Source organism: Vipera ursinii (genome assembly GCF_947247035.1).
Source record: "Vipera ursinii genome assembly, chromosome: 16".
NCBI classification, from domain to species: domain Eukaryota; kingdom Metazoa; phylum Chordata; class Lepidosauria; order Squamata; family Viperidae; genus Vipera; species Vipera ursinii.
In genome coordinates, this window is record NC_139529.1 from 2,357,754 (window position 1) to 2,429,518 (window position 71,765).

The window sequence follows — 71,765 nt, forward strand, 5'->3', positions numbered from 1 at the left end:
ATCTTCCAGCCTTTCTTCTATTCTTTTAGAACGTGGAGATGGTGGTGGTGAACCTGCTTTCAGGACATAAGTATAAAAGTCTTTTGCCTTTGAAACTGTATTCAGTCTGTATCGTGTCCCTACATGAGTCACCACTATTCCAATGGGTATCTGCCATCTAAACTGGATTTGTCGTTTTTTAAGCTCCTCAGACAAAAATGCAAAATCTTTTCTTTTTCTGAGAATTTTTGGAGGTATTTCTTTTAAAATTATAATATTCTGACCTGCAATTTGAAATTTCTGTTGATAAAAAGCCTGAATAATTACATTTCTGAGTGACCTCTTAGAAAAATAAATCACCACATCTCTGGGTAAATTCTTCTGTCTTGCAATCCAGGAATTAACCCTGAATATCTTATCCATATCTTTTATTAATTCCTCAGGTTCATATCCCAAAATAGGGGCTATTGCTCCTGCCACCTCCTGTTGCAAATCCTCACGTGGGTTCTCCTTTAATCCCCTAATGTTGTTGTTGTTAGCTGCGAAGTCGTGTCCGACCCATCGCGACCCTATGGACAACATTCCTCCAGGCCTTCCTGTCCTCTACCATCTTCTGGAGTCCATTTAAGCTCACGCCTACTGCTTCAGTGACTCCATCCAGCCACCTCATTCTCTGTCGTCCCCTTCTTCTATTGCCCTCGATCTTTCCCAGCATTAGGCTTTTCTCCAGTGAGTCTTTCCTTCTCATTAGGTGGCCAAAATCCCCTAATACACAAAGCAAATTCCATATCTCTATATTGTGAGATGATCATTTCATCCTCTGTTCTATCAATCTTATTTTCAACTTTTTCAACTCTGTTTTCTAATTTTTCAGTATATTCCACAACTTCATCCACACGATCATCCAAACGTTCAATATGTGTAGCCAACCCTTGGAGTGCAAGCAATATATCTTCCCTCATCTCTCTATTTTTACTCTCAAGAAGATCTGCCATCTCCTCCTTCATTTCTTGTGTCGCTTGTTTTAAAGCATCTTGAATATCTTTAAGAGTAAATGCTGGAGGAGGGGGAGAGGGGGCGGATTTAGGCTTGGCTTGTGCTACAGTCTGTGTTAAAGGAGATGAAATTGTGCTTTTAGAGACAGCAGGAATTCCCAAATGTTTTGAGGCCATTTTCCTGCTCATAAAAATCCACTTCTTATAAGTTTCACTTTCCCTTATGCTTCAACAAATGTAAGAAAGAAAAAAAAGGAAAGATAAAAAACAAAATCCCAGAAGACAAAGGAGAAATATAATTCCTTCCTTCTTCCTTTACTTTAAACAAGAAAAAGAAAAAGCACTTGAATACACAAAATCCAAACTTTGTAACCAAATGCCGTGCTTTCAAACATTCCAGCGCCATTTTCCCCTTTTGAATCAACTTTACATATTGAGAAGATTAATTCTCACTGAGTTAAAGTTCCAACTCTTGCCATTTTAACTGCTCCTGGTCAACTCTGTCTGCTTTTAAATCACTCACAAGTCTCTTTGATCAGCAGATGTGGATTCGGCGTCTTGCTTCACTCCTAGCAAAGGCGTCCTAGGAGTGGAGAAATCCTCAGGCTCCAAGGGAGCTCTCACCCTCCGACCCCCACCTGATTAAGGGGGTCTAGGGGAGCTCTACCTCTACCTGAGGAAAGCTCTCCTCCCCCTCTTCTCCCGAGGGGGAGGTTTCCAAGCCGCGGGGCAGCTGATTTTCGCTGTCTCTGCAGGCTTTAACAAAATCCCAGGACGGGCGGCTGAGAGAAAGCCGCCATCAGCGCCTGCGTCGCCACAGGAAGTCCTCTTGAAGCACAGTGTTGTCTCAACCAGTTGATTCCTGTTTTGCTTTCCAAACAGCAAGTTCACTCAAATCGTTTTCGACGAGTTACGTTAGATAACACCTCTGACTCTGAAACAACTTTCCTTAATAAAGCAGTAGCTTTGGGGGTGTGCCAGCGCTTGCTGCTCATGCTCATCTTAACATTACTGCTATTGCATGTAATTTGGCAAAAACAATTAATGCTACTTCTATAACTATTTCAGCTATCAACCACGAGCTGCAAGCTTTGCGTAAAGGTATTTTACAAAATTGTGATGCTATTGATTATTTGCTTTTGTGTCAGCATTTGGGTTGTGAAAGTTTTGAAGGAATGTGTTGTTTCAATCTTTTAGATGAATCACGAACTATCCAACACCAGCTCAATATTTTACACAATTTGGCCTCTGATTTGAAAATCGATCCTTTAGGATCTTGGTGGGAGAGCCTATGGACCTGGCTACCCACAAATTTATTGGGAAATATTCTATGCTATTTAGTCATTATTTGTGCTATTTCGATTGGTGGATGCTGCTTTGTTCTGTTCGCCTGGAGGGCGAAGCGGGGAGCGGGTAACGGGCGGAGACCCCGAGACCCCGAGATGGGCCTGGAGGGCAGAGGGTCCCTCAGAAGAGGTGGGCAACTCGGGAAACGCCACAGAATCCAGGAGGGAGGAGAGAAATATGCCCAGAATGTGGAAAATCCTTTAAAAGAAATGGAGACCTTAAAGGGCATCTAAGAATCCACACTGGAGAGAAACCACATAAATGCCTGGAATGTGGAAAGAGCTTCAGTCTGAGGGGAAACCTTTATGTACATCAAAGGATCCACACAGGAGAGAAACCACATAAATGCCTGGAGTGTGGAAAGAGCTTCAGTCAGAGGGGACACCTTTATGTACATCAAACAATCCACTCAGGAGAGAAACCACATAAATGCCTGGAGTGTGGAAAGAGCTTCAGTCAGAGGGGAAGCCTTTATGTACATCAAACAATCCACTCAGGAGAGAAACCACATAAATGCCTGGAATGTGGAAAGAGCTTCAGTCTGAGGGGACACCTTTATAGACATCAAAGGATCCACACAGGAGAGAAACCACATAAATGCCTGGAGTGTGGAAAGAGCTTCAGTCAGAGGGGACACCTTTATGTACATCAAACAATCCACTCAGGAGAGAAACCACATAAATGCCTGGAATGTGGAAAGAGCTTCAGTCTGAGGGGACACCTTTATAGACATCAAAGGATCCACACAGGAGAGAAACCACATAAATGCCTGGAGTGTGGAAAGAGCTTCAGTCAGAGGGGACACCTTTATGTACATCAAACAATCCACTCAGGAGAGAAACCACATAAATGCCTGGAGTTTGGAAAGATCTTCAGTCAGAGGGGAAGCCTTTATGTTCATGAAAGGCTCCACTCAGGAGAGAAACCACATAAATGCCTGGAATGTGGAAAGAGCTTCAGTCTGAGGGGACACCTTTATAGACATCAAAGGATCCACACAGGAGAGAAACCACATAAATGCCTGGAGTGTGGAAAGAGCTTCACTTGGAAGGAAAGCCTTTATGTACATCAAAGGATCCATTCAGGGGGAAAAGAGCTTTACTGAAAATAGGGGTCTTCATAGACATCAAAGAATTCACACAGGAGAGAAACCATATGTCTAGAGTTTGGAAGGTGTGAACACTTACCCTTCATTGCCACCTCATCCTTTGTGTGTCGCCATTTTACTGTTCCCTTTATTGCTACTGTTTAATGATTTTGCTATTCTGCGATGTCTAATAGTTGAATTTGAATCTTACACACTTTTCAAAGGGTACGTAATCTTATGAGTAGAAGTATTCATTTCCACAAACCCGTATCACAATTTCTTCTCATTGGTGAGATTTCATTTTGAGATTCAGAGGCTTCTACTGGGATGTTCTGAAGAAACTTAGCAATTTCCACTGTGCCCAGGGTTCTTTCCATGGGCCTGGAAATCAGACCCTTCTCCTGGGTTAATTTTCCCCTTGAAATAGGACTCTCGCCTCTTCCGTACCTTTTGGCACACTGCCTCCTTCCACACAAGAGAACAAACTTATTTATTTATTTATTTATGGGATTTATATCCCGCCCTATCTCCCGAGGGACTCAGGGCGGCTAACAACAACAGAACCTAAAGGTCTCTGTACAGTAAATTAAAAATAAAAATTTGAAATAAATTAAAATAAAGAATAGAGTTAGAGTTGTAAACATAATTAAAATCCCTGTCAGTCTAGGTCAGCCAGGTGGAAAAGGAGTGTTTTGAGGCCGCGGCGAAAGGACTGGAGATCTTGGGCCATCCAAAGCTCAGGGGAGCTGGTTCCACAGGGCTGGCGCTCGCACAGACAAGGCTCTTCCCCTGGGGGTCGCAAGCCAACATTGTCTAGCCGACGGTACCCTGAGGAGGCCTTCTCTGTGTGAGCGTACTGGGCGATGGGAATTCGTTCCATCCAACTCTCATTACAGAATCAATTAATGAGTCAATTTACCCTTGTCTCTCCTTATGCTGGTCATAAGCTTTGCCTCTTGTGGAGACCTCTGTGTTGCAGGAATACAGTCCTTGCTGAGGGCCAAGCAATGGGTTTCTTGCACTTGGTTGCACTTTCTTGTAACTTTAATATTTTTATGATAACCGTCTAATATTATAGGTGCCTGTAACTTTCTAACTGCAAAACAAGGCACTCTGTCAGGCTGAATAGCAAAGGACTTTTTCAGTTGTACATGCTAAAGTTTCAGCTGGCCGAAATGGTATCTTTTCACAACAGAATTCTGTGGCTCATGATGTTCAGGATCCCTTTCCCCATGCGAACGTTCTCTTTTTAATACAATGGTTTTAAATGGTTATTATGGGATGTTTAACTTATTCTCCATGTTTCTGATTAACAGGATTTCTAACGTCCAATCAACTGTTCTTTTGTACTTTTTCTACTGTATGTGTCCTGTGCTCTTTTCGTTAAGAGAAAACTCCTTGTGAGATTAATAAATTGCCTTTAAATGATCTTCTAATTTGAACAAGTGTGCCAATGGCACAATCTAGGTGTCTGACCTGCCCCAACTGGGTCCCTTACAAAGGAAAAACCCTCAACTTCATCAGATTGAAGTAAAAGGTGCCTCTGCTGGAAACGAGTTCTGGGCTTCTGTGGTCTTTGTCACCTGTCATTTCCCACCTTCGTTTCCCATCACGTAGAAACATATTTTCCATTTGTCTAAATACAGCCCTGGGAGACTGAAGAGGTACCAGGTTGATTAGCACATTTCATACAAATGCTGAATGAGAAAAAGTAACATCCCTTTGTATTCTCCATGTTCATCCAGATTTTTCTCAAATGTAGGTTTAAAATCTATAAAGGCTTCATGCAGTGATTTTGTCCATGCCATTTTGTTTTACTTTGAAGAATGCTAGTCATAAATCAAAATTTACACCCAATGTATTATGCAAGGAACTCTCAATGCTGTTTCATTGCATCAGTTTCAACTGATTTCACACTAGATTGAGATTTGATAAAAAGTTACCCCTACTTTTTGCTTCAACAGGTGGACTCGACCATTCACCTTGTCCTCTGAAACTTAATAGCAATAAAGTTGGAAGGGACCTTGTAGGTCACCTAGTCCAACCCCCTGCTCAGACAGGAAACCCTATACCATTTCAGACAAATGGCTGTGTAAAGTATTTGAGGGACTCAAACTGGGCAAAGTATTTATGCTGGTGGTTGAACCAGGTGGAAGAATTCTTGGTCTCTGTTTTGTGTCTGCAATCTGTATTTTTATGAGGGGGCAGTTTCTGGCTCCTTATCTCTCCTTCAGGAAAGGTTTCAGCTGGAACCAGGATTGCCACCGAGACGGGGCAACTGAGAGACCGACTTGAATTCAGCCAGGAAGTAATGAAGGCTGGACTTGGACAACAGCCAGAAATCCAACTCTTCTCAACACTGCCACACTTAGCAAATGTGAATGTGGGTGTTAGATGCTATGGAGAGAGTAGTGTTGCGTGAATCAAATCAAAATTTACTGGTCTGGCCAGGATATTTCAAGCTCTGGAGCAGACATGTGAAACACAAGGCCCACGGGCCACATCCCGCCTGCAACACTGCCCTCCCCGCCCCCAGGCTCTGGCCCAGCTTGGTTCCGCTCCTGGCTCTTAGCAGCGAAGCCTTCCGGCTCCTTCAGGGGAGGCAGAGAGACGTACCGGTTGAGGACATTGAGATACAGCCGCGTGAACATGCCTTTGCCGAGAAAGACCCCCCGCCCCCCATCATGTTCAGGACAGCGAATGGGATGAAGTCTTCCTCCTAGCGCAGAGAAGCCAAACCGGAAGGTCACTCAGGCGTCCAAGCAAAAGGCCCGCCCAAGCTAGAAGTGGACTGTCAGGACCCGGGATCTGCTATAAGAGTCAACCTGGAAGGGAAAACCTTACCGGGGGACTTTGCGACAAATACAATGTCTGGCGATGAAGCAAGAGAGGAGGGAAGGGAGTCTTCCCCCCGAATGGAACCCCAGAGACGATGGGAAGCTGAAGCGGCATATTTCCCTGGGGAAGAAGCGGTGGAGCAGTACGACCGAAAACCGCGGTGGTCGATGGGCGTTGGAAGGAAAAGTGAGTGGGAAAAGGCATCGAGAGAAGTGACCCTGAGTTGGAGCGACCACCAACCGGACTGGAGGCAAGAGATGGACAGCTCCCTGCACACCAGTGAGGAGGACCGGATCCTGGAAAAAGCCATTGATCTGATGAAAGCAACCCTGAGCTCACTAAGGGAGGAGAGAGCTGAAAACTGCAACCGAGGCAGTGCCTGCGGCCGCAACTGGAGAGGTAACGAAGGGGATCCAGCACCTGAAACCCCGGGGCCGTCCAATGGAACAGGAATTGCTGCCTCAGCAGTACACCCCCCCCCCGAACCACAGACCTATGACCATAATGGAGCCTGACTCAAAACTACGGTGCTGGCTTTCCCCAGATGTTCGGGAAGGAAAAAGCTGCCTCCTGAAAGAGGTCTGAGATTCCTCCCACCAGCCGAGCACGGCATTGCCTCCTTTTTCCAGGCTTTAGAAGCACTGCAAATCCATTCTTTCTGGAGCTTCCCCATCTTTCAAAAGACCTTGATGATGTTCAGATATTTTGGATCAACATCCATAATTCCGTCTTCATGGTCAAAGGAAATACAGTAACTGGCTACATTCTGCACGTACTGCACATCCTTCCGATCTTTTATTTATCACTTTAACTTTCTTCTAGCTGCTCTGAGAACCAGTTTAAGGCAAACCCTCCATTTTAAATCCTAACAAAGCACTTTACGAAACCGAGAGGTGCAAAGAACATTTTGCTTCCCAGCCTGCCAATACTGACTGCTGGCTGCCTCCCCTTCCTCACCTTGAGGATCCCGCCAGTGTATTGGGTAACTGACTTGTCCACCTCCTCGGCTTTCCCACTTCCCCACGCCAGAACGGTTCCCAGGAAGTACTTCCGAGCACAGTCCAGCTGGTGTTCAATTCCCACTCCAGCCAACACCATCCGGTCGGGTGTGTAGTAATTCCTCAGGTACGAGTGGAGGACCATCCTGTCGATTTTCTCAATGTTCTCTGCCAGACAGAACCTGTTCAATACCACAGTGTTTTCCCTGTAAGCTGCCTGTGGGAAGGGCAAACGCAAATGATTTTCAGAAAAGAAGGCAATGACCAAACAGATATTTGACCAGACTTTCTTGCTTTAGGATTGCTGTTGGCCACTGGCACCAAGAAGAGCCCAAGTGAGCACAAGGGAGAGAAAGCTCCGTATCTAAGAAAATAACAGCCTCTCCTAAAGAGTGCAATGGATTAAACAGTTGATGGTAAGCCTTCACTGTCTGATAAACCTGGATTTGAACCCAGGTCTCCCTGATCCACGGCCTGAGCTACTTGAGAACATCTTCGAAGAAACCTGCCTCGGCCCCCAACGTCACGGCCTGCAAGCAGTTCCGTGTGTGAAGCGTTGTGGGCCCAGTAAGCTGACAAGGGGCTTTGAGCAGGGATGGGTGCAGATGCAGCAGGCGAGGTTCCCCCACAAAGGCGGAGCATTGGATCTTGGGCTGCACGATCCAAGAATAGTGCAGATTACAGGGGAAATCAACAGTGCCCCCCCAGAACGCCCCCCCAAGCATAATATCACACTACTCTGTTGTCCAGAAGGAAAGACAGGAGAAGGGAGGGAGAAAGCAAAGGAGTTCATTCTTCAGCAGTTTGGGGGTGGGGGGGCACCCAAACTCACACAAAGCCTCGTTTTGACTTTGCATTCCCCAATGCTGCACACCACTGGACTATTCTTTCACTTCCCAAACTGCAGGCAGGAACACAACGCATTAGCAAAACATGTTTTGCCTTATTGTGCCCCGCCTCACATAATGGGCACAATGATGCTTATCATTAACAAAGGCAAGCTTGTTTCTTCTGAAAACTATTCAGCTCCTGCATCCACCACCGGAAGGGAATTCCCAGTGAGACTGAGGAAGCCCCCACGGCCCCCCCAAACTCCTCAGGGGTTGCCCTGCCTGGCACGCTGATCACAGGGTCCTTCGCCCACTTGCCCCCCCCAAGCTCAATCCGGATTAGAAGGCCACCGAACAGCTCAGGGGCTTTGTGGGGCAGAACGCCAGAGGGCCTTACTGCATGGATCATCTCAGTCAGCAACGGCTCTGGATCGGGCCTGATGTTCAGGTCCTGCAGCTCAAAGCGGACCGCCATACGAGTCATCTCGATTTCCTCATCTGCCAAGAGAAGCCAAGGAGGAACCCCTTTGGATCCAGGCCACAGGACCCAACCTCCTCCCAAGGGACAATGGCCCAACCCCCCTGGAGGGGGAGGAAAATCCCTACCCACCTCCCAAACGGCCCACAGAATCAACCTGTGTTCCTTCCCAGAAGATAAACTGGATTGGGCACACCCACCTACAGCCCCCCCCACTCCTGCCACCTTGGTCTCTCCCACTCCTGTCTTTCCAAATGATGCCACTGCACCACATTTTCCTCTGGCAGAAATCACAAACATCTTTATGGCAACGCAATTTGCGTTCAGGTGGGACAGCGAAATCCTGCCTGGCTCTCTTCTCTTGAGGCACAGAAGATGCCGTGACAATCTCACCTGGCAATTTACTTTTTTAACTATACTTTTTAAATTGCGTGTGTGTGTGTGTGTGTGTGTGTGTGTGTGTGTGTGTGTAGAGAGAGATGGGAGGAGGGGATATACATACATACATACATACACACACATACAGATATAAACACATTTATTCTCTCTATATATACACACACACGCATATACACATACACACACACATACAAACACACAAACATATGGCCAGGTGAGATTGTCACAGTGTCTTCTGTACACACATATATATATCTGAACTTGGAGCCGCCCGGAATGGCCTGGAAAATGTTCCGGTGACGAAAGGAGTTCGAGTGGAGGGAGGGGGGTTAACTTGCAAATGTGCTGGCAGACAAGCAGGTGCACTGTTTTGCCAGTCAGCTGCAGGAAGAAGAGGAAATTTTATTTTATTTATTTTAATCCCATTTATATCCCACCCTTCTCCGAAGACTCAGGGTGGCTTACAATCTAAGCACAAATCAAATGTGCTTAGCAATATGAGACAGGTGCCAGCCCAGGGTTGGAGGGCTGTGTCTCAGGACACGCTGGCCACGGCAGCAACAGGAGCCCCTTCCGAAGGGGAGATAGGGAGGAAAATGGGAGATAGGGAGGATATTGCCTGTGTGGGCAATAGAGGTTGAAAAATCCAAGTGTTAAGGGGAGAGGCGTTGGAGGGATTTCCCTTCCCTCAGCTGCAGTTTTGCAAAGGGGTCCTGGGGAGAGAATGGGCCAGAGAGAAGCTGGATCTGGGCAAGGAGGGGCTAGGGTTGCAACTAGAGGCGAGGGGGCTGACTGACACAATAATTTTGCTGCCCCTGACGTAATTTGCAGTTATCGTTCATGACAGATTGATATATTGACCCCAAACTGTACACCTATGACCACAATTGAACCAAAAGTTTCTGTTGCTGACCGTTGTTAAGTGAGTTGCGCTCCATTTTACTACCTTTTTTGCTATAGTTTTCAGGTCATCTCCCCAGTTTTTAAGCCAGTTAGTGCAGCTGCTAAGTGACTCACACCATTGTTAAGCGAATCTGGCTTCCTTCGCTGACTTTGCTTGTCAGACGGCAGCTGCAGAGGTTATAAAGTGTGAGCACGTGAGCCTGGCACTGTGCGACTGTCGGGAATACACGCCAGTTGCCTGAATTTTGGTCACGTGACCATGGGGATCTGCAATGCTCACAATTGTGCAAATTGATCATGTCACTTTTATTCAGAGTTGCTGTAACATCAATCACTAAACAAATGGTGTTAAGTCGAGGACTCTCTCTACAGCCCTTGAAAAACACCCCATAATATCCCCCAAAACAGAACTGTCCTGCAACCAATCTCCAAAACTAGCCCAATTGGGTAGAAAAACTGCTCCACTCTCTGTTCCCAGCCAGTATTCCAACTCAGTCCCCAAACTTCCACCTCATGGACACAGTTTGGCTTTTCAAGGGAAGAAAATGACACTGTTGTACTTTTGGTACACCCTACAGTTAAATTTGGTCTGCTAAAGCTTTGCAAACTCAGGAGATAAATGTGGGAATGGTTGAATCCAAAATAAAGCATCTCACCCCACTGAAGAGTCTTCTGCCCTGGAAATACTCAGCTGGTTTCTAATCAAAGCTTTATTAGGGTCAAAGAGAGAAGGGTAGAGTTAGGTGTATGAAAAAGCATAAGAACTATTGCAAAAGTAAAATATTGATTTTATTATATGGGGAAGTAGTCACAATCAGAGCACTCAGGGCGGGGAGTCCCAAGCTGGGCGAGGGGCTTCTTGGCACCCCAGGAGCCGACTCTGAGCTCCCTCTGCCCAGAGGAAGGCAGTGCTAGGAAGCGCCAAGATCCGGCGCAGAAGCTTCAGTCTCCCTGCCCTGCGATGGACGAGTCAGGATTGAGGAAGAGACATAGCTGCCACCCTCGTGGGGGGGGGATGGAGCCCCCAAAGGGGCAGCAGCGTTAAGACGTTATACGGCACCCCCAAATCCACAGACTTCGCTACTGCGCAGGCGCCACCTGGCTGGCTGACGAAGGGCGACGCGGATTGGTCACTCTGGTGAGAGCGGCGATTAACAAAAAGACTCTTCGGGGCGGTCCCTTCAAGCGAAAGAGAAACAGCTACCAGGAAAAGGGTGCGCAGAGAAGTCCCGCCTCCACTTCCGGGAACGAATAGAACTGAGGCGCCTAATTGACTCGGTCGCGGACGGGCTCGGAGCCAGGTAGGGCACAAGGGATGCCGGGAGTCGCAGTCCGAGCTCTTCTCTGGTGGAGAAAAGGGGGAGGCCGAGGCCGAGGCCTGGTCTGGCTGGGGGGGCGCTTTGAGGGAGGCCTGCCCGGAAAGTCTCACTGAGAGGCCGAGGCTTCGGCTTTCCTCCCCGGGCGGGGCTGGGACTCCCCTCCGGGGAAGGGACGAAGCTGTGACCCGCCTCTCCCCCTTCGCCCCTACAGGACTTCGGGCGACCCGGTGGAGGAAGGAAGGAAGGAGGCCCCGCGGAGCAGCCCCGGGAGGAGACGGCAGAGAAGGCCCGAAAGGGATGAGCCGAGGGGGACTCCGCAAAAGGAGGCCGCCTGGAGGGAGGAGCGTGGAGCAGGAAACGGGCGGAGACCCCGAGACGGGCCTGGAGGGCGGAGGGTCCCTCAGAAGAGGCGGGAGACTCGGCAAACGCCACAGAATCCAGGAGGGAGGAGAGAAATATCAGTGCCCAGAATGTGGAAAATCCTTTAAGAGAAATGGAGATCTTAAAAATCATCTAAGAATCCACACTGGAGAAAAACCAATTAATTATTATTATTATTATTATTATTATTATTTATTTAATTTATATACCGCCCTTCTCTCAAGAGACTCAGGGCGGTTAACAGGGCAATACGTAAAAGACAGATACAAAAGTTAAAATTATTAAAACATGATTAAACAATGCCCATAGTACAAATAGTACAAATTTAAAATTAAAGTCATAATAACAAACCCACCCCATCCCATCAGGCCAGGCCCGCTTCCTTAAAGAGATGGGTTTTAAGGTCGCGCCTGAAGGAGCGGAGGTCGGGCGCCATCCGGAGCTCTACCGGAAGATGGTTCCATAAGTCCGGTGCACCCACAGAGAACGCTCTCCTCCTGGGGGCCACCAGTCGGCATTCTTTGACCGGTGGCACCCTGAGGAGGCCCTCTCTGTGGGAGCATACTGGGCGGAGGGAAGTTGACGCCGGCTGCAGGTGCTCCCCAAGGTATTCTGGACCCATGCCATGGAGGGCTTTGTAGGTCATTACCAACACCTTGAACCTCACCCGGAAGACAACTGGCAACCAATGCAGCTCACGGAGCAAAGGTGTAACACGGGAGTATCGGGAGACCCCCGACACAACTCTCGCGGCTGCATTCTGTGCCAGCTGGAGCCTCCGAGTGGTCTTCAAGGGTAGCCCCATGTAGAGAGCGTTGCAGTAATCAAGACGAGAGGTCACGAGCGCATGAGTGACCGTGCGCAAGGCATCCCGGTCTAGATAGGGCCGCAACTGGCGCACCAGGCGAACCTGGGCGAACGCCCCCCTAGTTACAGCTACAATATGGTCTTCTAAAGAGAGCTGTGAATCTAGGAGGACTCCCAAGTTGCGAGCCCTATCTACAGGAGGTAATGACTCACCCCCCATAATGAGGGGTGGGATATCCTGAATATCCCGGGATGCCGGTACGCACAGCCACTCCGTCTTGTCGGGGTTGAGACGAAGCCTGTTCCTCCCCATCCAGACCCGGACCGCCTCCAGGCACCGGGACATCACGTCGAGGGCATCACTGGGGTGGTTTGGGGTCGAAATGAAAAGTTGGGTATCATCAGCATACTGATGATACCCAACTCCAAAACCACGAATGATCTCACCCAGCGGTTTCATGTAGATGTTGAACAGAAGGGGCGAGAGGACCGACCCCTGAGGGACTCCACAAGCGAGAGGCCTCGCGGTCGACCTCTGCCCCCCCGTCAACACCGACTGCGAACGTCCCAGGAGATAGGAGGAGAACCACTGAAGAACCGTGCCTCCCACTCCCAATCCCCTGAGACGCCGCAGCAAGATACCATGGTCGATGGTATCGAAAGCCGCTGAGAGGTCTAATAGGACTAGAACAGAGGAGTATCCTCTGTCCCGAGCCCTCCAGAGATCATTCACCAGCACGACCAATGCCGTCTCCGTGCTGTACCCAGGCCTGAAGCCCGATTGGTACGGGTCTAGATAATCCGCTTCATCCAGGACCACAGGGAGCTGATGCGCCACCACACTCTCAACAACCTTCGCAAGGAAGCGAAGGTTGGAGACCGGACGAAAGTTATTCAAAACAGCCGGATCCAAGGTAGGCTTCTTGAGGAGAGGTCTCACCACCGCCTCCTTCAAGGCGGCGGGAAAACTGCCCTCACTCAAAGAAGCAGCTATAACCGCCTGGAACCAGCTTCGTGTCCCCTCCCGGGCTGCATAAACCAGCCAGGAAGGGCACGGGTCCAATAAACATGTGGTGGAGCTCAGCCTCCCCATGATCCTGTCCACTTCCTCCGGAGTCACAGGATCGAACTCCTCCCAGATGACATCGACAAGATCACTCGTGTCCTGATCATCCGATACTGCCCAGTCGGAGTCCAAACCGGTCCGAATCCGAGCGATTTTGTCCGACAGATGTTGACTAAATTCCTCGGCACGCCCCTGCAAGGGATCCTCACTGACCTCCTGGTTGAGGAGGGAGCGGGTCACCCTAAACAGGGCGGCCGGGCGATTATCTGCGGACGCGATGAGGGCAGCGAAATAGTTAGATCTCGCTACCCTCATCGCAGCGAGATAAGACCTAATATGGGTTCTTAGTCGCAATCGGTCGGATTCAGATCGGGTGGACCTCCAAACGCTCTCTAGGCCCCGTCTCCGACGCTTCATCTCCCGGAGCTCCGCGGAAAACCATGGAGCCCATTGGGATCTGCGCCGGGTCAGGGGCCGCAAGGGTACAACTCGGTCAAGTGCCTCCGTGGCCGTCCTTTCCCAGGCCTCCACTAAGGCATCCGCCGAGCTGTGAGCTGGGGAGGCAGGTGGGGCCCCCAGCGCTGCCTGAAACCTCTCAGGGTCCATTAAGCGCCTGGGGCGGAACCATCTAGTTGGCTCAACAACCCCACGGTGGGGGGTGGCAAAACGGAAGACCAGCCGCAGGAGATGATGGTCGGTCCATGACAGGGGCATAACAATTGGGGAGCCCCCACCAAGATCATCTAACCACCGACCAGATAAGAAAACCAAGTCAAGGGTGTGGCCTCCCTCATGGGTTGGTCCATGAATTACCTGCGTCAGGTCCATGGCCGTCATGGAAGCCATGAACTCCCGAGCTAACTCAGATACTCCTCCCAGGGATGGTAGATTGAAGTCTCCCAAAACCATTAGTTTAGGAAACTCAATCACCAGCCCTGAGAGGATATCGAGAAGCTCAGGCAGGGCTGCTGCTACGCGACTAGGCGAAAGGTACGCGAGCAGCAAGCCCAACTGCGCCCTAGGACCAAACCTCAATAAGAGAGATTCACACCCGACTATCTGAGGAACGGTGGCCTCCTGCGGACATAAGGTCTCCCTCATAACTACAGCCACTCCCCCACCCCTACCCTGAGTCCGAGGCCGGTGTAGCACCCGGAAGCCTGGTGGGCAGAGATCCACCAGGGGGATACCACCCTCTGGGCCCAACCAGGTTTCCGTAATGCAAGCCAGGTCCGCTTGCTCACCCTCGACTAAATCCCGGACGAGGGGAGCCTTATTAACAACGGACCTGGCATTTAGGTACACCAGTCGGAGCTCAGGTGGCTGCACATCCCCGCTCCCAGAGCCTTGGGTCGAAGGCAGAGGGTCGGAGCGTCTCACCACTTGGAGATAGCGGAGAGGCCCTCCCGGAGGTCGATACGGCCCTCTGATCTTACACCTGCAGCCATTCCCTATCGTCGTGGGAATTGGCATTCCCACGACCCGCTCCAGAGCTCCAGAGATGACCGACCCCGGCTCCCTCTCAACGCGATCTCTACTAGGCCTGGTCTGAACAGCAGTTGGCAGAGTGCCCCCTCTCTCCAACCAACCACAACCCTCCCCCCTCCCTAACCCTACAAAAAATTTAGCTAAAAAAGTAATCAGGGGCCTCTTGTTAAATTAAATGCCCGGAGTTTGGAAAATCCCTTGAAAGAAATGGAGATCTTGAAAGGCATCTGAGAATCCACACAGGAGAAAAACCATATGAATGCCTGGAGTGTGGAAAGAGCTTCACTCCGACGGGACACTTTCGTATCCATCAAAGGATCCACACAAGAGAGAAACCGCATAAATGCTCTGACTGTGGAAAAAGCTTCAGTCGGAGGGGCACCCTTTATATACATCAAAGGATCCACACAGGAGAAAAGCCGTATAAATGCCTTGAATGTGGGAAAAGCTTCAATGTGAGGGGAAACCTTTATAAACATCAAAAAATTCACACTGGAGAAAAACAGCATAAATGCCTGGAGTGTGGAAAGAGCTTTAGTCAGAGAGGAAACCTTTATAAACATCAAAAAATTCACACTGGAGAGAAACCATATGAATGTCAAGTTTGAAAAGTTCAGAGTGTAGAGGCAAAGGTTAAGAGTTTCTTGCACTGCTGGGAGGTTGGGGTTTCGTTTTCCCCCGTTCTGATTTTTATAGCGATCTAAAGCATGTTTCAAGGTTTGGTTAGCTCTTTCCACCAAGGCTTGGCCTTGGCTATTATATGGAATTCCAAATTTGTGTGTGATTTGCCAATGATGACAAAATTCTGCCATGGCTTGACTGCTATAAGCAGGGCCATTATCTGTTTTGAGTTCTTTTGGACATCCCAGCACTGCAAAGGTCCAAATGCAATGATTAATTACATGTTTAGTGGCTTCACCCCTTTGGGGGGTGGCCATGATGAATCCTGAGAAGGTGTCAATTGAAACATGCAAATACTTCCATGGAGCAAATGGTGCATATTGTGTGACATCCATTTGCCAAATTTGGCAAGGCTCCAATCCCCGTGGATTAACACCCATAGGGATTGCAGTTGCTTGTTTGCTGCAGGTTGGACATTGCTGGCGAATTGCAATAGCTTCTCCAGCGGTGATGCCAAACTGCTTTTGCAAAGCTTTGGAATTTTGATGAAAATATGAATGACTTTCCCAGGGGGTGAGGGGTTGCAAAGAACAGGCTGAAGGTCCGGAGGCAGCCTGATCTGCAACATTGTTTCCCTCTTGCAAAAAACCTGGAAAAGGCTGATGACTACGAATGTGAGCAACAAAAATAGGATGTTGGCGTTCAAAAAGCAAATTTTGCAAGGTTAAAAAAAGTTGTAACAAATCTGGTTGAATGGAGGGGGATAAATAAGATCCATAAATCACTTGAATTGTGTGATAAACATAAAAGCTATCCACAATAAGGTTTAAAGGTTGAAATGAAAAAATTTGACAGGCTAAAATTGAAGCAGCCAGTTCAGCTTTTTGAGCTGACCGCTGGGGTGTTGTTTGCTTGGTTCTCCATTGACCATTTTCCAACCAGGCACAGGCGCCACACTCCTTGCTCCCATCTGCAAAAACTGTAACAGCCGAATGTAGGGAGTGAGGAGACAAGGGTGACAACCAGTCAATGGGTACAGTGCGAACAATTTGCAAACGATAATCGGGTGGTGGGTGGCAAGAAACCTTGCCATGCCAATCAGCTAAGGAAAATTGCAATTCACTTGAGGTTTGAAAAAATGATTCCCAAATCCGCAAAGACATAGGCACAAAAAGAGTGTCTATCTCCAGCCCAATCAAGGCTTTCGTTCGGTGACAGATTTTAAAAATCAATTGAGCCAATTGTGCTTCTCTGGTTAAAACAGAAACTTTGGGCGTGTGGGATAAATGAATCCACTCCAAAATTTTCAATTGGTTAGCACGTTGAACAATAGCAGCAGTAAATAATCCAGGCGTGTTTAAAATAATAGCAGCAAAAGAAACATCCGACTCCCATCATGCAACATCAACCTTTCACTTTCTTCTACTTCCCATGTTTCTCCCTGTCCATATTTCTATAGTACATTCTTGTTCCTTCAGCATTCTAAGGCTTGTGTTAAGGCATACAATTCATGCATGCAATTCACAAATCTGTGCAAACCAACTTAAACCACTTTTCTGTTTCTCCCTTCTATTATCCATTCATTCACTGCCCTTCTGCCATTCTGGCCTAACTTCTGTCTTTTCTGCTTAGTACATTCTATCAACCTTTGCATGAGCCAACTGTTTCCCTTAGCTATTAATCAATCCTCTACATTTCTCTTCTCCAAAAGTATTGAAGATTCCATAATCATATTTGGAGTCAGTGTATATGTTCCCCCTTTCCTGTATTAACAATCTCAGAGCCTGTTGTAAGGCATAAAATCCACAGGTTAGTGCTGATTAAGGGAGGGAAATTCTCCCAGATATCACCTTCTATCAATGTGTCCTGCACACAGACACAAAAACATCAAAAACAAAAAAACAAAAACAAAAAACAACTCCACAAAAAGATCAGAGTAATTTCTTTTGGGTGATGTTTAACTAAAACTCAAAGATTTCCAAAAACATGTCCAACAATTAATCTCTCCTCTTTCGGGTAAAAAAAATTGCAAGCTGAAACTGCAAGAGTGGGCATCAAGTTTCACATCCACCCCCCTTTCTCAGACTGGAATTCTAAGCAGAGAAAAAAAAATGGTTAAAAGGACCAGCCACCCCCCCTCTTCTGGCTGTCTCTCCCTTTCTCACTCTTAAAGTAACACAGCGGGGTTGGGTGGGGGGGGTAAAAGAAACTTTACAAAAATCTCACCACCAAAAAAAAATAGTTTGCTCTCCTTTACATGCATTTTCTCTCACACATCATCCATGGCTTTTACAACAATAAAATCTGCAGTTTACTGTTCCTTTCACAGCCTGGGACGGGGTGGGGGGTGGTAGGTGGGTTTGAGGGCTAGCACACTCACATTTATATATCAGCAAATTAACTCATTCACTTCCATTCTGACTGCTTGCATAAACAATTTCACATACTAAAATTTCATTTCATACTTTCTCCAGACAAAGCATACATTGTTAAATAAGGCCTTTTTGTTTGGTGTTATCAGAGAGGATTTTGACCCTCTTCCAAGTCTTGGAAATAACACAGAACAACACAGACAGACATATATACACACATACTATTAAAACAACATTTATTTAAAACAGAACAAAACACACATATCAATTTGGGGTTTTAGGCCAAAACAATAGTCCAAAAAGCTAGATTAAAAGAAAAAGATAGAAGAAAAACTTGATTTTATTTCTTTGATTTTTCTTTTCTTTAGGTTTACAACAACAACTACTTTCCTATTCTTTGATTTGGTAGACCAAAATTATCAATTTAATGGGAAGCTAGATCTCAGACAAGTCCAGGCAGTTGAAATCAACAGGCGCGCCCCTGGATTTTACTGAGAACAGCTCGCCCCAAGAGGCTCTTTCAAGCCCCACATAAGCCAATTTTAACAGGAGTTCATTTCGGGCATATTCATTGTCTATTTGCCTTGTTATTTCTTCCTGCAATCTATCCACAAATTCTGAATAAGCCTGATTGGGACCTTGATAAACTTTTGCAAAAGACATTTTAGCTTTTCCGTGAGGATATCTTGTGGAAAGCTGCTAAAGCCCCTTCCTGTATCAAATTAAAAGCCTCCCTTGGGCTTTGAGCCTGTTGGTCATTTGTAACGAATTGTCCTGTGCCAAATAATTGATCCCTATCTACCCCTTGAGATAATCCAGCAAGAATTTTTTTTCCTCTATTTCTATTTTATACTCAGATTCCCAAACTACATATTGTGAAGGTGTCAGTATCATGTGTGCAATGGACTTCCAGTTCCTCCAGCTGCCGGAGCTGGTTAGATGTTTACTGGATAGCAAGACAAATCTCCCAATGTTAGCTGTCCTGATCAGGCGGCCTGTCTAACAGCATTTGCCACCATTCCTTCTTAGGATAATTGTTAATTGCTTCTGGCTGAGCCTGAGGGGCACTGGGAGCCGCAGCTGAGGTGCCCTGCTGAGTTTCTCCCGGCTGAATAGGTTCCTCATAAGGAGGGGGAGCCGGAGAAATGGAAAAGGCTTCTTTAAGTCCCTTTTCGTGAATCCACAAACTTTCCATTAAGACTCGCCAGGCTGTTAACATTTTTGGAGGTGCTCGAGGAGGTTCGTGGAGCCATTCTCCAATTTTTCTCCAAGTCCCTGTTTTCAACGAGCCCTTTTCCGGATAAGCCGGAGTATTTTCCGAAATATATTCCATTAAAGCAATCAACTCCTTTTTTGAAACTGCTGGTAATTGTTTGCCACTACTTTTAAGTAAAATATTAGAAGTTCTGACTATTTCCTCAAGCTCTTTCAGGTGCGCTGCCTGTTGCTTAGAAAATTTGTTCCCCATACTCACGAATGGATCGTCGTCTTCACGAGGCGAGATCGTGTGCACAGCCTATTCCAGGCGATGAGTATGGAGACCGTCAGAGACATATCCACTCGCAGCAGATCACGTCGGGGTGCTGGGAACCCGTTGCTTGAAGCAGCCGGGTTGCTGGGAACCTGCTGCTTGTGAACAGCCAGGTTGAGCACGGCCACCATCGGGTGAATGAGGATGGACGGCTGAAGACGTATTCCGCAGAATCACGTCGGGGTCACCAGTTGTGGGTTTTTTCGCACCCGGCGGGCTCCTCATGACTTGCCAATGAATGAGGACACATCTCTCTGAGGTTTCTCGGGATGAGGGCCCAGACCGAAGTCCCAAGCTCTCTTTTATTGAGATACCAGCAACGCATCAGCAACAAGCAATTAGCAACAAACAATTATCTAAGCGTTCAGCTATCCATGAAACCGTTATCTTAAGGTTGCGAATGGTTACATCTCAGCCATGCACTAAGCAATTATCTTAAGGTTATAAATCAGCTACATATCTGTATGGAATGTCTTTGTTCTTGTAACTATCTTGTATGTGTTACTTTCTTGTACGTGTTCCAACGGGTGTCCGTCTGCACGTAGCAAGGTCATCTGATTTTTGGTAAACTGTAACTTATGCACAGAAACGAAACCTATCTCTGCCCTGAGCCAGACCTGCGCCATTTTATGTGAGCCTAAGGTGGAAATATGACAGGTTTCCTACAGGCACCCTTTATATACATCAAAGGATTCACACAGGAGAAAAGCCGTATAAATGCCTTGAATGTGGGAAAAGCTTCAATGTGAGGGGAAACCTTTATAAACATCAAAAAATTCACACTGGAGAAAAACAGCATAAATGCCTGGAGTGTGGAAAGAGCTTTAGTCAGAGAGGAAACCTTTATAAACATCAAAAAATTCACACTGGAGAGAAACCATATGAATGTTTCGAATGTGGAAAGAGATTTATTAATGGTGAAAAACTCAGTAATCATCAAAGGATCCACACAGGAGAAAAACCATATAAATGCCTGGAATGTGGAAAAAGCTTCAGTCAGAGGGGAGATCTCTCTAATCATCAAAGAATTCACACAGGAGAGAAACCATTTAAATGCCTGGAGTGTGGAAAGAGTTTCACTCGGATAGGACACCTTTATATCCATCAAAGGATCCACACTGGAGAAAAACCATATGAATGCCTGGTGTGTGGGAAGAGCTTTACTGTGGCTGGACACCTCCGAAGACATCAAAGGATCCACACAGGAGTAAAAACGTATAAATGCCTGGACGGCTTTGAGTGTGGAAAGAGCACCTTTTCCATTCATCAAAGAATCCACTCAGGAGAGACACAGCATAAATTCCTGGAGTGTAGAAAGAGCTTCAGTCTAAGGGGAAACCTTTATGTACATCAAAGGATCCATTCAGGGGAGAAAGCATATAAATGCCTCCAGTGTGGAAAGATCTTTACTGAAAATAGTGGTCTTCGTAAACATCAAAGAATTCACACAGGAGAAAAACCATATGTCTAGAGTTTGGAAGGTGTGAACACTTACTGTTCATTGCCATCTCATCCTTTGTGTGACAACATTTTACTGCTCCCTTTATCTTATATGAGCTAGAGGGCGATAGATTTAAGAGCTTATTGTTGTTAGCATATGGATGTTTATGATTGTTTCCTGTTTTTATACCTTGTACTTAGCTCTGGGAAGTCGGGGGGGGGGGAGAGGGGGGAGGGGTAGGAAGGGATAAGTAGGGGAGGGGGAGGGGGGATTGTTAAAGATAAAATGTATTTTAAAACTTTTCAATAAAAAAAACATTTTACTTCTCCCTTTATTGCTACTCTCTGTTTAATGATTCTGCTATTCTGTGATGCCTAATAGTTGAATTTAAATCTTACACACTTTTCAAGGAGTACAAAATCTTATGAGTAGAAGTGTATTCAATTCCACAAACTCATATCACAATTTCTTCTCATTGCTGAGATTTCATTTTGAGATTCAGAAGCTACTACTGAAATGTTCTTCCCATGGGCCTAGAAATCAGAGCGCTCTCTCCTGGGTTAATTTTCCGCTTGAAATAGTTCCGTACTTTTTGGCACACTCCCTCCTTCAACACAGAGAACAAACTGCACTCTTGGTTATTACTGAATCAATTAATGAGTCTATTTAACCTTTTCTCTCCTTATGCGGGCCATAACCATTGCCTCATGTGAAGACCTCTGTGTTGCAGGAATATAGTCCTTGCTGAGGGCCAAGCAACGGCTTTCTTGCACTTGGTTGCACTTTCTTGTAACTTTAATGTTTTTGTGATAACCTTGTAATATAGAAGGTTTCTGCCTTAGCATCTAGGTGCTTGTAACTTTCTAACTGCAAAACAAGGCACTCTCTCAGGCTGAATAGCAAAGGACTTTTTCAGTTGTACATGCTAGAAGATTCAGCTGCCTATAAATGTCCCTTTTCACAATAGATTTCTGTGGCTCATGCTCTGGATGCCTTTTCCCATGTGAACATTCTCCTTTTAATACAATGGTTTGAAATGGTTATTATGGGATGTTTAACTTATTGTCCATGTTTCTGATTAACAGGATTTCTTCCATCCAATCAACTATTCTTGTAGTATGAAAGGAGACTCACACGAATCTTGAGCAGCTGTGTTCTTTATTGGTTAACATTCACTCATATATGTATGTCTTAAACAATAGCTTTAGCAGTTAAACATTAACAGTTTACATGCCATCCCGAAATTGGTTGTTTTTCCTTATCTATTGCTTATCCTTTTCAATTAACACAAGGAATAATATATGATCCAGTTTCCTGCATTCCATAAGCTTATCTTTCTAATTTAAGATCTTGTTTTTTGCATGTTATCTCAAGTCCACTCTGTACACATCCTTTGCAGTCCCTGTCTGAGCTTTGCCATCCAAAAAGGAACATACAGAATGTGTACTTCAAGATGGACTCAGGAAACATGCTACATATTCTTTTGTACTTTTTCTACTGTATGTGTCCTGTGCTCCTCTTTTCATTAAGGGAAACCTCCTTGTGAGATTAATAAGTTGCCTTTAAATGATCTTCTAATTGGAACAAGTGTCCCATCAGGTACAAATTTTCCCTTTGTCCACACCCCACCCCACCTCCAATGCCCGTCCAGATGGCAGGAACTGGCAGGACCTGGCTCTAGAGCTAATTTGGCCTTCATGGTTGGGGATGTCATTGTTTGATATAATCTAAATGGGTTTTCCAAATGTCAGCACCATGTAAGACCATCCCCAGATATCTGAAACTCTTGTAAATTGGATGCTCTCAGTAGTTCCCTTATCTTTATAAAGCTTTTTAGCAGAAACAAGAGACTCTCTAAGGCCAACAAAGCTTTGTGAGATACAATCCATATCCTCAGCATATAGGAGAAGAAGTAGGGCCCAGGGATTGACACAGGTGTAAGCAGGAGAATGATCAGATGAGCTGTTGAGCAGTGGAGTTGCTACGTAAAGAGCGTGGAGGTCTAAATACAGCCCTGGGAGACTGAAGAGGTACCAGGTTGATTAGCACATTTCATACAAATGCTGAATGAGAAAAAGTAACATCCCTTTGTACTGTATTCGCCATGTTCATCAAGATTTCTCTCAAATGTTGGTTTAAAATCTACAAAGGCTTCATGCAGTGATTTTGTCCATGCCATTTTGTTTTATTTAGAAGAATGTTAGTCATAAATCAAAATTCACAGCCAATGTATTATGCAAGGAACTATCAGTGCTGTTTAATTGCATCAGTTTCAACTGATTTCACAGTAGATTGAGATTTGATAAAAAGGTACCCCTAACTTTTTGCTTCTACAGGGGGACTCGACCATTCACCTTGTCCTTCTCTGAAACTTGGAAGGGACCTTGCAGGTCCAGCTCGAACCAGGATTGCCACCGAGACGGGCCAACTGATAGGCCAGCTTGAACTCAGCCAGGAAGTAATGAAGGCTGGACTTGGACAACAGCCAGAAATCCAACTCTTCTCAACACTGCCACACTTAGCAAATGTGAATGTGGGTGTTAGATGCTATGGAGAGAGTAGTGTTGCGTGAATCAAATCAAAATTTACTGGTCTGGCCACGATATCTCAAACTCTGGAGCAGACATGTCAAACACAAGGCCCACGGGCCACATCCAGCCTGCAATGTTGTCCGTCTGTCCCGGAGACCTGCTCTGGAACAACAAAAGACCACCCCAGGCCAACCAGACATTGATCTACAACCTGGTTGCGTCCATCAAAACTAGAACGTGCTCAGCTTTAGATCCACAGGGCAGCCCTGGAACCAGCGACGTTCCCTGCCCTGCTTACCGGGTGCACACGCAAGTGGAGTCTCCTGGCTATCTTGCCCCGCAGGCTGACTTCACCCAGGGTACTGGCCATCTCCTGTGCGCACACCCTGGTGGTGGGGCGGCTTCCTGGTTCTAGGGCTGTCCCATGGATCTAAGGCTGAGCAGGTTCTGGCTTTGATGGACGCAACCAGATTGTAGATCAGCGCCACCCCCCACCAGCACCTCCACGGTCCCCTTGCTGAAATAGCCTTGCAGCCACAGGCTTCCCTTTCACCAGGACCAGCCCTGCCCACCCACGAGGCATAGTGACGGGCAGTGGCAGCATGGAGACCGATAGCATTGGCAATCTCCCCGTCCCCTCCTATCACCGAGCATAAAGGCCGGCAGGTGGCGCCAACAGTTGTCCTTTGCTGTCCCCTGATGGTCGGTAGAGGGGTTGCCGCTCGGCTGTACTTCATCTCGAGGGCCGGGGAAAGGCCACGGCGCCCCCCCCCCCAGCAAAGAGCTCAGTGGCTCTCTCAAAGATTCCTTCGTTGGCACTTCCTGCAGCCCAGGGCTCGTGGGGGCTGGAGCTAGAAGGCTGTCCGGGCGGACAGGGCAAGTGGTGCGGCCTTCATCATCCACGACCGCAGCGGAGAAGACCTGTGAGTGGAAGTGCTGGAAGGCACCATATTTGTGCCGGGCGGAAGCGCTGCAGGCTGAAGGCACCATCTTTCCAGCAGGCGGAAGGAAAAGTTAACTGAGCTCGCTGTCGCATTCTTTGCAAGTGTCGGAACAGAGCGAGACTCCTGGCGCCCTCTGCAGGCGGTCAGCGGGAAAAGAGAAGGGACGAACTGGGCGATCGCCTGCCCTAGATTAAAACGATGGCCAATTTTTGACTTGTGGACTTCAACTTCCAGAAATCCTGAGCCAGCCAAATACTGTCCATGCTGGCTCAGGAATTCTGCGAGCGGAAGTCCACAAATAATAAAAAGACCGTCGTTCATCACCTCTGACATACAGCAACCTGAAGTGGGACGCAGCGGTACCCAAGGTTCTGTTAACACGACCTGCTTCCCCACTCCTGGCGTTGCACACCCAGACCCCTGGCGTTGTTTAACAGGCTCAGTGCATGCCGATTTAACCTGGCAAACTGAGCAGACCCTGCATGTGTGAGGGCTTCCCTTGCCACTGTGGCTTATTGCAGGGACTCCACCGGGGAACCTCTCCAGGCAGGTGACTCTCAGTCTGTACCTGGGCAGCCTTGGCTGACTTGGGAAGGAAAGCTTGCTTAGGCTTGGATGGGGGACCACCAGGAAATGCAAGAGATGATGTCTAGCAATGGAACGTTTAAAAAGCTCGGCTCCCTCCTCCTCGGGGCGCCCCCCAGATAAGGGAAGGCTGCTTTCCCGCCTCCCCCACCCTTCTCCCCATCGGCTCCGACCCCCTCGCGGGAGGGGGGCTGCCTGGGGGTTGCGGGGGGAGCCTGGCTGGAGCCCCCCAGGGGAAGAAGGGAGGTCAGAAAAAACCCCGGCAGGCCCCTCAGCTCCACCGGCCTGGATGTAGGGGGGTGGGAAGACAGGACCCCAAAGATCAAAGGGAGCACCTCGCTCCCCTTCCAAAAGAAAACCTTTGCTACTGCGCAGACGCAAAATGGATTATGGATGGAAGGACGACGCTGATTGGTCGCTCTGGCGAGGGTGGCGATTGGCACAAGGACTTCTCAAGGCGGTCCATTCAATGGAAAGAAGAGCTAACAGGCGCTCTGAGAAGTCCCGCCTCCACTTCCGGTATCAAACATTACAGAAGGGCCGAATTGACTCAGGTAGGGCGCAAGGGATGCCGGGAGTCGCAGTCCGAGCTCTTCTCTGGCAGAGAAAGTGGGGAGGGGGGAGGCCGAGGCCTGTCTGGTGGGACGGGCGCTGGGAGGGAGTCCTGCCTGGAAAGTCTCACTGAGAGGCCGAGGCTTCGGCCTTATTCCCTGGGCGGGGCTCCAGGGAAGGGACGAAGCCGTGACCCGCCTCTCCTCATCTCCATTCCCCCCTGCAGGAGGACGGGCGAGCCCGGCGGAGGAAGGAAGGAGGCCCCTCGGAGCAGCCCCGGGAGGAGACGGCAGGGAAGGCGCGGAAGGGATGAGCCGAAGGGGACTCCGGGAAAGGAGGCCGCCTGGAGGGCGATCCGGGGAGCAGGAAACGGGCGGAGACCCCGAGACGGGCCTGGAGGGCGGAGGGTCCCTCAGAAGAGGCGGGAAACTCGGGAAACGCCACAGAATCCAGGAGGGAGGAGAGAAATATCAGTGCCCGGAATGTGGAAAATCCTCCAAATCAAATGAAGCTCTTAAAAAGCATCTAAGAATCCATACTGGAGAGAGACCGTATGAATGCCTGGAGTGTGGAAAGAGCTTCAGTCTGAGGGGAAACCTTTATAGACATCAAAGGATCCACACAGGAGAGAAACTGAATAAATGCACAGAGCGTGGAAAGAGCTTCAGTTGGAGGAGCAGCCTTTATAGACATCAAAGAATCCACTCGGGAGAAAAACCATATGAATGTCTGGAGTGTGGAAAGAGCTTTTCTGATAGTGGAAACCTCCGTAATCATCAAAGGATCCACACTGGAGAAAAACCATATGAATGCGCAGAGTGTGGAAAGAGCTTCACTCGGATGGGACATCTCCGTACACATCAAAGGATCCACACTGGAGAAAAACTGAATAAATGCACAGAGTCTAGAAAGAGCTTCAGTCGGAGGAACAGCCTTTATATACATCAAAGGATCCACACAGGAGAAAAACCTTATGAATGTCTGGAGTGTGGAAAGAGCTTTTCTGATAGTGGACACCTTCGTATTCATCAAAGGATCCACACTGGAGAAAAACCTTATGAATGCTTTGAGTGTGGAAAGAGATTTAGGGATAGGAGCACCTTTCGTGTTCATCAAAGAATCCACTCAGGACAGACACAGCATAAATGCCTGGAGTGTGCAAAGAACTTCAGTCGGAGGAGCACCCTTTATAGACATCAAAAGATCCACTCAGGTGAAAAACCATATAAATGCCTGGAGTGTGGAAAGAGCTTTGATCGGAGGTCCACCCTTTGTGTGCATCAAAGGATCCACACAGGAGAAAAACCACATAAATGCCTGGAATGTGGAAAGAGCTTTGGTCACAGGGGAAACCTTTATGTACATCAAAGGATCCATTCAGGAGAGAAACCGTATAAATGCCTCCAGTGTGGAAAGAGTTTCAATCATAGGGGAACCCTTTATGTACATCAAAGGATCCATTCAGGGGAGAAAGCATATAAATGCCTCCAGTGTGGAAAGAGTTTTACTGAAAGTGGTGGTCTTCGTAAACACCAAAGAATTCACACAGGAGAGAAACCATATGTCTAGAGTTTGGAAGGTGTGAACACTTACCATTCTTTGCCACCTCATCCTTTGTGTGTCAACATTTTACTGTTCCCTTTATTGCTACTCTGTTTAATGATTCTGCTATTCTGTGATTTCTAATAGTTGAATTTGAATCTTACACACTTTTCAAGGGGTACGTAATCTTATGAGTAGAAGTGTATTCATTTCCACAAACCCGTATCACAATTTCTTCTCATTGGTGAGATTTCATTTTGAGATTCAGAAGCTGCTACTGGAATGTTCTGAAGAAACTTAGCAATTTCCATTGTGCCCACGGTTCTTTCCTTGGGCCTGGAAATCAAACCATTCTCCTGGGTTAATTTTCCCCTTGAAATAGGACTCTCACCTCTTCCGTACCTTTTGGCACACTCCCTCCTTCCACACAGAGAACAAACTGCACTCTTGGTTATTACTGAGTCAGTGAGTCAATTTACCCTTTTCTCTCCTTATAACCTTTGCCTCCTGTGAAGACCTCTGTGTTGCAAGAATACAGTCCTTGCTGAGGGCCAAGCAACGGGTTTCTTGAACTTGGTTGTCCTTTCTTGTAACTTTAATATTTTTATGATAACCTTGTAATATTCTAGGTGCCTGTGACTTTCTAACTGCAAAACAAGGCACACTCTCAGGCTGAATAGCAAAGGACTTTTTCAATTGTACATGCTAAAGTTTCAGCTGGCCGAAATATCTTTTCAGAACAGATTTCTGTGGCTCATGATACTCAGGATCCCTTTTCGCATGTGAATGTTCTCCTTTTAATACAATGATTTTAAATGGTTGTGTTATTATGGGATTTTTCACTTACTGTCCACGTTTCTGATGTAACAGGATTTCTTCCATCCAATGAACTGTTCTTTTGTACTTTTTCTTCTGTATGTGTCATTTGCTCCTCTTTTCATTAAGGGAAACCTCCTTGTGAGATTAATAAGTTTCCTTTAAATGATCTTCTAATTGGAACAAGTGTGCTGTGGCAGAATCTAGGTGTCTGAGCTGCTCCAACTGGGTCCCTTAGGAAGGAAAGATCCTCAACTTCATCAGATTGAAGCAAAAGGTCCCTGTCGTAGAAACCAATTCTGGTCCAATTTGCTATCCCTCGTGGGTGGGCGGGGCTGGTCCTGGTGAAAGGGAAGCCTTGTGGCTGCAACCTCCCCACCCCCATCATCCTTTTCTGAGCGGAGGAAGGAAAGAGATGAGAAGGGAGGGAAGGAGGGAACAAGGGAGGAAGGAAAAGCACCTTGGTAGCATCAATCCTGCACCCGTTGAGACTTGGGCTCAAAGGAGAAAGCAATTTTGTGTTCTCTTTTGTCGCAGACAGGACTTTATTGGCAGTCCAAGTTAACATTGGTATTGAATTGTGAGATCTTTAGGAAAGTGTCCCCTCCTTGTGTGTTGCAAAAATTTCCAGTGGGGAAAACATTTTCTTTTGCTATATTTCCAGTCTGAATTAGACCAAGGCAGGGTCCCTACAGGAGAGCCCTTGTAAGGGTTATGTATTAATAGAAAAGCAACTAACTTAAACCTGCTCCGAAATGCTAAAGCTGTTGCACATAAAAAATGGAGGAGCTCTGATCAACTATCACAGCCACCATTTTGACACTTTTGCTGTACTGTTGTCTGTGGAAGTCCCCACTAAATGCAGGCATGGGATAAACTGAACCTGGTTTGTTCTCGGTCTTTTAAGTGGTCACATTTGATCACAAGGCAAGAAGGCCTAGAGAAATGTTTCCCCTTTTGTCTTTCAGCATCCAAGGGAGAAGGAAGGAGAAATGGAAAGAGGAAAGAGAAAGAAAGAGAAGGAAAGGGGGGAAGGAAAAAGAAGAAAATTGGGGATGGAGGAAGATTATAAAGAGAGGAAGGGACCAAGAGAAGTCCTGCCTTAGCACTTAACCATAAGCAGCCATGCTACCAATCCCTTGTACCTTCCTCCTGATCTCTCCTGGTGGTCTCCCATCAAATTGCCAAGGAGAGTGAGCCTATCAGCAGCAGCCTTTTTTAAAATCCCATTTATATCCCACCGTTCTCCGAAGACTCAGGGCGGCTTACAATCTAAGAAGCCCAAATCAATGTGCTTAGCAATAGCCTAATTTATTTATTTATTTATTTGTTTGTTTGTTTGTTTGTTTTATATACCGCCCTTCTCCCGGAGGACTCAGGGCGGTGTACAGAGCAATAAAGTAAGAATACAATAAAGCAATAGAGTGAAAAAATTTTAAAACCCAAATCCATCAGGCCAGGCCGGCTTGTTGGAATAGATAAGTTTTTAGATCACGCTGGAAGGAGCGAAGGTCGGGGCTCATCCGGATTTCAGCTGGTAAGCGGTTCCAAAGGATTGGCGCACCCACCGAGAATGCTCTCCCCCTGGGGGTCACCAGCCGACATTCTCTGACTGACGGCACCCTGAGGAGGCCCTCTCTGTGGGAGCGCACAGGACGGAGGGATGTTGACGCTGGCAGTAGGTACTTCCGTAGGTAATCCGGACCCACGCCATGTAGGGCTTTGTATGTCATCACTAGCACCTTGAATTTCACCCGGAAGGCAACTGGAAGCCAGTGCAGCTCACGGAGCAGAGGTGTAATATGGGAGTATCGGGAGACCCCCAAAAGCACTCGTGCAGCTGCACTCTGCACCAGCTGAAGCTTCCGAGTGGTTCTCAAGGGCAGCCCCATGTAAAGAGCGTTGCAGTAGTCAAGACGAGAGGTCACAAGTGCATGGGTGACTGTACGCAAGGCATCCAGGTCCAGATAGGGTCGCAGCTGGCGCACCAGACGAACCTGAGCGAAGGCCCCTCTAGTCACAGCTCCTATATGATCTTCTAAGGAGAGCTGTGAATCTAAGAGGACACCCAGATTGCGAGCCTTATCTATGGGGGGTAATAACTCGCCCCCGATATTAAGAGATGGAATACTCTGAATATCCTGACATGCCGGTATGTACAGCCATTCAGTCTTGTCCAGGTTGAGTTGAAGCCTGTTCCTCCCCATCCATTCCCGGACCGCTTCCAGGCAACGGGACATCACTGATGTGGTTTGGGGTCGAGATGAAAAGCTGGGTGTCATCAGCATACTGATGATAACCCACTCCAAAACCACGAATGATCTCATCCAGCGGTTTCATGTAGTTGAACAGGAGACGCGAGAGGACCGACCCCTGAGGAACTCCACAAACGAGAGACCTTGGGGTCGACCTGCAAACACCGACTGCAAACGTCCCAGGAGATAGGAGGAGAACCACCGAAGAACTGTGCCTCCCACTCCCAATCCCCTGAGACGCCGCAGCAGGATACCATGGTCGATGGTATCGAAAGCCGCCGAGAGGTCTAATAGGACTAGGACAGAGGAATATCCCCTGTCCCGGGCCCTCCAGAGATCATTCACCAGAGTGAGCAATGCCGTCTCCATGCTGTACCCGGGCCTGAAACCCGATTGGCACGGGTCTAGATAATCCGCTTCATCCAGGACCAGAGGGAGCTGATGCGCCACCACACTCTCAACAACCTTCGCAAGAAAGCGAAGGTTGGAGACCGGACGAAAGTTATTTAACACAGCTGGGTCCAAGGCGGGCTTCTTGAGGAGAGGTCTCACCACCGCCTCCTTCAAGGCGGCGGGGAAATTACCCTCACTCAAAGAAGCAGATATAACCGCCTGGAACCAGCCTCGTGTCCCCTCCCGAGCTGCATAAACCAGCCAGGAAGGGCACAGGTCCAATAAACATGTGGTGGAGCTCAATCTCCCCATAATCCTGTCCACTTCCTCAGGGGTCACAGAATCAAACTCCTCCCAGATAACATCGACAAGACCGCCCGTGTCCTGTTCGTCAGACTCTGCCCAGTTGGAGTCCAGGCCGGTCCGAATCCGAGCGATTTTATCCAACAGATATTGACCAAATTCCTCAGCACGACCCTGCAAGGGCTCCTCCCTCACCTCCTGATTGAGGAGGGAGCGGGTCACCCTAAACAGGGCGGCCGGGCGATTATCTGCGGACGCGATGAGGGCGGAGAAGTAATTAGACCTCGCTGCTCTCATCGCTGCGAGATAAGACCTAATATGGGTTCTTAGTCGCAACCGGTCGGATTCGGATTGGCTGGACCTCCAACGGCTCTCTAGGCCCCGTCTCCGACGCTTCATCTCCCGGAGCTCCGCAGAGAACCATGGAGCTCGCTGGGATCTGCACCGGGTCAGGGGCCGCAAGGGTACAACTCGGTCAAGTGCCTCCGTGGCTGCCCTTTCCCAGGCTTCCACTAAGGCATCCGCCGAGTTGTGAGCAGGGGAGGCAGGTGGGGCCCCAAGCGCTGCCTGGAACCTGTCAGGATCCATTAAGCGCCTGGGGCGGTACCATCTAGTTGGCTCCATACACCCACGGCGGGGGGTGGCAAAACAGAAGACCAGCCGCAGGAGGTGATGATCGGTCCATGACAGGAGCATAACAGTTGGAGAGCCCCCACCAAGATCATCAAACCACTGTCCAGATAAGAAAACCAAGTCAAGGGTGTGGCCTCCCTCATGAGTTGGTCCAAGAATTACTTGCATCAGGTCCATGGCGGTCATGGAAGCCATGAACTCCCGAGCTAACTCAGATGATCCTCCTAGGGATGGTAGATTGAAGTCACCCAAAACTATAAGTTTGGGGAACTCAATCACCAACCCCGAGAGGACATCGAGTAGCTCAGGCAGGGCTCCCGCTGCGCGACTAGGCGAAAGGTACACCAGCAGCAAGCCCAACTGCGCCCCAGGACCTTGAAGAGGTAAGTGCAGCTGGGTGCCCCCCGAGCAGCTGGCATCACTGGGGGTCCTCTGCATGGCCTGGGAGGGACAGCCAGGCTCCTGGTGGACAAGGCTATGGTGCTCGCCCTGGTCTTTCCTTCCTCACCTGGAGACAATGTATTCCCTCCCGCCTGGGCCCCCACAGGCACCCTCCCTGAAACAAACAATGTTGAGGTGGCCACCCCCACCGCAGCCCCCCAAGGTCAACCACAACACTAATGCAGCCCTCAATGATATTGAGTTTCACACCCCTGCTCTAGAGCGTGTTGGGCAGACTACCTGGGCAGCTGGTTGTCATGCACTAATCTGAGGTCAGCTGGCGCCCCACCTCCTTGGCAGGAAGGCAGGCTAGGAGTAGCACTTCAAAGAAAACCTGGGGCTCAGCATCTCAGGGAGGGCCAACAGATGGCGCAGTCTGGTCCTTTGCTGCCCCCTGATGGCTGTTAGCAGAGCTGCTGCTCTAATTCCATCTCAAGAACCCAGGCGGCTTTGGCAGCTCCCACAGTAAGGATGGCAGTTGGGTCCTTCAAAGCGCTTCCCTGACCTCTGGTGGTTCCTTAGCAGGTACAAGGGCACTTGGACCATGGGGGTTGAAAATCGGGCTGGGTGGGTGGGTGGTGCGGAGGGAAATAGCTCCATAGTCCCCATCTGTGGTTTCCTGGCCAAGAATAGCTTTGTTTGCCTAAAGTCACTTGCATCAGCTATATTATATGCCTAGGCAGAAAAGAAGTTTTCAGTGCCAGAGAAATGCTGTTCTCCAATTTCCGCTGCCTTCTATCAAGTGCCAGGAACACTGGTGGTGTGTTCGTGGCCCCTGAGTTTTTTTTCTTTTTTCATATAGACAAATCCAAGATTGCTCCACCACCACCACCCCTGCTGGATACCCCAGGAAAAGTTCCTTCTTTACCCAGGAAACCAGTTCCAACAACCTGCTCTGCAGCTTCCAAGCAACAGCCTGGCTGACCTGATCAGGTGTCAGGACCCACGCCGGTCCACATCTTAGGAAAGAACTCTTGGAGACAGGATTGTCCAAACAGAAACATTTACTAAAACATCGACAGTGGATAATCTAGACAGGATCAATACTTTTAAAGTGTCCCCGAGTAAAAACCCCTCCCCTCAGTCCATTTGGTCAGTCCGGGATCAGTTAAGTTTCAGGTGTCAAAACCCTTCGTGGGAAAAGAGAACTTCCATGCATTTTCAACATTTGCTTCCTCCCTTTCAAATACCAATCGGAGATAAACCAGAATCCCCCCCCCTCTTTCTTTGTTCTTCTCAGTTCAAAGGTTCTTTCCCTGGTCTTTGATGATGGCCTACAGGCAGGCTGAATGAACAACCTTCCATCTAAGGGATAAAGGTAAAGGTTCCCCCGCACATGCGTGCTAGTCGTTTCCAACTCTAGGGGCCAGTGCTCATCTCTGTTTCAAAGCCGAAGAGCTTGTCTGAGGACGTCTCCATGGTCATGTGGCTGGCATGACTAGACGCCAAAGGCGCACACAACGCTGTTACCCCATGCCTGCGAACGTTCTCCTTTGAATACAATGCTTTTAAATGGTTATGTTTTTATGGGATGTTTCAATTACTGTCCACGTTTCTGATGTAACAGGATTTCTTCCATCCAATGAACTATTCTTTTGTACTTTTTCTTCTGTATGTGTCCTGTGCTCCTCTTTTCATTAAGGGAAACCTCCTTGTGAGATTAATAAGTTGCCTTTAAATAATCTTCTAATTGGAACATGTGTGTCGTGGCACAATCTAGGTGTCTCATCTGCCCCAACTGGGTCCCTTAGGAATGAAAGATCCTCAACTTCATAAGATTGAAGCAAAAGGTCCCTCTCGTAGAAATCAATTCTGGTCCAATTCGCTATCCCTTGTGGGTGGGCGGCGCTGGTCCTGGTGAAAGGGAAGCCTCTTGGATGCAAGACCGGCAGTGCTGGCAATCTCCCCCACCCCCCATCACCCTTTTCTGAGTGGAGGAAGGAAAGAGATGAGAAGGGAGGGAACAAGGGAGGAAGGAAAAGCACCTTGGTAGCATCAATCCTGTATCATTGATGTGTTATATATGTAAACAATCCTTTAATTGATGTGTATATATGTTAACAATACAAATAAGACTGCATCATCAAAGTGTATAAACATAAAGCCATCTGACAGGAAAACACGCGGGAACTTTGACAGCTGTCAAAGTTCCCCGCACAGCGCAGGCGCCACCACTGACAGCTCGCGGCTGTCAAACTCCGGACCATGAGGAAGCCTGAGCTGTCAAAGCGTCCACCGCACAGCGCAGGCGCAACCTCTGACAGCTCGCGGCTGTCAAAACACCAAACCACGCGGAAGCCGGAGCTGTCAACAGAAGACGACGCGGATTGGTCCCTGCCTGACACGGCGCCAAAATAAACACCTCTGATTGGTCCTCGCTACCAGCTGCCGGCTATAAAAGCCGGACAAGTTATTCTATGTTTGCCTTGCTCTTAATAAACCTGTTGTTAACTAGCCTGTCGTCCCGAGTGGTCCTTCGGCTACTTCACTGGCGACGAAGGTGGGATCGCTCCGGAGCTGAAGTCACGGCCGAGGAAGAGAGTTCCCGGCAAGAGCTGTCACGGAAGTTTTAACTTCCATCGGAGCAACCCAGGACCGGACGACATGGCAAACTTCGGCCGTGTGAGGGAGTTTGATACCCGCCATCCCGAGAGATGGCAATCACACCTCGGCCAAGTCGAGGGATTCCTCCTCGTCAGTAAAATCACTGACGACCGAGCAAAGGCCGCAGCTCTGCTGTACATCAGCGGACCCCCGGTGTATGATGCAGCCGTCGGCTTGTTCAGCCCGGTGCCCATCACTGAAGTCTCCTACGCGGACCTGGTGGACCAGCTGAACAAGTACTACATGCCGGCTAGTTCAGAACTGTACTGGCGGGTGCAATTCGCACAAAAGAAACAACGGCAGGATGAGCCCGCCAACGAGTTCATCGCCGGGGTCAGACACGCCGCACGGAACTGCTGTTTCCCCGACCTGGAAGACCGCATCAGAGACCAGGTGGTGATCGGTCTGAGGGACGAGAGGCTACAGAAGAAACTGACGTCCAAACCCGACATGAACCTGGCAGAGCTGACCAGAGAGATCATGGCATACGAACACAGCCACAAGAAGAAGCCGACGAACACGACCCCAGAGACCCCCGCGACCGTCTACCAGGAAAGCGCAACCTTCAGCGACAGCGGAGAGTCGGTGGATTTCACCGATGGAGAAGCCCTACAGCGCAGAATGGAGCACCGGCAGCCAAGGAGAGGCAACACGTCGGACCGCCGTGGGTCCAGGAACCCCCCACCGCCACCACCGCGTTACGAGCAACGAGCCGCCTGTGCCAGCTGCGGGGGCAACCATGCCCGAGGAAGCTGCCGCTTTAGGAACGCGAAATGCCACAACTGCGGGAAGACTGGCCACATCAAGCCGGTGTGCCGCAGCAAGGGCCGGGACAACATCAATGAGGTGGAGGCAAATCCCCCAGGTAGGCCGGCTGCCCAGGCCAGCAGGGAAACCCCACCAGGGCCCCTGGTAGAGACAATAGACAGGGTAAACAGCATAAGCTCCAAGGTTAAGGTTTGGGTCAAAATTCAGGGGGTGCCTTGCCACATGGAAGTAGATTCAGGGTCAGCAGTCTCCTTAATTTCGCTGACAACCTATCAGGAGATCTGTCAGAAAGGCCGAGGACAAATTCCTCTGAAACAAACTCAGGTACACCTAGCAGACTTCCAGAAAACCCCCATTCCATTGGAAGGGAAAGCCAAGGTCGTGGTGCAGTACAAGGGGTTCAAGGGTCCCCTGGAGGTTTTAGTCACGCCAGGGAACCGTACCAACTTGATAGGGCTAAACTGGTTCAGTTCACTAGGCATCGCCCTAACGGGGGTTAACACCATTCAAGCACCCAGCCTAGAAGCCGTTTGCGATAAGTACGCCGACGTTTTCGATGGCACTTTAGGAAAATATACGGGTCCCCCCATTTCCTTGCAGTTAAACCCAGCAATCCAACCAATTAAAATAAGAGCCAGGAGGGTACCCTTTGCCCTTAAAGAAAAAATTGAAAATGAACTTGATCGCCTCGTAGGACTAGGGGTGCTTGAGCCAACAGAAGGGGGCACCTGGGAGACCCCTATTGTCACCCCAATCAAACCTAATGGTGAAGTGAGAGTGTGCGCTGATTATAAGGCGACAGTCAACCTAGCCCTCAGCCCCCATGCTTACCCAGTGCCAGCGGTAAGGGACGTATTTGCTTCCATCCGCTCTGGCGCCCTTTTCGCCAAGCTTGATCTCACGCAGGCGTATTTGCAACTGCCTGTCACTGATGACACCGCGGAGGCCCAGACAATTGTCACCCACCGCGGTGCCTTTAAAGTAAAGAGGCTCCAATTTGGCATATCGGCGGCCCCGGGTATATTTCAGGGTATCATGGAGAAGACCCTGAAAGGAATACCCGGGGTCTGCCCCTATTTCGACGATGTTCTCATCGCCGGAGAAAACGAAGCGAACTTAGCTGACAGGCTGTCAGCTGTGCTGAGCCGGCTCAGAGAAGCCGGCCTCAAACTTAAGCGGGAAAAGTGCTCTATTGGAGTCACATCCACTGAATTCCTAGGGTACAAAATAGATAGCCAGGGCATCCACCCCACCTCAGAAAAACTCCAGGCTATCCAGACCGCACCCAGCCCTAGGAATAAGCAAGAGCTTCAATCCTTTTTAGGACTGTTAAACTTTTACCACGCCTTCATCCCCCATAAAGCCACTATTGCGGAGCCTCTGCACAGGCTCCTAGACAAGGGTACAACTTGGTCCTGGACCAAAGAACATGAGAATAGCTTCCAATCGTTAAAAAAGATTATCTGCCACAGTTCAACTATCACCCTTTTCAGAGAGGACACCCCAATATGCATCGCTTGCGATGCCTCACCCTATGGAATCGGGGCTGTCTTAAGTCACCTATTCAAGGACGGTACACAAAGACCCATAGCCTTCTATTCACGCACTCTGACCAAAGCTGAAAGAAACTATGCACAAATTGACAGGGAAGCCCTAGCGATAGTAGCAGGGGTCAAAAAATTTCACGATTACCTGTATGGAAGACCATTTACTATATTTACGGATCACAAACCCCTGCTAGGCATATTCACTTGGAATAAAACTACTCCACAAATTCTCTCACCGAGAATTTTAAGATGGTCAACATTCTTAGCAGCCTATTCCTATCAGCTAATACATAAACCAGGTAAGGAATTGGGACATGCTGACTGCCTCAGCAGACTGCCCATACAAACCAGGGACTCAGACCCAGACCCAGCCAGCCAGATTTTAGCAATCTCCCAACTTCCAGAATGCCCCCTGACTGCAAACATTATAGCTAATAATTCAGCCAAAGATAAGATACTTGCCAGAGTCCTCAAATGGGCCACAACAGGGTGGCCAGCTCAAAACCCACAACCCCAATTCCAACCTTATTATAACAGAAAAAATGAGATCTCAACACATAGAGGATGCCTGCTGTGGGGAAATAGGGTCATCATACCAGAGAAAAACATAGACCAAACATTACACATTTTACATGAAGGACACCCTGGAATTGTAAAAATGAAGGCGATGGCTAGAAGTTATGTGTGGTGGCCAGGCATAGATAAACAAATAGAAAAGTATGTGGGTGGGTGTTATACCTGTCAAGAGACCAGAAACGAACCACCCCAAGCACCAATCCATAAATGGGAGACTACAAGGAACCCTTGGTCACGTATACATATAGATTTTGCAGGACCTATCCAGGGCCAAAGTTTCTTAATTGTAGTGGACAGCTATTCTAAATGGCTGGAAGTCACACCCCTTAGAAAAACAACATCCGAAGCCACTATTCAAGCCTTACGAAAAATATTCGCTACACACGGCCTACCTGACACCATAGTTTCCGACAACGGACCTCAATTCACCTCTCGTGAATTTCAGATCTTCGCTATGAAGAATTGTATTAGGCTGGTCACGTCGGCGCCGTTCCACCCATCGTCGAACGGAATGGCTGAAATTATGGTACGATCCACAAAAGAAGCGTTAAAAAAATTCGTTAAAGGAAATTGGCAGAGGCGACTCAGCCAGTTCCTCTTATCACAACACACAACTCCATGCTCTACAACCGGCAAATCTCCGGCGGAATTAAGATGGGGGAGGAGGCTAATAACACGTCTCGACAGACTGCACCCTGACACATACCCGGAAGAAAAACAGCACCCCCACCCCGCCCGCACACTCAACCCAGGTCAATTGATTTGGGCACGATCATACACAGATAAAAACAAGTGGGTCCAAGGGACAGTAATAAAACAAACAGGGCCCATCTCATACCTTATAGCTACGCAGGCACAGGGCAACATACGCCGCCATATTGACCAGCTCAGACCCAGACAACCACCACACAATTCTGAGCGACCAACCAGTGCCGACATACAACCCCCACCGGAAATGCTGCCTATCCCAAACCAGGAAGAGGAACACCAAAATGAAGAACCAGAACCAGACCACCCTCCACCCCTTCGCCGCTCAACCAGAAATCGAAGACCACCCACCTACCTAAAAGACTATCAGTGGGCAGGTTCAAACATCCAAGAGGAAAGAAACGCACCAGGGGAGGGGTAAGGGGTGTGTTATATATGTAAACAATCCTTTAATTGATGTGTATATATGTTAACAATACAAATAAGACTGCATCATCAAAGTGTATAAACATAAAGCCATCTGACAGGAAAACACGCGGGAACTTTGACAGCTGTCAAAGTTCCCCGCACAGCGCAGGCGCCACCACTGACAGCTCGCGGCTGTCAAACTCCGGACCATGAGGAAGCCTGAGCTGTCAAAGCGTCCACCGCACAGCGCAGGCGCAACCTCTGACAGCTCGCGGCTGTCAAAACACCAAACCACGCGGAAGCCGGAGCTGTCAACAGAAGACGACGCGGATTGGTCCCTGCCTGACACGGCGCCAAAATAAACACCTCTGATTGGTCCTCGCTACCAGCTGCCGGCTATAAAAGCCGGACAAGTTATTCTATGTTTGCCTTGCTCTTAATAAACCTGTTGTTAACTAGCCTGTCGTCCCGAGTGGTCCTTCGGCTACTTCAATTGAGACTTGGGCTCAAAGGAGAAAGCAATTTTATGTTCTCTTTTGTCGCAGACAGGACTTGATTGGCAGTCCAAGTTAACATTGGTATTCTTGAATTGTGAGCTCTTTAGGAAAGTGTCCCCTCCTTGTGTGTTGCAAAGAGCCATTTCAAGTGGGGAAAACAGGACAGAGCAGAGTGGGGGAAAACATTTTCCTTTGTTATATTTCCAGTCTGAATTAGACCAAGGCAGGGTCCCTACAGGAGAGCCCTTGTAAGGGTTATGTATTAATAGAAAAGCAACTAACTTACACCTGCTCCTAAATGCTAAAGCTGTTGCACATAAAAAATGGAGGTGCTCTGATCAACTATCACAGCCACCATTTTGACACTTTTGCTGTACTGTTGTCTGTGGACGTCCCCACTAAATGCAGGCATGGGATAAATTGAACCTGGTTTGTTCTCGGTCTTTTAAGTGGCCACAGACTACCAGCCACAGTGGCATTTGATCGCAAGGGAAGAAGGCATAGAGAAATGTTTCCCCTTTTGCCTTTCAGCATCCTTTCAGCAATGGGGAGGGAGGAAGATTATAAAGAGAGGAAGGGACCGAGAGAAGTCCTGCCTTAGCACTTAACTTAGCATTTAGCACTTAACCACAAGCAGCCATGCTTCCAATCCCTTGTACCTTCCTCCTGACCTCTCCTCGTGGTCTCCCATCAAATTGCCAAGGAGAGCGAGCCAATCAGCAGCAGCGTTGAAGAGATAAGTGCAGCCGGGTGCCCCCCAAGCAACTGGCATGACTGAGGGTCCTCTGCATGGCCTGATAACAACAGCCAGGCTCCTCTGGTGGACAAGGCTATAGTGCCTTCCTCACCTGGAGACAATGGTTCCCCCCCCAACCTGGGCCCTCACAGGTGCCCTCCCAAAGCGAACAATATTTTTTTTATTTTATTTTAATCCCATTTATATGCCGCTCTTCTCCGAAGACTCAGGGCGGCTTACAATCTAAGCACAAATCAAATGTGCTTAGCAATAGCCTTCATTCTGTGTATATGCCTGCTTATTAGGGCTTTCACCCCCCCCCCCAAGCGGCATTATTACAAAGTCAGCTTATTGCCCCCAACAATCTGGGTCCTCATTTTACCTACCTCAGAAGGATGGAAGGCTGAGTCAACCTTGAGCCTGGTGGGATGCGAACCTGCAATAATTGCAGGCAGCTGGTGTTACTTAAGGAGGCATTAGCCCACTGCTCAACCAAGCTTCCTAATATTGAGATGGCCACCCCCATCCCGGCCCCCCAAGGTCAACCAAAACGCTAATGAAGCCCTCAATGAAATTGGGCATGTTGGGCAGACTACCTGGGCAAGTGGTTGTGAGGCATTAATCTAGGGAGACCCAGCACCCCACCTTCTTGGCAGGAAGGCAGGCTAGGAATGGCCCTTCAAAGGAAACTTGGGGCTGAGCATCTCAGGGTCTGCTCCTTTGCTGCCCTCTGATGGCCGTTAGTGGAGCTGCTGCTGTGATCTAATTCCATCTCAAGAACCCTGAAGACTTTGGCAGCCCCCACAGTAAGGATGGCAGTTGGGTCCCTCAAAGTGCTCCCCTGACGTCTCTGGTGGTTCCTCAGCAGGTGCAAGGGCCCTTGGACCATGGGGGCCAGAAAGCAGGGGCTGGGTGGGTGGCTGGTGCGGAGGGAAATATCTCCATAGTCCCCATCTGTGGCTTCCTGGCCAAGAGTAGCTTTGTTTGCCTAAAGTCACTTCCATCAGCTATATTATATGCCTAGGCCAGGGGTCGGCAACCTGAAAAAGCAAAAGAGCCACTGGGAACCGGTTCCATCACACATAAAAAAAAGTGGGAGCCGCGTGCGTGCGTCCATGCATGCGCATGCGGAAAAAAAATTGCGCATGCGCAAAACATTTTTTCTTGCGCATGTGCGAACGCGCGTGGTTGCCATTTTTTAATGTGATGGAACCGGTTCCCGGTTACGCGATGTCGACGGCCCGTTTGCAGAGCTACCGCCTTCGGCAGCCTGCAAACATGCCGCGACAGCTTTCCCAAAGAGCGGCGCCACTGCCCATTTGTGCGGAGGTGCGGGCGCACCTCTCCAAAGGTTTGGGGAGGTGCACGCGCACCTACGGTCATTCGAAGAGGTGCACATGCACCTCTCGGAATGGGCAGCAGTGTCGCTTGTTGGGAAAGCTGCTGTGGCCCGTCTGCAAAGCTGCCGCTTTCGGCAGTCTGCAAACATGCTGCGGCAGCTTTCTCAAAGAGCGGCGCTGCTGCCCGTTTGCGCGGAGGTACGTGCGCACCTCTCCAAAGGTTTGGGGAGGTGCGCGCGCACCTACGGTCGTTCGGAGAGGTGCGCGCGCACCTCTCGGAATGGGCAGCGGCGTCACTTGTTGGGAAAGCTGCCGCGGCCCGTCTGCAGAGCTGCCGCTTTTGGCAGCCTGCAAACGTGCCGCGGCAGCTTTCCCAAAGAGCGGCGCCGCTGCCCGTTCGCGCAGTGGTGTGCGCGCACCTCTCCAAAGGTTTGGGGAGGTGCACGTGCACCTCTCCAAACGGGCGGTGCCACTCTCCATTTGGAGAGGTGCGCGTGCACCACTGCCCATTCGAAGAGGTGCGCGCACACCGGGCGGCTGGGAGCCGCAGGAGACGGCTCAAAGAGCAGCATTCGGCTCCGGAGCCGCGGGTTGCCGACCCGTGGCCTAGGCAAAAAAGACGTTTTCAGTGCCAGAGAAATGCTGTTCTCCAATTGCCGCTGCCTTCTATCAAGTGCCAGGAACACTGGTGGTGTGTTCCTGGCCCCGAGTTTTTTTCTTTTTTCATATAGACAAATCCAAGACTGCTCTCCACCACCACCATCCCTGCTGGATACCCCAGGAAAAGTTCCTTCTTTACCCAGGAAACCAGTTCCACCAACCTGCTCTGCAGCTTCCAGGCAACAGCCTGACTGACCTGATCAGGTGTCAGGACCCACCCCAATCCACATCTTAGGAAAGAACTCTTGGAGACAGGATTGTCCAAACAGGAACTTTTACTAAAACATGGTTGACAGTGGATAATCTAGACAGGATCTGGAAAATGTGTCGCAGATCGATACTTTTAAAGTATCCTTGAGTAAAAACCCCTCCCCTCAGTCCATTTGGTCAATCCAGGATCAGTTAAGTTTCATGTGTCAAAAGCCTTCTTGGGAAAAGAGAACTTCAATGCATTTTCAACTTTTGCTTCCTCCCCTTCAAATTCCAATCAGAGATAAACCAGAATACCCCCCCCCGCTCTTTCTTTGTTCTTCTCAGTTCAAAGTTTCTTCCCTGGTCTTTGATGATGGCCTCCAGGCAGGCTGAATAAACAACCTTCCATCTAAGGGATAAAGGTAAAAGGTAAATGTTCCGCCGCACATGCGTGCTAGTCGCATGTGCTAGTCGTTTCCGACTCTAGGGGCCGGTGCTCATCTCCGTTTCAAAGCCGAAGAGCTTGTCCGAGGACATCTCCGTGGTCATGTGGCTGGCATGATTAGACGCCAAAGGCGCACAGAACGCTGTTACCTTCCCACCCTAGTGGTCCCTATTTTTCTACTTGCATTTTTACGTGCTTTCAAACTGCTAGGTTGGCAGGAGCTGGGAGGAGTAACAGGCACTCAGGATTCGAACCGCGAAACTGCCAACCTTCTGATCAACAAGCTCAGCGTCCTAGCCCACTGAGACACCGCGTCCCTTTCTAATGGATAGGGATGACCAATTAATGGGAATGGCAGAATCCATGGGGCGAGATTTAGGGTTGCACAGATAGGGAGTTAAGAATGGAATATAAATGGATTCTGACACCAGGGTTCCAGATTCACAGCTCTAGTGCCTTCCAAGCTGCCTGATCAAAGGAAGCGCCTGATTTTCCATGCTATTTTTTTATTTAGGAGAAAGTCATAAATCAAAATTTACACTCAATGCATTATGAAGGAACTGGATACTGTTTAATTGCATCAGTGTCAACGGATTTCACAGTAAATTGAAATTATTTGGTAAAAAGGTACCCCTAAATACTTTTTGCTCCAATGGGAGGATTCGACCATTCACCTTGTCCTTCTCTGACTCTTCTTCAGAGAATTTGAGGGGCCCAAACTTGGCACAGTATTTATGATGCAGGTTGAGCAGAGCAGAACCGATCAGAACAATTCTTGGCCTCTGTTTCATGGCCCTGATCTGAATTCTTAGGAGAGGACAGTTTCTGGCTCCTTCTCCACCTTCAGGAGGGGTCTCAGCTGCAGCCAGGATAGCCCAGAAAAGGAGCAGCTGAGAGGCCGGCTGGAACTCAAGCAGGAAATAAGGAAGGCTGGTCTTGGACAACAGGCAAAGCTCCAGAAATCTAGCCCTTCTCAATACTGCCACACTTAGCACATGTCAATGGGGTGTTAGATCCTAGGGAGGAAATTGTGTTGTGTGAACGAAAACAAGTCATGCTGAAGTATAAAATTGCAACTTTCTTGCCATTCAGCCTCTATATTGCCTTTGCCAGCCTACCTGGGCAGGTTGTTGTGAGCTTTAATCTAGGGCCAGATAGTGCCCCTCCTCCTTCACTGGGCCGAGCATCTCTGAACTGCAGCGCTCCCAAGGGCCAGCAGGTAGTGCCAACACCCATCTTTGGCTGCCCCCTGATGGCCGGTGGGGGTGTGGCTGCTCAGCTGTACTTCATCTCCGGGGCCAGGAAAGCCAAAGCGCCCCCCCCCCTGCAGCAAAGACCTCAGTGGGTCCCTCAAAGATCTCTTTGCTGGCAGTTCCTGGGCAAGTGCGAGGAAGGACTCACGGATTGTGTGGGCCGGAGCTGGAGGGCTGGTGCGGCCTTCATCATCCCGGACCTAAGATTGCAGCCCTCCAGCCTTGAACGGGGCAGTAGCAGGAGGACCCACAGAAGTTGCTCTTGGTTGCTCTCATATGTTGCCATTGAGGCTTGTTGCAGGGACTCGCCTGAAGGGTGTCCACTGGGAACCTTCTCCAGCCGTGGACTCTCAGCCTGGCCCTGGACATCATTGGCTGTCCTGGGAAGTAATCTTGATTAGGGTTAGTTGGGACTTCAATGGAAAAGGTGGTTCTTAAGGCCAGTTTATGGGACTATCTCTTCTCCCCACTTTCCTCCTTTCTCTTTGGCAGGGCAGAAGATGTGAGAAAAAAACCCAAGAAAAACATTTGGGAAAATCATGAGATGAATACAAATATTTAAAGTCAAAACAATAATTGCATATCCTCCTTCCCAACCCCCCCCCATGCACGAAGAGGTTCCAGTGTGAATGCAGAGCGAGTGAAGGGAGGGGCAGAAGCTCTGGAGAGCCAAAAGACCGAAACAGGCAGATTCGTCCATGAGATCAGGATCAGAATCACAGAATTAATGTAAATGAATTAATAAATAAATAAAGATGATGAGAGTTGGAAGGGACCCTGGAGGTCTTCTAGTCCAGCCCCTGCTCAGGAAGGAGACCCTATACCATTTCAGACAAATGGCTGTCCAGTCTCTTCTTAAAACCTTCCAGTGTTGCAGCATTGACAGCTTCTGGTGGCAGGTAGTTCCACTGCTTAATTCTTCTCCCTGTCAGGAAATTCCTCCCTCCTCCCCGCTCGCTTTCCCTCCGTCGCTGCTTCTCCCGCCTTCGGGGGGCTTCGGGGACGAGCCCGGCTCCCTCCTCCTCGGGGCGCCCCCCAGATACGGGAAGGCTGCTCTCCCGCCTCCCCCGCCCTTCTCCCCATCTGCTCCCACCCCCGCGCGGGAGGGGGGCTGCCTAGGGGCCGCGGGGGGGCCTGGCCGGAGCCCCCCCAACTCCCCCCCGCCCTGCCTGGGGCGAGACTTCGCTACTACGCAGGCGCCATGTAGCTGATGGATGCAAGGAGGACGCCGATTGGTCGCTCTGGCGAGGGCGGCTATTGGCAGGAGGACTCGTAGGGGCGGTCCCTTCAAGCGAAAGAGGAAGAGGAACCAAGAAAAGGGTTCGCAGGGAACTCTCGCCTCCACTTCCGGGAACGAATCGAACTGAGGCGCTTAATTGACTAGGCCGCGGCCTGGCTCGGAGCCAGGTAGGGCGCAAGGGATGCCGGGAGTCGCAGTCCGAGCCCTTCTCTGGCGGAGAAAGGGGGGAGCCCGAGGCCTGGTCTGGCAGGAGGGGCGCTGGGAGGGAGTCCTGCCCGGAAAGTCTCACTGAGAGGCCGAGGCTTCGGCCTTCCTCCCGGGACGGGCTGGGACTCCCTCTGGGGAAGGGACGAAGCCGTGACCCGCCTCTCCCCCTTCGCCCCTGCAGGACTTCGGGCGAGCCCGGCGGAGGAAGGAAGGAAGGAGGCCCCGCGGAGCAGCCCCTGGAGGAGACGGCGGGGAAGGCACAGAAGGGATGGGCCGAAGGGGACTCCGGGAAAGGAGGCCCCCTGGAGGGCGAAGCGGGGAGCGGGAAACGGGCGGAGACCCTGAGACGAGCCTGGAGGGCGGAGGGTCCCCCTGCCTGGGGAGAGACGCAGCCCGGGAGGCCCCTCAGCTCCGCCGGCCTGGATGCGGGGTGGGGGTGTGGGAAGACGGGACCTCAGAATTCTAGAATTCACCTTCCCGGTGGGAGGAAGACAGACGTCGTTACTGCGCAGGCGCCACCTAGCTGATGGGTGGAAGGAGGACGCCGCTTGGTCGCTCTGGCGAGGGCGGCTTTAACAGCAGGACACGTAGGGGCGGTCCCTTCAAGCGAAAGAGGAAGAGCAACCAGCAAAAGGGCTCGCATGGAACTCTCGCCTCCACTTCCGGAATCAAACAATCCAGGCGCCGAATTAACTAGTCCGTTTAGCGTAGGGGTCCTCAAACTTGGCTCCTTTCAGACTTGTGGACTTCAAATCCCAGAATTCCTCAGCCAGGCACGCTGGCTGAGGAATTCTGGGAGTTGAAGTCCACAAGTCTGAAAGGGGCCAAGTTTGAGGACCCCTGGGAGCCAGGTAGGAAGTAAGGGATGCCGGGAGTTGTAGTCTGAAAGTCTCTGGCCGAGGAGGGAGGGAGTGAGGGGGAGGCCGAGTCCTGGTCTGGTGGAACGGGAGCTGGGAGGGAGGCCTGGCCGGAAAGTTTCACTGAGAGGCCGAGGCTTCGGCCTTCCTCCCCGGGCGGGGCTGGGACTACCCTCCGGGGAAGGGGCGAAGCCGTGACCTTCCTCTCCCCCTTCGCCCCTGCAGGATTTTGAGTGAGCGCGGCGGAGGAAGGAAGGAGATGCCGGCCGAGAGGAGAGGAGGCCCCGCGCAGCAGCCCCGGGAGGAGACGGCGGGGAAGGCCCGGAAGGGATGAACGGAGGGGGACTCCGCGAAAGGAGGCCGCCTGGAGGGCGATCCGGGGAGCAGGAAACGGGCGGAGACCCCGAGACGGGCCTGAAGGGCGGAGGGTCCCTCAGAAGAGGCGGGAAACTCGGGAGTCCCCAGAGGATCCAGGAGGGAGGAGAGAAATATCAGTGCCCGGAATGTGGAAAATCCTCCAAATCAAATGAAGCTCTTAAAAACCATCGAAGGATCCACAGAGGAGAAAAACCATTTAAATGCTTGGAGTGTGGGAAGAGCTTCAGTCAGAGGGGAAACCTTTATGCACATCGAAGAATCCACACAGCAGAGAAACTGTATGAATGCCCAGAGTGTGGAAAGAGGTTCAATTTGAGTGAAAACCTTTATGCACATCAAAGAATCCATACAGCAGAGAAACCGTATAAATGCCCGGACTGTGGAAAATCCTTCCAAAGAAATGGAGATCTTAAAAACCATCTAAGAATCCACACTGGAGAAAAACCATATAAATGCCTGGAATGTGGAAAGAGCTTCAGTCAGACAGGACACCTTTATAGACATCAAAGGATCCACTTAGGCGAGAAACCACATAAATACCTGGAGTGTGGAAAGATATTCAGTGAGAGGAGAACAGATGGAAGACTCAGGAGTCCCGAGAGAATCCAGGAGGGAGGAAAGAAATATCAGTGCCCAGAATGTGGAAAATCCTTCAGAAGGAACCACCATCTTGAAAGGCATTTAAGAATCCACATAGGAGAAAAACCACATAAATGCCTGGAGTGTGGGAAAAGCTTCAGTGAGAGAGGAAACCTCTATAGTCATCAAAAAATTCACACTGGAGAGAAACAGCATAAATGCCTGGAGTGTGGAAAGAGCTTCAGTCAGAGTAGCGCCCTTTATAATCATCAAAGGATCCACACTGGAGAAAAACCATATAAATGTCTGGAGTGTGGAAAGAGCTTCAGTCTGAGGGGTACCCTTTGTAGACATCAGAGGATTCACACTGGAGAAAAACCATATGCATGCCTGGAGTGTGGAAAGAGCTTCAGTCGGAGGGGCACCCTTAATAGACATCAAAGGATTCACACAGGAGAAAAACCGAATAAATGCACAGTGTGTGGAAAGAACTTCAGTCGCAGGGGCAACCTTTATAGACATCAGAAAATGCACTCAGGAGAAAAACCATATAAATGTCTGGAGTGTGGAAAGAGCTTCAGTCAGAGTAGTGCCCTTTATAGACATCAAAAAATTCACACTGGAGAGAAACAGCATAAATGCCTGGAGTGTGGAAAGAGCTTCAGTCAGAGGAGCGCCCTTAATGGTCATCAAAAGATCCATACAGGAGAAAACCCGTATAAATGCCTGGAGTGTGGAAAGAGTTTCAGTCTGAGGGGTAGCCTTCATAGACATCTAAGAATCCACACAGGAGAAAAACCATATGAATGCCTGGAGTGTGGAAAGAGCTTCAATCTGAGGGGCACCCTTAATAGACATCAAAGGATTCACACAGGAGAAAAACCGAATAAATGCACAGAGTGTGGAAAGAGCTTCAGTCTGAGGGGCACTCTTAATACACATCAAAGGATTCACAAAGGAGAAAAACCGAATAAATGCACAGAGTGTGGAAAGAGCTTTAGTCGGAGGAGCAGCCTGTATATACATCAAAGGATCCACACAGAAGACAAACCATATGAGTGCCTGGAGTGTGGAAAGAGCTTTAGTGATAGGAGCACCTTTCGTCTTCATCAAAGAATCCACTCAGGAGAGACACAGCATAAATGCCAGGAGTGTGGAAAGAAATTCAGTCGGAGGGGACATCTTTATTTACATCAAAGGATCCACACAGAAGAAAAACCAAATAAATGCCTGGAGTGTGGAAAGTGCTTCAGTCAGAGGGGAAACCTTTATGTACATCAAAGGATCCATTCAGAGGAGAAAGCGTATAAATGCCTCCAGTGTGGAAAGAGCTTTACTGAAAGTGGTGGTCTTCGTAAACATCAAAGAATTCACACAGGAGAAAAACCATATGTCTAGAGTTGGGAAGGTGTGAGCACTTACCCTTCATTGTCATCTCATCCTTTTTTGTGTCAACATTTTACTATTCCCTACTATTCCGTGGTGGCTCAGTGGGTTAAGACGCTGAGCTTGTCGATCAGAAGGTCGGCAGTTTGGCGGGCCGAATTTTGAGTGCCGCATAACAGAGTGAGCTCCTGTTAGTCGTCCCAGCTTCTGCCCACCTAGCAGTTCGAAAGCACGTGAAATGCAAGTAGAAAAATAGGGACCACTATGGTGGGAAGGTAACAGCGTTCTGTGTGCCTTTTGCATCTAGTCATGCCAGCCACGTGACCATGGAGATGTCCTCAGACAAGCTCTGGCCCTTCAGCTTTGAAACGGAGATGAGCACTGGCCGCTAGAGTTGGAAACGACTAGTACGCATGTGCGGGGGAACCTTTACCTTATTGCTACACTCTGTTTAATGATTCTGCTATTCTGTTATTTCTAATAGTTGAATTTGAATCATACACACTTTTCAAGGGGTACATAATCTTATAAGTGGAAGTGTATTCATTTCCACAAAGTTGTATCACAATTTCTTCTTATTGGTGAGATTTCATTTTGAGATTCAGAAGCTGCTATTGGAATGTTCTGAAGAAACTTACCACTTTCAATTGTGCCCACAGTTCTTTCCATGGGCCTGGAAATCAGAACATTCTCTCCTGGGTTGATTTTCCCCTTAAAATAGGACTCTCGCCTCTTCCGTACCTTTTGGCACACTCCCTCCTTCCACAGAAAGAACAAACTACACTCTTGGTTATTATTGAGTCAATTAATGAGTCAATTTACCCTTTTCTCTCCTTATGTGGGCCATAAACTTTGCCTCATCTGAAGACCTCTGTGTTACAGGAATACAGTCCTTGCTGAGGACCAAGGGACTCTCTCAGGGTGAATAGCAAAGGACTTTTTCAATTGTACATGTGATTCAGCTGGCCGAAATGGTATCTTTTCACAACAGATTTATATGGCTCAGGATGCCTTTTCCCATGCGAACATTCTCCTTTTAATACAATGGCTTTACATGGTTATGTTATTATGGTATGTTTAACTTACTGCCCACGTTTCTGATTAACAGGATTTCTTCCATCCAATCAACTATTCTTTTGCCTGGTAGAACCTAGGTGTCTGAGCTGCCCCAACTAGGTCCGTTAGGAAGGAAAGATCCTCAACTTCATCAGATTGAAGCAAAAGGTGCCTCTCGTAGAAACCAATTCTGGTCCAATTCGCTATCTCTCGTGGGTGGCTGGGGCTGGTCCTGGTAAAAGGGAAGCCTCGTGGCTGCAAGGCTACATCAGCAAGGGAGCCATGGAGGTGGTTTTGGGGGGTGGCACTTATATACAACCTGGTATAACAAAGCCAAAACATACTCAGCCTTAGATCCACGGGACAGCCCTGGAACCAGCAAGTTCCCCCCCCACTAAGGTGTGCGCACAGGAGATGGCCCGCGCCAGAGCCCTGGGTGAAGTCAGCCTGTAGGGAAGATAGGGAGCAAAGTCACCAGACTCTGCTGGCTCGTGCGCCAGGGCGCAGGGAAGGGCACACGTCACTGGTTCCAGGGCTATCCTGGACCACATTTTATATCTACTTGAATAGTACGTGTATAGGCTTCCCCCTTGCTTCCTTTCTCTCCAAATATCTTGCATCCTTAATTCGTCCACCATCTTGAAAAAGTTTTTGGCAATCTTCTGGGTCCTTTTCTTTCTTCCTTGCTTTTATAGTCTAGCTTCTGTCTATTATTGCATTAAAATCGCCCATAATACAGATGTTCTCACAGTCTATCGCCCATAGTGCATTATATAGTTTCCTGTAGAACTGTTCTTGCCCCCCATTTATTTATTTATTTATTTATTTATTTATTTATTTATTTATTTATTTATTTATTTATTTATTGATGGGATTTATATCCCGCCCTCTCTCCCGAAGGACTCAGGGCGGCTAACAACAAAACATATAATAAGTACAGAAATCAAGATAAAAATAAAATTGAAATCATCTGTGCAATAAATTAAAATTAAGGAAATTAGAAAATAAATTAAAAGTTCTAAATATAAATTAATTGAAATGTCTGTCAGTCCAGGTCAGCCTGGTGGAACAGGAGTGTTTTGAGGCCGCGGCGAAAGGATTGGAGGTTTTGGGCCATCCGAAGCTCAGGGGGGAGCTGATTCCATAGGGCTGGCGCTCCCACAGAGAAGGCCCTCCCCCTGGGGGTCGCCAGCCGACATTGCCTAGCTGACGGTACCCTGAGGAGGCCTTCTATGTGTGAGCGTACTGGACGATGGGAATTTGTTCCCGGCAGCAGATGGTCCTGCAAGTATCCCGGACCTAAGCCATGTAGGGCTTTAAAGGTAAGTACCAGCACCTTAAATCTCACCCGGAGGGCAACTGGTAGCCAATGCAGCTCACGCAGGAGGGGTGTGATATGGGATGCTCCCATCACAACCCGTGCAGCTGCATTGTGCACCAGCTGAAGCCTCCGGGTGGACTTCAAGGGCAGCCCCATGTAGAGAGCATTACAGTAATCAATACGGGAGGTGACGAGTGCGTGGGTGACTGTACGTAGGGCATCTCGGTCCAAAAAGGGGCGCAATTGGTATATAAGACGAATCTGTGCAAATGCCCCCCTAGCCACGACTCCAATATGATCTTCAAAACTGAGTCGTGAGTCTAAGAGGACGCCCAGATTGCGTGCTCTATCAATGGGAGGTAACATCTCTCCTCCTATAGTCAGAGATGGAACCTCTTGGACTAAACGAGATGATGGTATGTACAGCCACTCAGTCTTGGCCAGGTTGAGTCGAAGCCTGTTTTCTCCCATCCAAATCTGTACCGCTTCCAGGCAACGGGACATCACATCGAGGGCATCACTGGGTTGGTTCGGGGTGGAGATGAATAGCTGGGTATCATCAGCATATTGATATTTCACCCCGAAGCTACGGATGACCTCTCCCAGCGGCTTCATATAGATGTTGAACAGGAGGGGCGAGAGCACCGAACCCTGAGGCACTCTACAATTAAGAGGCCTAGGGCTTGACCTCTGCCCTCCTGCCAACACCGTCTGCGAATGGTCCGAGAGGTAGGAGGAGAACCACCACAGAACAGTGCCTCCCACTCCCAGCCCCTCAAGACGACGCAATAAGATACCATGGTCAATGGTATCAAAAGCCGCTGATAGATCTTATAGGACCAGGACAGAGGAATAACCTCTATCTCGGGCCCGCCAGAGATCATTCAACCAGTGCGACCAATGCCGTCTCCGTGCTGTGCCCGGGTCTGAAACCTGATTGGTACGGATCTAGATATTCAGCTTCCTCCAGGTTCAAAGGGAGCTGTCGTGCCACCACGCTCTCAACGACCTTCGCAAGGAAGCAAAGGTTGGAGACAGGACGGAAGTTGTTTAAAACAGCTGGGTCCAGTGCCGGTTTCTTGAGGAGGGGCCTTACCACCGCCTCTTTCAAGGCAGCAGGGAAGTACCCCTCACTCATTTGGGGCATAGATTCCTACTAATATCTGTTTTTGCTTAATTATCATCTCCACTACTAAAATCCTACCTTCTCTTATCTTTATAAATTTGCTTGGCTAAGATTGACTCTCTGATATATATTGCTACTCTTTATTTGTGCTGTGATAAAGATGCAAACATCTTTCCCAGTTTAGGGCATTCCAACACCTGTGTATGTTGTTCCTTAATGTGAGTCTCTTGGATAACTATAACACCTAACTATAACATCAGAAGCAGCCTTTGAGCCAAGGTCAGTTTCACCGTTTTCTGTTTTTGCAGACTCTCAAGCTGATGCCCCAGTAGTAACCTATGCTCATGGGGATCAGGCTGATTATGAGAGATTTGGTGCTAGACCTAAGGCTTTACTAGGGAAGGAAGTAATGGATTATCCTCCAAGTTCTGAGCAAACTGTGCAGGAGAAGGCTTTGCAAAGTTATTATGAACAAATTGAAGATTTTGAGAGAGAGCTGCAAAACGCAAAGTTGTGTGCAGCATGGTATAAAAAGCAAGGGAGAGCCTCTGCTGGCATTCAGTTTTCAGAAGAAGCCATATTGCCCCCCTCTTCACAAGCATTGCCACACCCACAAGGGTCAGCCATTTTGCCTTCTTCCTCAGAGACAAAGGCACACCCATTGAGTGTTATGTCAGACAAATGGGAGCCTGACTGCCTGCTGTGTCAAATGACATGCGAGGATACAATGGTGCCTGAATCTAATGTTATAGCACCATCTGCTGGTGAGCCTGTTTTACAAGATGCATTTCAAAGAATGCCGAATGCTTTTTCACAGATGTCTCTTCATCAGGCATCGCTCCAAGCTGCCACACCTCCTCATTCATTGGGAGCGTCAGCTAGAATGCCTATTAATACTGCTACTATCCAGGTTCCTGTCTCAGATGGAGCACAGCAGCCTTCAGCCCAAGTGCGGCCTCCACTGGTTTCTCAAATACAAAGGCCAGTGCTAACTGCAGGCCAACTTAATGTGCCAGCGCCTTCTGCTGGCCAGGGTGGAATAGCAGCTCAAAGACAGTCACAGCCAGCACCAATACTACTGGCAGCTTCAATGCAACTGCCGCAAGCCCTGGCACAGGCGCCACTGGTGCCCCCTGCTGGCTATGTCCGGATGGCACAGCCTGCACAACCAGCACCTACTGCAGGCCAGTTTGTTGTTGTTGTTAGTTGCGAAGTCGTGTCCGACCCATCGCGACCCTATGGACAATGTTCCTCCAGGCCTTCCTGTCCTCTACCATCTTCTGGAGTCCATTTAAGCTCACGCCTACTGCTTCAGTGACTCCATCCAGCCACCTCATTCTCTATCGTCCCCTTCTTCTATTGCCCTCAATCTTTCCCAGCATTAGGCTCTTCTCCAGTGAGTCCTTCCTTCTCATTAGGTGGCCAAAGTATTTGAGTTTTAGCTTCAGGATCTGGCCTTCAAAAGAGCAGTCAGGGTATTTTATTTGTAACCCTGTATTCAACTCTGGGAAGTGAGGGAGCGGGAGGGTGGGGTGGGCTGGGTTTTGGGGTTTATATTGTAACTTTTATAAAACTTTCAATATAATAATAATAATAATAATAATAATAATAATAATAATAATAATAATAATAATATAATATAATATAATAATAATAATATAATAAAATAATAATAATAATAATAATAATAATAATAATAATAATAATAATAATATTATAATAATGTTGGAAGGGACCTTGGAGGTCATCTAGTCCAACCCCCTGCTCAGGCAGGAAACAACACTGTGCTTCACTAATATTAGCAGGAATGTAATTAAAAGTTTCTTGACTACATGTAAAAAACCATCCTTGCGGGAGTCAAACATGAACAAAATTAAAGTTTCCTCAAAAGCTGTACAATTTAAACAGGTGAACTAATACGAAAACAGTGAGGTTTTTTACTTGAAAATGTACAATTAACTATTTTAGCACATGTTATATTTTCAGGGATTGCTACTATTGGGGTGTGCAAAGCAATTACATTAGGGGGTATCATATCAACCCCCAACTACATATAGTCCCATAGTTAAAGTTTTTATACAATAGAAAGTTACTCAAGCCAGTAAAGTTTTGAATTACTGCAGAAGGAGTACAGACAGGAATCAAACATGTAATAAGAGTCAGAGATTAAGTTAAAAGGCTGTTGAGAAAAAGTATGAAAAGCTAAAATAACAGCAGACAATTCTGAGCGTTGCAGAGATGATTGTTTTGCAGTATAGGACACTTTCCATGTATCATCATTGTAAGCAATCGCTCCTCTCATTCTCCCTCGGTCTGGGGGAAAAAAAAACAGTTGGAGCTTGCAAAAGCGGAGAAGGCAAAAGATCACGTGAAGTACTAATACCACTTTACAATGCCTTGGTAAGGCCACACCTGGAATACTGCATCCAGTTTTGGTCTCCACGATGTAAAAAAGATGTTGAGACTCTAGAAAGGGTACAGAGAAGAGCAACAAAGATGATTGGGGGACTGGAGGCTAAAACATATGCGGAACGGTTGCTGGAATTGGGTATGTGTAGTTTAATGAAGAGAAGGGTGAGGGGTGACATGATAGCAGTGTTCCAATATCTGAGGGGCTGCCACAAAGAAGAGGGAGCCAAGCTATTCTCCAAAGCGCCTGAAGGCAGGACGAGAAGTGATGGATGGAAACTAGTCAAGGAGAGAAGCAACCTAGAACTAAGGAGAAACTTCCTGACAGTTAGAACAACTAACCAGTGGAACAACCTGCCTCCAGAAGTGGTGAATGCTCCAACACTGGAAGTTTTTAAGAAGAGACTGGACAGCCATTTGTCTGAAATGGCATAGGGTTTCCTGCCTTAGCAGGGGGTTGGACTAGATGACCTCCAAGGTCCCTTCCAAATTATTATTATTATTATTATTATTATTATTATTATTATTATTATTATTATTATTATTATTATTATTATTATTATTTGAAAAGCTTTACAGTACATTTTTGAATACAAAACCCCTCCCCTCTCCCCAAACCTCCCCAACTCTCCCGTCCCCCCCTCCCCGACTTTCCAGAGCTAAATACAGGGTATAAAAATACAAACAAACATGCTGGGAACCTGCTGCTTGTGCAGCCGGGTTGAGATGCTGGGAACCTGCTGCTTGAGAACAGCCAGGTTGATGGGAACCTGCTGCTTGAGAACAGCCAGGTTGAGAAATTAGCTGCTGGTGAAGCTGGGCAGAGGCTGCTCCTGCCCAGGGTTGGCGCCCATGAAAGAAGGACACAGAGATCTCTCCGGGTGAGGGCTCCGCTGCTCCTGGGATGAACTCACAACCACGAGGAGCAGTGGACCTTGTTTATTTATAGTAAAAGCAACCAATCATATTTTATTATTGTTCAAATTAACCAATTATGATTATACACGTGTATTTTTAAACTATCCTGAAAGGACATTGGTGTCAATGGTAGATTCAAATACAGTAATGACCAATCACTTGCAGGGGGCGTCAGAATTCGCCTTAAATGGAATAGCCAATGGTGTGAAGGAATACTGTGGTTATGCCCTTATATGGCTGTAGCCAATGACATCTCTCCTAGGTTTCTTCGTTTACTAGTTTTCTTTGTTTACTAGGTTTCTTTGTTTACTTCCTTATACATGGTTCACTGAAGACTTTCCATGGTAGAAAAGTACTAGCCAGCTTCATGTATAGGAACAGAGATCATGGTTATTCCAACATCTCCTCCGTTTTTGTTTTAAATGCAGAATCTGTGTGTTCCGCTTCAAAGTTGAGGAGGGATGGGTTCTTTAGAGATGCACCCTCGGGAGAGTCAAGAGGCAAACGGGCCCAAAAGGCTTTTTTATTTTCCTCTTTAGGAGACAAAGGAGTCTCTAGTTCAAATTGAGCATTGGGCTCTTCTGGATCCTCCTGGGGAAGGGATTGATACTTACTGTGCCATAAAGAATTAATTTGTTTAACGGCTCTCTGTTCAGCTATCAAAGAAATACTGTTAGTAATAGTTCTGATAAAAATAGGCAAGACACAAGGTAAAATAATGCATCCTAATGCAATCATACCAATTAAAGCTACAATAGCTTGTAAACCAGGTAGTTTGGGAAACCAGGAGCCAAATAATTCCTGAACGTTAAAACCATTCCAAGTTTGGATGGGAACATGAGCTACCTTAATCATTTTTTCTGTGATCTCCTGTATTACCCTACCACTGTTATCAATTTCGATGCAGCAATTTGTGAGATTAAATTTTCCACATACCCCCCCTTCTTTTGCTAAGAGATAATCCAGGGCCAATCGATTTTGCATGATGTAAGTTCTTGATTTAGCGCTTTCTTTTGCAAAATGGGTCATAGCTGAAACTGTTTCATTAGTGACAATTTCTACAACTGCTTGCAGCCGAATTAAACGATTGAGTAAATAAATTGGGGTCCTATAACCATAGGTCCCATCCTCTGCCCAAGTTGCAGGTCCATAATAATTGATTATACGGTCAGGGGGCCATTCATTGTCTTTCCAAACACCCCAATGAATGTTTTTTGTGTCTCGTACGCTGCGGATGTTACCAATTTCTTCATAGATGGGGACACCCAACACTTGTCGTTGTTGAAGGGGCAAAAGGAAAAAGCTAGGCCTGATGGCTCCTAGAACACAAGAACCATACCAGTCCTTGGGAAGAGAATTATAGGCAAAACGTCCACAAATCCAATATAGGCCAGTTGGAGCTATCCATTTGACGGTGTTGTTTTCTGGATCTAACAGGAAGGCCATGTTAGTCATTTTCGCCAATACGTTGTTGGGCTGTGGGTCCGAAGAACCTGACCACCAAGTATTGTTCTCCCAAGTTCCTTTGCATCTTAATGAACCCACGCTACTATGTCGAAAATCAGTCTTATTACGTTGGTAACAAATGTTGCCTACCAGGTTGGTAGTTATAGCCCAGATTTCTTCTCCTTTCTGATTAAAGGTGTAATTGGCCTGATTTTCTAACACCTGAGTGTAATTGAGTTCATGGGCTTCCCATGGCCATTGATCTCCCATGTTAGTGCCTCCACACACAAAACAATTTTGTACCGTGAGCTCCTTTGCAATAGCTTCTGCCAAGGCCAAAAACATGTTCTGAGCTCTAGGGGGAAGTACCAACCCCTCCATTTGTTGGATCTCTTGATAATAGGAATGAAAAAGTGATTGGCTGATGGGGTCTAAATTATGTTGAATGATTTGGATTGTTAGAATTACACTGGGGTCTGCGCCTGTTCCGTCGATACCCAGCCCATATTCATTGTTGACCCCTTTCCAGGAATGTGATCCCAACCAATTTTTTGGGACTGGGAATGTCAAATTTATTAAGTTGCAATTATGCTGGTGGCAGGAGGAATTTGCTGGCAACCTGGTAATATAGAGTGTCTTATGCTGGTTATACCTGGGTATGGTGTCTGGATGGACAGTCATTCCGCAGGAGACAAAATCCACGCATTTCCAGTCCCCACAATAGGTGCCTCTGCCGCAAGAGTCACGTTGGTCGGATCGTCGGGCGCATATATATTTTTCATTGTTGGAATAAGTTCGCCGCCATTCTAAGGATCCGCAGTCACTAGCCCCTTCATCCATGGCTCTGCACGCATCAAAGATGACAGATTGAGAAACCTCTTTGTTATAAAAATCATGACTAACCAGGAGAGCTGACCCTGCTTCAATTTTAATTGTGTATCGATGAGTGGGTCCCTTTGGATTGAAACATTGAATCTTACCAGCGTCAGTACAGATGGAGTATGATGTACCATTATAGGTGCAGTGATGTGACAGTTTGGTTTTGCAAGACAGGTGAGTGTGAAAAATCAATGTTCTAGTTATGATGGGGCCTTGTTTGGTGGTTACCATGCAAAGTTCACATTGTCCTTCAGTCTGAAGCACCGTGGTCGTATGAGTTGGTAATGTCAGTGAAAAAGCAATAAGAGTCGCAAACCATATTGTCGTCTTTAGCGGGTTCCATAGTTGTTTTTGTGGAGGCATGATATGGGCGAACATGACGACCGGGGATCCACAGCACTTTGTCTGGCAGCTGGACTGCAGCGTAGCCTCTGCCCCAGGTGACAAGGTCTGCAGGGCCTTTCCACGTCAGGTCTGGCAACTGTCGGTACCAAACCTTTGGCTTAGGGAGATCTGAAGAAGAAGAAGAAGAAGAAGAAAAATGCCGCTCTGCAGCTGTGGTTAAAGGATGGCCAGTCAAGTTTGAAAAGTTCAGAGTGTAGAGGCAAAGGTTAAGAGTTTCTTGCAATGCTGGGAGGTTGGGGCTTCGTTTTCCCCCGTTCTGATTTTTATAACGATCTAATGCATGTTTCAAGGTTTGGTTAGCCCTTTCCACCAAGGCTTGGCCTTGGCTATTATATGGAATTCCGAATTTGTGTGTTATTTGCCAATGATGACAAAATTCTGCCATGGCTTGACTGCTGTAGGCAGGGCCATTATCTGTTTTGAGTTCTTTTGGACATCCCAGCACTGCAAAGGTCTGAATACAATGATTAATTACATGTTTAGTGGCTTCACCCCTTTGGGGGGTGGCCATGATGAATCCTGAGAAGGTGTCAATTGAAACATGCAAATACTTCCATGGAGCAAATGGTGCATATTGTGTGACATCCATTTGCCAAATTTGGCAAGGCTCCAATCCCCTTGGATTTACACCCATAGGAATTGCAGTTGCTTGTTTGCTGCATGTTGGGCACTGCTGGCGAATTGCAATTGCTTCTGCAGCGGTGATGCCAAACTGCCTCTGCAAAGCTTTGGAATTTTGATGGAAATATGAATGACTTTCCCAGGGGGTGAGGGGCTGCAAAGAACAGGCCGAGGGTCCGGAGGCAGCCTGATCTGCAACGTTGTTTCCCTCTTGCAAAAAACCTGGGAAAGGCTGGTGACTGCGGATGTGAGCAACAAAAATAGGATGTGGGCGTGAAAAGAGCAACTCTTGCAGCGTGGAAAAAAGTTGCAATAATTCTGGTTGAATAGAGGGTGACAAGTAGGATCCAAAGATTACAGTGATAGTGTGATAGACATAAAGACTATCCACAATTAGGTTCAAAGGGCGAGCTGAAAAAAGTTGACAGGCCAAAATTGAAGCAGCCAGTTCGGCTTTCTGTGCAGACTTCTGGAGGGTGGTTGATTCTGTTTTCCAAGAACCATTTTCCAACCAGGCACAAGCACCTCCTCCCTTACTACCATCTGCAAAAACCATAACAGCATTTCTGAGAGGACTGGGGGAGAGAGGTGAATGCCATCTGATTGGAATAGTGCGGACTAATTGCAAACGATAATCTGGAGGTGGATGGCAAGAGATATTTCCATACCAATCCGCCAAGGAATATTGAAGGTCACTGGAGTGCTGGAATAATTGTTCCCAGATCTGCAGTGACATCGGAATGAAAAGAGTGTGAATCTCTTGGCCTGCAAGGGCCTTTGACCTGTGCCGAATTTTAAAGATGATTTGTGCCAATTGAGCTTCTTTTGTGAGAATGGAAACCTTTGGAGTGTGAGACAAATGAATCCATTCAATGATTTTCAGTTTGTCAGTATGTTGAACTATAGCAGCTGTGAAAAGTGATTTAGTGTTTAAAATAATAGCAGCAAAAGGAACATCTGGGATGCTACGGTCCACCCAGACCTTTTGTAGGGCATTACTCACCAATTGCAAGGATTCCAAATGAGACGATGTGAGTACAATTCTGTCTGCAGGATGTTTGGCAGAGGACAAGGAATGAAACAAGGGAGACAAATCAGCAGTAGATAAGGACAAGTAAGGCCTGGCCCAGTTTATTGTGCCCAGATACTGTTGAAGTTGTACCAAGGTTGGTTCTGGAGGCAAATGTAATGCTGGAATGTGTGGATGAGCAGCTGTGCTCAACAATTTGTGGCCCAGATAGGAAAATGGCGCCATCTGCTGGATCTTTTGAGGACTGATAAAAAAGCCAAACTGATTTAAAATCCTGGTTAAAAAATCAAAAGTGGCCATAACCGTTCCTTTGGGGCCTGGTGCCGCAATTAAAATATCATCCATATAATGATAAACCAAAAAATGTGGATGTTTATCACGATATGGTTGTAATACTTTTGCCACGTACCATTGGCACATGGTGGGGCTGTTAAGCATGCCTTGAGGTAAAACCTTCCATTGGTATCTTTGGGCAGGTTCAGAGTTATTGAGAACAGGCAAAGTAAAAGCAAACAGTTGTCTATCTTCCTCACATAAAGGAATAGAAAAGAAAGCATCTTTCAAGTCAATGATCATGAGGTCGTAATTTTGAGGAATCAAATTCAGATTTGGCAGGCCAAGTTGTAGCGCCCCCATCGGTTTAATTATGGAGTTTATCCCTCGGAGGTCGTGTAAGAATCTCCATTTACCAGATTTCTTTTTAATGACAAAGACAGGCGTATTGTAAGGACTGTTGGATGGCTCGATATGAGCACTTTCCAATTGCTCCTTAACTAATTGCTTTAAGGCGTGTAACTTTTCTAAGGTGAGGGGCCATTGGTTTATCCAAACAGGAGTATCAGTTGTTAATTGGAGCTTTAAGGGTGAAATAGACATAGTGAATCTATTCAAGTGTCAATTTAGCTTGGAACTGTTGCATCAAATCACGACCCCACAGATTTGTGTGAATAGGCAATATGACAGGTTGAAAGTAAGCGACTGAAGAAACAAAGGAAGAAGTTACCGGGAGCCACCTCTTGCTGCGCACGGCGTGTTGAATTCCCCTGACAGCAGGGGCGCTCTCAGTCTCCCAGCCCTGTGGCCATTCCGAAGATCGGATGACACTTACGTCCGCCCCTGTATCCAATAAACCAGAAAAACTCCGGTCATTGATAGTAAACGTCATCATGGGGCGACCATCTTGGACTGGCTGCTCAACTGCGAGCGCATCCGTGACCTCAGAGGAGGGCGGAGCCGTGGCTGGGACCAATAAAATGGCTGATGCCACAAGGTCCCCTTTGTGAAAAATGGTGGGTGAGTTTCCGGTAACCGCCATAGCAACAGAGGAAAAGTCACGAGAGTCTCGCAAGAATGGGGAAGCTAGAATTCCCTTAGCAATAAGATCGCGCACAGGAAAAACCAGGAGTGGGCCTTTAGGAGGTAAAGGGCATTTAGGATCGGGTTCAGTAGGCAGAAAATAGACTGAGCCAGGAACATTAATTTCAACCTCTTCTGAGGCGACTATGCGAATAGGGGGAGAATGAAAAAGAGAATCAGGGAAAAGTTCAGGGGGGTTAGAAGTGTTAAAAGGAGAAGAAATGTCAGCCTTGGGTGTCGGGCTGGCTGACTGCCCCTCCTCTAGTTTCCCTGCTGGGAGCCAGAAGAGGCGTGGCATTGATTGGCCCAATGGAACCCCTTTTTGCAGCGGGGGCACACCGTTTTTGGTTTAGCCAATTGATTGCCAAATTTGGAGGCACCTCCACCGGGGGCTCTACATTGGGATTTGAAATGGCCTGGCTTGCCACAGTTAAAGCAATTTCCGCCTGGGCGGGAGCTCTTTTTTAATTCCCCCTGGGTAGAAAAGCCAGTGACCATGGCTGATGCCAGTGCTTCCATGGAGTAGGCGGTGGTGCCGACGATGCGGCATTGCTCCAACATTTCCGCCACAGTAACCCCAGGCTTGTTTGCGATAGCCTGAAGTACTTTCTGACAATCTTTGTTTGCATTTTCAAAAGCTAATTTGAGCAGAATTTCATTTTGGGCCTGAACATTGTCAATTTGTCTTTCTATAGCAATTGTCAAACGACTGATGAAGTCTTGATAACTTTCGTTTGGTCCTTGCTGGATCTTAGAAAATGTCTGGGTGGGTGTTCTGCCAGACTCATCAACTTTCCTGAGCGCAGCCATAGCAGCTTGTGCAATTAAAGGAAAGCCAGCTTGGTCCATTTGAAGTTGATTGTCCAAATTTAGGAATTGGCCCGCCCCCAATAGCTGTTCTTTGGTTACGTTTTGGGGAAGACCTCTCCCTTCTAAAATTTGGATTTGTTTGGCATACTCTGCTGACCAAACAACGTTTTGAGCTGGGGTTAAGATCATATCAAACAGCATGCGATAATCAGCGATGGTCATATGAGTGCCAAGGTAATTCAAACCTGTGATCAGGCCAAGAGTGTATTTAGAATGAAGGCCATATTGAGTCACAGCAGCTTTAATATCCTTAATAGTTTTTGGAGTCAGAGGAGTATAAACAGGTTGTGCGGGTGGAGGTGGTGGGGGGGCAGCAGCAGCTGCTCCACCAGCAGCAGCTGCTCCACCAGCAGCAGCAGCAGCAGCAGCAGCAGCCGGACGTAGTACAAAGGTGACAGGATAGGCAGCACAAGCTTCTAAATCCTCTGGATCTAATATCCCGGAGGCACGAGCTGCAAGCATAGAGTGAACAAAAGGTGCCCCTTGAGTGGGGCGGGGAGGCGGAGGAGGGAGATCTGAAGAAGGAGGAGGGGGGAAGGGAGGAGGGGGGAAGGGATGAGGAGGTTTAGAAATGGCAACAAACTCAGAGGCTTTTGGAGCAGAAGCAGAAGGAAGTTTTTCCGGAGAGAGATTTGAGGAAGGAGGAGGAGGGAGAGGGGGAGGAGGAGGTTTAGGGATATTGATGGCAACAAACTCAGAGGCTTTTTTCTCTTGGTCGGAGGCAGAGGGAGGGACAGGCACAGCAGGGGAAGGAGAAGGGGCAGAAGGAAGATTCTCCGGAGGCAGAGCAGAGGGGGGGACAGGCACAGCAATAGGAGGAAGTTTCTCTGATTTTTCATAGGGTGGGGGCGGCACGGAGAAGCCTAATGTTTCGCCCGCCCCTCCTGTTTGGTTAAAACATGCGTAGTGGAGAGTTAAACATTCCATTATGATCCTCCACAATTTTAAAATTTTTACTGGAGCCCTAGGGGTCTCATGAAAATATTCTCCTAATTTGGTCCATGTAGCCAATTTGAGTGATCCCTTTTCAGGATATTTTGGGCATTGCTCCCACACGTAAGAAAGAAGCCGAATTAAGTCTCTCTTTTTAACCGGGGGAGGTTGTTTGCCTGTTTTAAAAGCAGCCAATTTCCTGCCATTATCAATTAATTCCCTCAACTCCTGCAGATGCGCTGTCTGCTGTTGAGAGAATTTTCCACCCATACTCACGAAAAGTCCTGCGTCTAGCGACGGACGAGGATGAGTCGCGGCCACCGTTGGGCGAATGAGAATGGATGGCTGAAGACGTATTCCGCAGAATCACATCGGGGTCACCAGTTGCTGGGAACCTGCTGCTTGTGCAGCCGGGTTGAGATGCTGGGAACCTGCTGCTTGAGAACAGCCAGGTTGATGGGAACCTGCTGCTTGAGAACAGCCAGGTTGAGAAATTAGCTGCTGGTGAAGCTGGGCAGAGGCTGCTCCTGCCCAGGGTTGGCGCCCATGAAAGAAGGACACAGAGATCTCTCCGGGTGAGGGCTCCGCTGCTCCTGGGATGAACTCACAACCACGAGGAGCAGTGGACCTTGTTTATTTATAGTAAAAGCAACCAATCATATTTTATTATTGTTCAAATTAACCAATCATGATTATACACGTGTATTTTTAAACTATCCTGAAAGGACATTGGTGTCAATGGTAGATTCAAATACAGTAATGACCAATCACTTGCAGGGGGCGTCAGAATTCGCCTTAAATGGAATAGCCAATGGTGTGAAGGAATACTGTGGTTATGCCCTTATATGGCTGTAGCCAATGACATCTCTCCTAGGTTTCTTCGTTTACTAGTTTTCTTTGTTTACTAGGTTTCTTTGTTTACTTCCTTATACATGGTTCACTGAAGACTTTCCATGGTAGAAAAGTACTAGCCAGCTTCATGTATAGGAACAGAGATCATGGTTATTCCAACACAAACATAATCTAAAATATGCCAACAATAAAATATTAAATTCTATCGCACTTTAACTCTTAATAAAATAACTACAAGCTAGTTATACATCATATAAATCCATTACTTATTCAAATGCTAAGTGAAACTTTTTAGTCCCATATTTATTCTGGATATAATCAATCCATCTTCTCCACTCCACAATGTATCTCTGTTGCGATTGGTCTTTCAAATACGCTGAAATCTTTGTCATTTCTGCCAAATTGGAAACTTTTAAAGTCCATTCTTCTATAGTCGGCAGTTCTTCCTTCTTCCAATATTGCGCTACTAAAAGTCTCGCTGCCATAATTAAATTCAACATCAACTTAGTGTCCACAACGGTAGTGTCTGTGATAATGCCCAGTAAAAACAATTGCAGACAAAACTTTATCCTTTTCTTCAATATTTTTTGCATATTCCACCAAATTTTAATCCAAAAAGCTTTAACCCTTTTGCAAGTCCACCATATATGAAAATACGTTGCATCCTCACAACCACACCTCCAACATTTGGGCTGGCAGTTCGGATACATACTTGCTAATTTTTTAGGATCTAAGTGCCACCTATAAAACATTTTATAAAAGTTTTCTCTTAAATTTTGGGCCTGTGTAAATTTTACATTTCTCACCCAGATCTTTTCCCAAGTATCCATTGTGATAACTTCTTGAAAATTCTGAGCCCATTTTATCATACAGTTTTTGACAAGTTCCGTCTCTGAATCAATTTCTATCAATGCAAGATATATCCGTTTTATATGTGCTTGACCTTGATCTCTAATTTGCTTTACCAAATTTTCATCAAACATTGAAAAACCAGTTTTCTGGTCCTCTTTCCACCTAGCCTGTAATTGCCCATACTGAAACCAGGTTTGTACAATCTTTTCTTCTTTTAAAATATTATATGACTTTAATTGCCATACATTCCTCTCAAACCTTAAAATTTCCTTATATGTAGTCACATCATGTTTAAATCCCACATTTATATTTTCTATTGCGTGTTTAGGTATTGCCCAAAGTGGTATCTTATAATTTAACTTATGTCTATACTTTTTCCAAACTCGCAACAGAGCATACCTTATAATATGTATCTTAAACACATTATCCACCTTATCATACAATAAATATGCATGCCATCCAAATAACAAATCATGACCCTCAAGATTTAATAATCTCGCTTGTGTTAAATTAAACCAGTCACTTATCGCTGATAGAGCAGCAGCTTCATAATATAATTTAAAATTAGGCATTTTAAGACCACCTCTTTCACGCATATCTTGCATTATCTTAAATTTAACTCGTGGCTTTTTCCCTGCCCAAACAAATTTATTAATTCCTTTTTGCCATTCCTCCAAATTTAAATCCTTTTTAAGTATAGGTATCATTTGAAATAAAAATAAAAATTTTGGCAAAACATTCATTTTCACTGCTGCAATTCTTCCCAATAAGGATAATTGTAATTTTTTCCAACTATCTAATTCTTTTTGTACTTTTCCCCATAACTTTTCATAATTATTTTTATATAACTTCACATTTGAGGGTGACAAATATATCCCCAAATATTTAACCCTTTTAACTATTTCAAATCCCGTTAGTTCTTCTAAAACAGCCTTTTGTAATACTGTCATATTTTTAGACAACATTTTAGTTTTTTGTATATTAACCTTAAATCCAGAAACTTTCCCATATTGCGTTATTATCTCCATCAATTCTACAACTGAATTGAGAAGCAACCTAGAACTAAGGAGAAACTTCCTGACAGTTAGAACAACTAACCAGTGGAACTACCAGCCACCAGAAGCTGTGAGTGCTCCAACACTGGACAGCCATTTGTCTGAAATGGCATAGGGTTTCCTGCCTTAGCAGGGGGTTGGAATAGATGACCTCCAAGGTCCCTTCCAACTTATTATTATTACTATTACTATTATTATTATTATTATTATTATTATTATTATTATTATTATTATTATTATTATTATTATAGTCATTAAACACACAAGCCTAGGTTCTTTAGGCAAATGATATGTAATACAGCCCACATAGTCAGTTAAAGCACACTGAAGAGATAGCTTATTCTGAAAATAAAATTGAAAATCAGATTCCAATCAGATGGAAAAAAACGTCTGTCAAGTAGGTTAAAACTTACAAATCTAAACAAAACAATGCAGAGTAATTTCTTTTAAAACTCAAAAGATTTCAAAAAGAATTGTCCAACAAGCAGTCTCCTCCTTCCAGGAAAAGAACAAAACAAAAGAAAACTGCAAGCTGAAACTGCAAGAATGGGTATTAAATTTCACATCCACCCTCCCTTTCTCAGACCAGAATTCCAAGCAGAGAGAAAAAAAGTTAAAACGACCAGCCCCCCCCTTTCTCCTCCGTGTGTGTTTGTGTGTGTGTGTCTCATTCTTAGAGTAACACAGGGGGGGGGGGAAGAAAGAGACTGGAGGGGGGAAAGAAAAGTTAAAAGGAATTTTACTCACAGATCCCCCATAAAACTCTTCACATGCAAACACAACAATAAAATCAGCAATTTACTGTTCCTTTCACAGCCTGGGACAAGGTGGCTAACACACAAACATTTACACATCAACAAATTAACTCATTCACGTCCATTCCAACTGCCGGCATCTTCTCATGCAAACACTTCATACTTTCTCCACGCAAACCAATCACTTATTATAATTTCAGGGAGCTGTTTACAAGCCAATGAGCTCGTTCCCAATCTTTTTGTTTCTTTGTTTATTGTTAATAAGGCCTTTTTGTTTATTGTTATCAGAGGGGATTTAGACCCTCTTCCAAGTCTTGGAATAACACAGAACAACATAAACAGACATACATACACAGATAGTAGTAAAACAACATTCATTTAGACATATGGCTTGTCCTGCCAGAATTGAGAAAATCAGGAAGTGATTATAGGGCCCTTTAACCATCCCCCATTTTTCTCACCATTCCAAGTCCAAGCTTAATGTTCCAAATGTACAGAGATATATATAACAAAACAAAACACACATCAATTTGGAGTTTGAGGCCAAAACAGGCCTCCCCTTTTTATTAAAAGGAGAGGAACATTTATGGTTACTTACAATTTATCCCACCAACTTCAAAAGACAGTGGGGAAAGACTAAAAGGAAAATTGAACCTGGGATCTTTTGTAGGTGTGAAGTGGGAGGTGTCCTCACCTCCGACAAAAGAATCAAATAGTCCAAAGAGCCAGGTTAAGACAGAAGACAGTTATAACACTTTCCTTGGGGCTTGCTGCCTTGTGATAAAGCGGCTGCCAATAAATTGGTTTGATAAAAGGCTGTTCCGATATCCTGTAATCTGATAACAAAATCAGGATACGGCTCAGTAGCCTTCTGCCTGATGTTAGAGAAGGCTTGATGAGGTTTGCCAGAAACAGATACTTTTCCAAATGCTTGGTAAGAAATTGTAAAGTAGCAGCTGGTAAAAGAACTGCAACATGAACTGGAACAAAGGGACCAGACCCGTCAGCAATTTCTTCTACATTTCCCCCACACACACACTTTTGCTAATTGTTCCTTTAAAATTTGCCTCTTGGGGGGTATACAATGACTGTGAAGAAGCAGAGGAATTAACCTCTTCATGAGGAGCTGAAGGTCCAATTAAAGACAACACTGGAGGAAAAAATTTTATTTGATCATAATTAGGTGGAGGTGTCGTGGTCAATTGCTGTCCTGCCAAAGCATCAGAGCCAAATTTTTCCATAGATGTAATATCTCAACTGGAGCCCGGGGTTCAAGATGTAAAGTATGCCCTATCTTTACCCAGTCCTGTAAATGGAGCGTCCCGCGCTCCAGATACCAAGGACAATGTTTCCCTCTCTCTCCTATGAGTTTCTTTAACTCTGCCACGGGTGTTTTAAGGCCTGACTTTGGTAGCAGGAAGGTAAGTTCCTCTACTTGCTGCTGCTGTTGGAGAGATAGATTGCAACCCATACTTACCTCGGAGGGGTCCCGTAGGACGAAGGTACCTTTGGGTTCTATTCCAGACGAAGGTAAATATGTTGAAAGTTGCTCCCCTGGAGGGAGGTTCCTATTCCAAATCTCTTTTTGTTTGTTTTTAAAGATTTATAGGTCCCTGTTCAGGGTGCCAAAATGTGGGATTCAAAGACCAGTCAAGCAGGGTGTCCCAAATATGTCTGTCTGCCTACGCAGAGTTTATTGTATTTATACAGTGTTAACAAACAGGAAATTACGCACAGCAAAAGCATTATCTATTGTTCTACTCCCTAGTCAATCTTAGAGAACATCCCGAACCTCCCAAGCGAGGGAAGAGTCTTCCTTATCTAGCCAGTTCTTATCTGGCTGGTTCTTGCAGTCCTTGGCAAGGCTAGTTAGAATGAGCTCATAGAACATGGGAATAAGATACTAAGACAGGCAGTTTGCTGCGCACGTCCCTTCATATCCTTGACCTCCATCTCTACATACCACGATTCCATGATGATAAGCCACCCTAGAAATAGTTTTCAAAGATTGCATCCCGCATAACTAACAAAGAAGCCAGGATCCACTCAGGGATGTTCAAAAGTGGCTTTCTGGGATATCCAAGGGCAGGGAATTTGGGGGATGTGCCCATTTATTTAGGTATGACTTCTTTTGTTACACTCGGAGGATTGTCCATCTCCCAAAATTACAAGGGAAAAATTCACCTACACATGTATTATAAAGCAAACACATCATGTATTATAAATCAAAGTTTTCTACACACACACACACACACACACAAACACACACACAATAAGCCCGTTAAACAATGCCAGGGGTCTGGGTGTGCAAAGCCAGGAGTGAGGAAGCAGGTCACGTGAACAGAACCTTGGGTACTGCTGCGTCCCCCTTCAGGTTGCTGTATGTCAGAGGTGAGGAACGATGCTCTTTTTATTATTTGTGGACTTCCGCTCGCAGAATTCCTGAGCCAGCATGGACAGTATTTGGCTGGCTGAGGAATTCTGGGACTTGAAGTCCACAAGTCAAAAAAGGACCATAGTTCTAATCTAGGCAATTGCCCAGTTCATACCTTTCCTTTTCCCGCTGACTGCCTGCAGAGGGTACCAGGAGCCTCACTCTGTTCTGCCAGCTGCAAACAATGTGACAGCAAGCTCAGTTAACTTTTGCTTCCGCCTGCTGGAAAGATGGCACTTGCAGTGCTTCCGCCCAGCACAAAGATGGTGCCTTCCAGCACTTCCATTCACAGGTCTTCTCCACTGCGGTCGTGGACGATGAAGGCAGCTCCACTTGCCCTCGCCGCCCAGGCGGCCTTCCAGCTCCGGCCCCCACGACCCCCAGGCTGACCCACTGAGATCTTTGCTGTAACTACCCCACCAGCCATCAGGGGGTAGCAAAGGACAGCTGTTGGTGCCAACTGCCAGCCCTCGGGAGCCCAGCAGCCCAGATATGCTCGGTGATAGGAGGGGACAGAGAAATTGACAGTGCTACCGGTCTCCATGGGACGCGGTGGCTCAGTGGGTTAGGACGCTGAGCATGTCGATCAGAAGGTCGGCAGTTTGGCGGGTCGAATCCCGAGTGCCGCGTAGCAGAGTGAGCGCCTGCTACTCGTCCCAGCTTCTGCCCACCTAGCAGTTCGAAAGCACGTAAAAATGCAAGTAGAAAAATAGGGACCACTACGGTGGGAAGGTAACAGCGTTCCATGCGCCTTTGGCGTCTAGTCATGCCGGCCACATGACCACGGAGACGTCCTCGGACAAGCGCTGGCTCTTCGGCTTTGAAACGGAGATGAGCACCGGCCCCTAGAGTCGGAAACGACTAGCACGCATGTGCGGGGGAACCTTTACCTTTACCTTTACCGGTCTCCATGCTGCCACTGGCCGTCGCTATGCCTCGTGGGTGGGCGGGGCTGGTCCTGGTGAAAGGGAAGCCTCGTGGCTGCAAGGCTAGTTCAGCGAGGGGACCATGGAGGTGCTGGTGGGGGGTGGTGCTTGGTGTTGATCTGCAACCTGGTTGCATCCATCAAAGCCAGAACAAGCTCAGCCTTGAATTCACGGGGCAGCCCTGGAACCAGCGAGCCACCCCAACAGGCTGTGCACACAGGAGACGGCCAGCACCCTGGGTGAAGTAAGCCTGCGAGGCAAGATAGTCAGCAGGGTCACCAGACTCCACTGCACCCAGGGGCACACGTTGCTGGTTCCAGGGCTGCCCTGTGGATCTAAGGCAGGTTCTGACTTTGATGGACACAACCAGGTTGTACATCAGTGTCTGGTTGACCTGGACTGAGCCGAGATGCCTTGGGCTGCCATCTCGGTGGCAATCCTGGTTCCAGCTGAAACCTTTCCTGAAGGAGAGATAAGGAGCCAGAAACTGCCCCCTCATAAAAATACAGATGGCAGACACAAAACAGACCAAGAATTTTTCCACCTGGTTCTGCTCCAGCCAACCACAAGCATAAATACTTTGACCAGTTTGAGTCCCTCAAATACTTTACACAGCATTTGTCTGAAATGGTATAGGGTTTCCTGTCTGAGCAGGGGGTTGGACTAGGTGACCTGCAAGGTCCCTTCCAACTTTATTACTATTATTAAGTTTCAGAGGACAAGGTGAATGGTCGAGTCCACCTGTTGAAGCAAAAAGTAGGGGTAACTTTTTATCAAATCTCAATCTAGTGTCTCCCAGGGCTGTATTTAGACAAATGGAAAATATGTTTCTACGTGATGGGAAACAGGAAGGTGGGAAACAACAGGTGACAAAGACCACAGAAGCCCAGAACTGGTTTCCACCAGAGGCACCTTTTGCTTCAGTCTGATGAAGTTGAGGGTCTTTCCTTCGTAAGGGTCCATGTTGGGGTAGGTCAGACACCTAGATTGTGACACGGCACACTTGTTCAAATTAGAAGATCATTTAAAGGCAACATTAATCTCACAAGGAGGTTTCTCTTAATGAAAAGAGCACAGGACACAAACAGTAGAAAAAGTACAAAAGAACAGTTGATTGGACAGAAGAAATCCTGTTAATCAGAAACGTGGACAGTAAGTTAAATATCCCATAACATAACATAACCATTTAAGACTTCCGGTGGCGACGCGACGCTGAAGACAGCCGTTTTTGGGCTGCCCGCTCCGCAGCTGTGTTTTTCCATCGTAAACAGCGCCGATCAGCTGTTTAGATGGATTTGAAGCCCCCTCCTCGGGAGAAGAGGAGGGGGTGAGGCCCCAGGTAGGGGTTGAGCTCTCCGGGGCCACCTGAGCTGAGAGTTTGGGCGGCTGAAGGATTGAGCCCCCCCGAAGCCTGGGTTGCTCCGAGCTGCGCAGCGTCTCTGCTCCGTGATTTATGGAGCAGAGCCAGGCGTTAGCAACCACCCTTGCCAAAAGGAAATACTTTTGATTATCAAGATGCAGGCAGAGCGGTACAGGAGGTCAAGGTGATGTGGACTCTTATCTTTACTCTCTAGCTCAATGGATTTTATAGCTTTAAAGTGAAAGTGCGCAATAAGTGAAAGTGGGGGAAGATGGCGGCTAAAACTTCTAAAGCTCTTCGGAGTGTGGGGTCTTCCCTGGTGCAACAGACCTCATTGCAAGCTTTGCTTCCTCCTGCACCTCCTCCGGCATTGACGCTTAAGGATTTACAAGATGCTCTTGGAAAGCATTCACAATTGATGTCTGACATGATGGATGAAAAGTTGAAAAAGCTGGAGGAGAAAATGGAGGAGAAAATGGAGAAATTGGAGAAGATGGAAGAGAAGTTTAGAGCAATGAGGGTGGACATGTTGTCTATGATTGAATCTGTAGCTGAATGTGTGCAACAGCTGGATGTAAAAGTGGAGGATCTCAGTCAAAAGAACTCTATATTAGAAGCAAAGGTATTAGAAAATGAAGATATAAGGGATAAAATGGACGGAGAATTGAGCCTTGTTCAGTATCATCAGATGCAGTATGCTATTAGAATCAGGGGTTTAAAGGAGAATTGTAAAGATTTAAAGCAGCTGATTTCTGAGGCTCTGGAAGGGGTACTGGGCCAGCCAGCATCTGAAATTGAGGGAAATATGGACAAAATTTTTCGTGTAAATTCATGGATTGCAAGACAGAGGAAGTTACCCAGAGATGTGGTGGTCTATTTTACAAAGAGAGTAATTAGAGATGAAG

At 47.5% G+C, this 71,765-nt stretch overlaps 1 protein-coding gene and 2 long non-coding RNA genes across 4 annotated transcripts; 1 reads left to right on the top strand and 2 right to left on the bottom strand.

Moving 5' to 3' along the window:
- Positions 1-28,324: 28,324 nt before the first annotated feature.
- On the bottom strand, positions 28,325-40,324 carry LOC310647754. The gene is made up of 3 exons (XR_014493935.1): positions 39,832-40,324; positions 31,809-31,942; positions 28,325-29,156 (listed from the first exon to the last, which is right to left on the bottom strand). It is a non-coding gene; the product is annotated as an uncharacterized lncRNA (long non-coding RNA).
- A 1,662-nt stretch (positions 40,325-41,986) lies between these two features.
- Positions 41,987-45,541, bottom strand: LOC310647739. 2 transcript variants are annotated; one of them, XR_014493920.1, is made up of 3 exons: positions 45,530-45,541; positions 43,031-44,092; positions 41,987-42,320 (listed from the first exon to the last, which is right to left on the bottom strand). It is a non-coding gene; the product is annotated as an uncharacterized lncRNA (long non-coding RNA). The 2 variants fall into 2 exon arrangements; XR_014493921.1 differs by lacking the exon at positions 45,530-45,541 and having other exon boundaries at positions 43,031-43,372; positions 43,475-44,179.
- On the top strand, positions 45,000-49,317 carry LOC310647665 (uncharacterized protein). The gene is made up of 2 exons (XM_083375099.1): positions 45,000-45,016; positions 46,139-49,317. Exon 2 carries the CDS (start codon positions 46,244-46,246, stop codon positions 48,266-48,268), a length of 2,025 nt encoding a protein of 674 aa, XP_083231225.1. The 5' UTR covers positions 45,000-45,016; positions 46,139-46,243; the 3' UTR covers positions 48,269-49,317.
- Positions 49,318-71,765: the final 22,448 nt, after the last annotated feature.

Excerpts from the sequence above, each read along its gene's own strand:
- LOC310647665 (XM_083375099.1), top strand. The coding sequence starts at position 46,244 with ATGAACGGAGGGGGACTCCGCGAAAGGAGGCCGCCTGGAGGGCGATCC.